Source organism: Netta rufina (assembly GCF_964035555.1).
Source record: "Netta rufina genome assembly, chromosome: 6".
NCBI lineage: Eukaryota > Metazoa > Chordata > Aves > Anseriformes > Anatidae > Netta > Netta rufina.
The window spans coordinates 34,244,784-34,316,872 of NC_140129.1; the positions used below are offsets into that span (position 1 = coordinate 34,244,784).

General features: G+C 41.3%; 1 protein-coding gene across 1 annotated transcript; it reads left to right on the plus strand.

Annotated features, from left to right (window-relative positions):
• Positions 1–5,130: 5,130 nt before the first annotated feature.
• Positions 5,131–16,307, plus strand: LOC311210651 (histamine N-methyltransferase-like; the record flags this gene model as incomplete). The annotated part of the gene is made up of 6 exons (XM_084288666.1): positions 5,131–5,267; positions 5,701–5,753; positions 8,731–8,838; positions 12,066–12,196; positions 12,749–12,842; positions 15,952–16,307. 6 exons carry the CDS (start codon positions 5,131–5,133, stop codon positions 16,305–16,307), a joined length of 879 nt encoding a protein of 292 aa, XP_084144792.1.
• Between the last annotated feature and the right edge of the window lie 55,782 nt (positions 16,308–72,089).

Below are 72,089 nucleotides of genomic sequence, written 5' to 3' on the forward strand. Positions count from 1 at the left end.
GGCCCTGCTGAGACATCGTGCCTGTGGCCACCTGGTGTACCCTGAGGAACCCCAAGCCTGATTTTCAGCCCAAAAGCCCGCAGATATACTTCAGAGGAGGAAATAGGCTGCAGATGCTGACTGTTCGCAGCCCTCATCTCACCTACGGGGACAAGGACAATGACCCAGGTCCTTGCCTGGTTTCTGGCTGGTCTCCTCTCACTCCCAATTTTGTGTTTTAACATTGCCCCATGCCACCGTTGGCCAAGTATCTACAGACTTGTGAATTGCCCCAGAATGACTGAGTGCACAACAGCTACAATTTTCCAAATATTGATACCTTTGAGGCTTTTGTGATCCCCTCTAAATAACTCCTTTCAGCCTCATTCATTTTAGGGCAGTGCTGGATGCATGCTCAGGGTAAAAAGGCACAGGTAGGTGAATTTTTTTTTTTTTTCTGAATATCGATGTTAAATGGAGTAAAGCCACAACAATGAACAAAACAGGCATTCTGCCTGGGGGTGGTGTGACCAGCTTCCCCAGGGGATTTCTTTCTGCAGAGTGATGCCAGCCCCCCGTCCTGTGTCCTGTTCGAGCCTGTGTCAAACTGAAGTGCCTGGGACCGGGCTTAAATCTCGCAGAATGTGGCTCTGTGGGGAGTTCAGTAGCAAATTGACAGCAACATCTTTCATAAAGCATACACAGGCACCAGATAGTTTTTATTTTTGTCTCTCTGAACTTAGGCTTTTGTATTAAATGGCAACTGGTACGTGGAAAACTTCCATTTGTTTTGTGGGTTACAGAGTGGGGAAAGCACAGGCCAGACTCATGGGTTTTATTTTATTTATTTTATTTTTTTGACTGGCTTGCACAGCTCTGGCGATTCCAGTTAATTCGTGTTTCCAGAACTGCTCAGGAAGCTGGGAAAACGCCACTGCCCTGGGTGTTCAGGTCTGTCTGAACAGCAGAGCTTATCAGCAGGAGCCGGGGCAGCGCTGCCGGGGCGTTGCAGCAGGGCCGGCACCCACAGCCTGGCAGGGAGCCGTTCCTGCAGCATTAGCATTCGCTGGGGCACCTCCTGTGCAGGGAAGCTGGCCCAGATTGTGGCTGTCTGAAAAAACAGCCTGGCCTTCGTTCTCCTTAAAATGAAAGGCCAGCTCTACTGAGCGGGGTGCAGGAGCCTGTGGGCACCTCCTCCCCTTCAGCCCAGGCCAAGGCTATTCAACTCCATGAAAAAAGGGAGAAAAAGGTGCTGCTTGCCTTTCCAAGTGGAGTTTTGCATAAAGCAGGAGCTAAAAGCCAAGGGAATGCAATGAATGTACCTTGAAACTAAGCATTTTCTCCCCAAATCCATGGGAAGCAGAGCTGCAGAGCTGCTTCAATGGCACTACCCAGCAGGGCGCAGGTGGTGGGCGTTTGCGGGGCCAGCCCCTCTGATTCCTGCTGCAGATAAACTTGGGGCTGTCTGTCTGAAACCATGACATTGCTGAGGTCCTGCTGGCTGCTGCATGATGGGCACTGACTCCTTTGCTGTGAGTTTTTTGGGGATGGGGCCACGCATGGACAGAGGGAAAGTACAGCAAGTGCTGCCTGTCCCCAGCCAGAGCTGCTCTCTCAGTGATTGCAGCTGCTGATAGGAAATCTTTATTTTGGTAAACTTTGGGCTAAATGTCAACCCACGAGATGTTTTTTTTTCTGTGACTGTGTCTTTGAAAGTAGGATTATTGCTATTACTGGTGTGATTTGATAAGCCTTTCACAATGTGAACAGTTCATTTCTCCATGAACTGTTCATTTCTCCCTGCAAGTCCGAAAGGAAAACTTGAAAAGTGAAGGAGCAATGAATAATTTGGGGCACACAGATGGCAAATATTTTATTAATGCTATGAGCACCAAAATGCAGTGTGAAAACAGACATGGGCTGATGTTTTTTCTCTGCCCTTGCATTCCCTGAGTTAAAACTGCTTATAGCAAAGCTTGAGCCCTTGAAAGTAAGGGATAAGCAAAATCTCTGCTGCTTGCAGAGGAGCCACCTAAAAAGCAAAGTAACCTGTACCAAAAGGTTTCTATAGGTGAACTATCAATATTGTACCTTGCACACTGAGATAACCATTTCTAGTTTGTCAGGAGTCACATTTCCTTTACACCCGTAGCAGAGTTTATTTGTCATCCGGACCCTAATCAAGACGCTGATAGACCTCGAGGTCTGAATGCTGCCGGTGCCCTCACGGCTGTGCCAGGCTCCTGTGGTGCCAGCCATGCCAGGAGGCCACTGCAGCGGGTGGCTGTCACCCTCCTGTGGGTGCAGGAATGGATCCTGGAGCCTTCAGAGACAGCTTGGAGAGACTGCACGCTTAGGTACAGCAGCGGCACCGCAGCTGCGGTGTGAGCAGAGGACCTTCGTCATTTCCCCTTTCTACCTTTTCCCCCAACATTTTTCCAGCTGGTGACCTGGGACAAACCACACAGCCGGATCCCTCCACTCTCTGCTGCCTCAGCAGCCACATCCTGGAGATCAGATCCCAAAGGGAACCTCCTCCCAGCTGGGGGTGGGACTGGAGGCACCGCAGGGGTGTCAGCACGGCACGTCCCCAACACCCAGGGCACCGTGCCGAGGGAGCTGCTGCACCAGGCACCACCACACACGTAAGTACCGGGACGGGCTGCGTGGGCATCGGCTTCACTGGCATCCAGCAGCATGAGGGCAAACTCGCTTTCTTGCCAGAGGTCATACTGAAGGTGTAAAAGAGTTCGTCAGTGGGTTTAATCAGTGTTAATTCTGCCACTGCTGGTGCAAACCTGGTCCAAACCACTGCAGCATAAGCACAGAAACAGCTTTTGAAGCTGCAGTCTTTTTAGGAAGCTACATAAAAATCTGGGTCGTCACTGAAGGGATCATGTCCAAATGAACATTATTACCCCAAAGTTTCTATATCATCCTGATTTAAAAAAAAAAATAAATAAATCCTTTTTTTCCTCTCTCTATCTTTTTTTGATTATTATTATTTTCTTCATTTTTAAAGTTAACTAGCCGCAGTTTAAACAGCAAAACACATAATGAAATAAATGGGGCAAATTCGAGCAGCCAAAAGCAGAATGAAATAAATGAGACAAATTCCTCGAACTGCACCTAACATGAAAATGAATCTCGGCTGTTTGTTAGAGACTGCCGAGCCGGGGGTGGGCAAATTAAATCACAGGAAGCACGGGGAGTTGGACAAGAAAGGCTGATTATCTAAATCTCCTCTCATTAACTGCAAAATATTTTTTCGAGATGGAAGGCAGTAAAATATTTCAGCAGCAAGTGCCAAAACCTCTTTGTACATATAAAGTGAAAAGCACGGAGCTGAGCAGAGGAATGGGTAAACAAGGATGCTACCGCTTGCTTCTTGGGCTGGCAGAGTGTATTCTCACCCCATGTACAGCCAGGTGTAGGCATCCTTACTCTCTGAGGCAATGTCTGTGCTTGGTTTCCCCAGGTTAATGCTGGGGATTCTGGTGCTAGGCACCTGGAAAAGAGGTGGTGGCTGCTGGTGGGTGGGTGAGAGGGCTCGGGAAGGTCTGCCTGGCCAGGCAATGTCACAGTCTCTCTGTGCATGTCCCCTGAGTGATGGCCCTTCAGGTAATGGAGTCGATTTAGCTGCAGTTTGTTGGTCTGTCTTTCTAATATGCAGGCTGGATTGCCTCTCTTATCTAAGGAAGCCAGACTCGTTAAATCAGCCCCAGGCAGGCTGGGGGGGGGGGGGGGCTCAGCTCCATGGCCAGGGGGCCCCATTGCCTTCTCCTGCCTCATTGCGCCAGCCAGCCCTCATGGGCATCTGGGAGCGAGCAGTTTTTAATGCTCTTCTGCCATCTTTTTCACCTTCTCTGATTAATGCACACAAGTTTGCTGTGTGAGAGGGGATGGGACGCAGGAAGGGTGCTGTGTCTGCCCTGGTGGTGGTCCTTAGGAGGAGATGCTGCTGATGGATGGCATGACACGGTGGCAGCCTGTGCCCGAGCTCTGGAGCAGCACCTGCTGTGTCCTCAGATAAAGAGAAGCTGTAGGAGTGCCTCCTGCTGGAGTCCTTAGCACTTGGGGAGCTGCAGCTCACGGGACGCAAAAATAAAGCCTTGTCACGAGCTGGACGTTATTTTTGGCACCGGTAGAAAAGAAAGCTGAGCAAAGCCAGGCAGCTGTTGTTATCATTGAAAAGAGACAGAAGTCCAACGAGAGCAATAAAAATAACCAGGGGGGCTGGAAGGGGGTTGGCCAGGGGAAGGGAGGAGAGGGGGAAGTCACAGGCTGGCCCTTGTGTGTGGCATCTACAGAGGGTTCCTTTTCCTCCTTGTGGGTGAGGACAAGACCCGATGGACACCAGTTGTGGTTTTGGTCGTTCCCAGCACATGCCTGGTGGTCCTGGGGAGCACCCACTGCCTCCCCGGCCGTGGGTGTCTCCCTGTGCCACGTTTCTCACGGCATCCATTCCAGTAAGCCACGTGGCTTTTGGGAAGTAACTGCTTTGCTTGTGGGAATTGCACCATTATCTTCAGAGGAATTGAAAATTACCGAGTGCGTTTTAAAGGGTTTTATTGTTTCTACCCCACTGCCAGCATCGTCTTTAATCACATCAAAAGATTCTCTCTATATATAGGAAAAAAAAAAAAAAAAAGGAAAGGAAAACATGATAAAGACATCTGCTAGCATCTCTGGAGAAGTGTGCTGCTCTTTCTTCTAATCCAGGCCAAGCTTCCCAAGCCTCACCATGCCTTCAAGGAATAGGGGAATTTTTCTTTTCCTTGGGAGGTGTCTCAGGACCCTTTCACTGGGTAGTAAGAGTGCCCTGTGTCAGCACAGTTAAAAAATGCTGGCATTTCCTTCGCAGAGATTAACCATGATACATTACCATTTGCTGCTCAGACCTGATTTACGGTTTCTATCGCAACATTGCGTAATATTTCTTTAAGCACTCCGTCCCTAATGTAAATTAGCTGGCGGAGGATGGGAGCAAAGTCCTGTGCTTGACCGTCACCTCCCTGTTCAGCCACACGAGATGCCCTGGCTTTATCCCAGTGTGCACTAAGCATTGTTTGCTGTTCCTCCCCTGGGTGCAGGGGATTGCTGCGGAGAACAAACCATCCCCTCACCGTGAACAGCCTCCCGAAACTCGGCATGGCTTCCTCCATGCGGAGCCTGTTGTCCGACCCCAGCAGGTACCTCCAGTCCTTCCGCGTCTTTCTGGCGAAGTCGACCGAGCACCAGTGCATGCAGGAGTTTGTGGAGCGGCAGCTGCCCGGCGTGCTGGCAAGGTAATGGGGAGAAAGCCCTGCCCAGTGCTTGGCACGGTCCCGTAGTGGTGGCAGGTGGCTGCTGGTGGCCTCAGCCACCCCCGGGAGGGGAGGTTTCGTCTGCAGCACAGAGCCTGCCTAGCAGGGAGGAGATAAGGCTGGGTGGTTTCTTTGTGTGCAAACTCACCCCGGCTAAACCTTGACACATGAAAAATGCAATAATACACGTGGAGACCTCTGCAAATTGCCCAAATCACCAGAAATTGGTGTGTCTTAAGAGCAGAGGTCTGAATCTGAGCCTGCCTGCCTGCTCATGGGTGTGCATGTACCTGCACACGCTGCTTTTGGGTCTGTCCTGCAGGTTTTAATTCCTAGCATCCCTGGCACTTTGCGTAATGCATGCAACCCTATCTGCTGGGCAGCTCTGCTAACATTTATAAATAATGTTTTGCAGTATTGGACACGGGAAGCCTGCAATCAATATTCTAAGTGTTGGTGGCGGAGCAGGTATGCTGTGAGCTTCACTGTTGATAAGCTTTAACCTTTTATTATTTTTTTTTTTGGCTAGAGGATTGCAAGTTGCAGAGAAGAGTGGGGAGGGAAGGAAAGGCTTTTCTCAAGAAGTCCTCTGCAGGGGGCAGAAGGAAGTGGCCATAGAGTAAAATCAGCTTGTGCCCCACACCCTGACTCTTGCGTGTCCTCCAGGAGAAACCTTCTTCTCCACATTGCCCCTCGAGCTCAGAGAGGCTCCAGCCTCCCCTTGGGTTTCTGTGCCACCCGCTGATGGCACGGGGGGGGACACCGCCAACCCTGCCTGTACCTAATTGTCTCCATCCCACCCTAGCAGCACCTCGCAGTGTGTTTCCATCCCTATGAAGGGCTGAGTGTCTTCTGGCCAGGTCTCACTGGGATCTGGGGGATCAGGAGAAGTACGTCTCTTTTCTGGAGTCAGCTGGGTGAAAAAACAATACCAACAGCAGAGAGTGCTTCTCCTCATTAAATTCTGGCTTAAGTTCCCTCTTAATTAAAGCCTGTGTTTCCTAATTCTGCTCTGCCCGTTAAGCCATTAAACTAAATTTTTTTACGAACAGTTAATTTATTTTAAGTGCTTTAGTCATAACAACTCCAAATACTAATCTCAGCTTTGTTAATCTCTCCTAATAAGTAAAAAAATAAATGTAAGGAAATGGTGGGTGTTAGTTATAAAACAGACAGTGTGACAGAGCAGGAGCATTTCTCTCTGAGCAAGGAAAACCATTCCTCTGACACAAAAAATACTGCTTTTAAGAGGAACACTTTGCTTGGTTAGTGAGGTGCTTCACTCCCTAACCAGGGGCACTCCAGCCTGGCATGGTGGATGTGCAGTAAGGAACCAGCAAAGCCCATTTCCCGGCTTTCTCGTCCCTGCTGCAGGTCCATGGGGACCTGGGCAGGAGCAAACCTGGGGGATCCAGTTCCCATACCCGATGCCAGCCCCCGTGGCCCCATCCTTGCACTGCACAGGGAGGCAGCACGGAAGGCAAGGATGCTTTTCTTCCACTTTTCCACCTCCTGTGCACTTTTTCCATTGTGAGAAAGAAGCAAACCATTTAACGTAGCAAAATATCCCATTACCCCCGCCCATCTCAAGCTCCTGCCTTTGCCTACAGCCTCTGTCTTATTAAGTTCACACTCCAGCGCACAGCACTCTGTACCTTTAAAAACCATAAAAGTCATCAGCGCCGCTATAAAGCAGCAACTGTGCTATAAACTATCCCGTTACGTAAAATGTTTAATTAGAAACTTAATGGTGAACATAGTGGTAGCCTTTAAAAGGTAATTGTGTTGGAGAGTTTAAATAATTCGGATAGCCTAATTGCCAAATTGTTGATAATGCAAGCTGCCGCAGATTTGACTGTAAAATGCCTCAGGACACTTGTTTGCATATAAAAGAGCTAACCGAAGTCAATTAAGGCTGTGGATTAAATTATGAATCAAAGTTATTTTTTTTGGTTAAAAACAATACAAGGGTGGTTTGGCCGCAGAGGAGTGGAAGGAAATATATTAACTTACCTGCATATGGAAATGGGAAATTCAATTATTTTTTTTAATCAGGACCTGTGAAGCCCTTTCAAAGGGCTAATCCATTTTATAGAAAGTTGGTAAAGAAACCAAAAATAAAAAAAAAATGTTGTAGTAGTAACTTCCAAATTCTGTGTTTCCAGAGTTCACCACAGCAGCCTGCAAATGACAGACTTTCCTCTGAATTTCCAAAAAAATAGGGGGTTTGCAGTGATAGCGAAGCCACAGCTATTTATGCTAGTTCAGAAATTCGATTTCCCTTCCCTCAAAGAATGTGCTTGCCCAGATGTCACATAAATTTTGGTGTTATTAGTTGCTTTATGAAAGACATAAGTCTGAAAAGATTGAACTTTTCCTCACTTTTTATGTGAAATTCTCGGGGCGTAAATGAGCAGGTGAGACCCTCAGGGTGCAGTGTCTCGTGGTGGGGCCAGGAGCAGGCAGAGAGCTCCTCATGGTGCGAAGGACCCTCCAAGGGAAGGACCATGTGCTGGATTGAGCTCCAGGGTACACATTACAGCTGGCATGGCTCTACTTCTTCTATTTATTCTTTTCTTTTATTTATTCTTCCATTGTCTTTTTCACCTAAATTTATTCCGGCAGAATAAGCAGAAGCAAGCCCTGCAAGAGGCAACCAAGCCAGCCCCATGCTGTCCCCAGACCGATGCCTCAGTCAGGAGCATCATCTCCCTGAGCTTCCTACATGGCAGATGGGGAGAGGTGGCCAGGAGTGATGGCAGCTCTGTTTAAATTTAAAACCTTACATGTATGGGTGCTTCCACTGGGAGAATAATTGCAGCTGTCCTGAATGGTGCCAGGGGAGAATTATTTTGTACAAAAAAAATACAGTCAGGTCTGGGGTATTATGTAAATATAGATGGTATGTGCATTGTTCATCCTATAGAAAAAGTCACAGCATGCTAAATCTGGACAAGAGCATGTTTTTAATGCTTCCAATGTGTTTACATATTCTCCTCTTCCTCACCCCCATGACACGTTAACCACTGAGGCTGAAATTTTATTATTGACTCCCTGGTGAGTTGTGACCATCCAAACCAGTACCGTTGTTATAAATGGCCACCATGGTCATTTAGCATTTTCCCCAAGAGGTTTGGCCGTGTCTAGAAGGCACAAGGTCACACCACCCACATGACTGTGTCTGGTTTCCCTTGGCACTGCTGGTGGTGGTGAGAGAGGAGGAATAAAGATAGTTGGGACTGTTATTTATTTTATTAGATCCTACAACTCTGCCCTCAGTGGTAATCTGCTGAGAATTCAAAGAACCTACATGTACCTATGGAGTGTATTTTCAGTATCCAAAGGGCAGGAATCAAACTTCAAAACTGGCCTTCTGGTGGTACTGGAGATGATGTTTGCCTGAGATTTGCTTTCATCTCTTGTGCGATGTTGCCTCTTTCCCTAGGAGAGATTGACCTGCAGATCCTCTCAGCTGTACAAGCCAGATATCCAGGGGTCACCATCAACAACGAGGTGGTAGAGCCAAGTGCCGAACAAATCCTCAAGTACAAAGGTATTTTGACATTAAATAAATTAAATTTACATTAAGTACTCTAAATGCATTAAAAGAGTTGAATGTTGGACGACCCCACATTCAAAGGCTTTCTTGCCAGAATTGGCTCTTAAAACTTAAGAAAGTTATTATTTTATGCTTTTCTGACATCATTGCTTTTCTACATTTGCTTTCTCGTTATAATCTTTGTCTCTTACACTGCAAAGAACTCAAAGAACATGGCAAAAGCTTGCAGGTAGGCAGACTTCAAAAGCTAAGCAACATGGAAAGTGGTGTGTGACTGTATGGGAACAGAGCAAAGACCTTGTATTTCAGAAAGAATTCTCCTTCAGCTTGCACCGAGCTGGGATCCTGCAGCAACACTGATTTTAGTGTCTCATGGTAGTTCTCACATATCTTAAAACAGTTTCCAAGTAGCTAATCCCCACAGTGCGAACTGCGTTATTTTGATTTAGAAAACATTGTAAGGAAAGTGAGCTGGATAGGGAAGGTTTTTGCTGTGTGTCTGCTCTCAGTGGCTTAGAGTTCATTTCCTTCCACCAGCCTGACAATCTGAGCTATGCTTATGGGAGAAACCAAAGCATTTTCCAAGGACAAAGGATAAGGAGGGGTGCTTTGGTTAGATTGTCCTACAAAATGAATGTTAAATATCAGTCCACAGTTTGATTACATTGCTGGTTTATCACTGTATTAACACCTACCAGGCTTTACCTAGCGTGTAATTATGGTCTTGTATGGAGGTTACACCCATCACATCATATAGGCCATGAGAAGCCCTGGGCAGAGCCCAGCTCGCCAGAAAACAGCGGCTGAATGGATGTGGCAGTAATGAATGAACCTCATCAGCAGTCTGCGTTATTGGAAATGCTCCAGACCATAGTAAATACCAGATTATAAAACCACATTGTAAATCTTACTCTTACTCTTTCTAAGGTCCTTGAAAACAAAACATTCCCAGTATGAAACCACCTGAGGAAGATAAAGGGGAAAAAAAAAAAAAAGCAGCAATCAGAGGAAATGCATCATTTCTTGATACCTGTCTCTGTGTTGCATGATCTCTGAAAAGATAGCTTCCCAGCAGCTTTTATGTTGTTCCAGACTGAGATGGTAAAGACTGGACAGAAGAACATTTTCGCTGTATATTGGAGGATTTGGGCACTAGATTCACTGGCTGCAACCAATTAATTGGCAGTCCTGTCCTATTTCAGGGAGTTTTGTTCCAGTAGGAAGTTAAAGAAAGTATAAGATGTTGTCCTTATTTTAAGTTTTATGCTAAACTAGAAATGAAATATTCATCTGAATTTCTTTCTTTAAACTTTCTTATTTGGTAATTAATCACGTCCCCAGTAGGTATCATTAATTAGGTTTCTGAGCCCCTTTTCCGAGGAGAATTGGAAGCATTATCTGTGCCTCTGAAGATTCAGTAGCTATGTTTTCTGCCTAACCAGCTGCTGTCTCCTTGGGAAGGAGACGCCAGGCTCACAGGAGAAACTTTCTTCCTGGGACTGACAGTGATGGCAAAATGAGCTTTCTCCTAGGCCGTGCCATATGCTGGAGGCTCTCCTCATAGTCCTATGTCCAGTCTCTGGCTTTCCTTCTGTGCCAAGGTGAAGCCCCTTGGTGACCATGGCCGTGGCTTTGGTGGCACCACGACAAGCCGTGCTGCTGATGCCCAAGCATTACAGTGCGGCTGCGCTCAGTCCAGCACCAAGTCAAGGGCGTGCAGATGGCTTCTGGCCAGGATAGCAATCTGGGTTGTAATGAGGATAAAATTTAAGGAAAACTTTTCAAAGCTGTTAGGGTGATATGTTTTGGGTTCGGATGAATCTTCAGGCAGCAACTTCCCATAATCAGAATGAGTTTGTCCTTTCTGAAATGTTGGCTTTAAAAGCCCACTTTGGCATGCAATTCACTTTCCTTCCTAGCGTCTCCTTGCAGACTGCCTAGCAATTGAGCTGGAGCAGATTGCACCAGATTATGTGTGATGGTGATATGAACTGCTGCTGAAGCAAGCCCGAGTTTAAAACAGCAAATTAAACCTGAACTGCAAGTGCTGGGGCCAGTGACAGATAAATGGAAGCAAGCAGAGCAGTGGCAGCAGCAGCAGAAAGGGGTGGCCCATTTCCGTCCACAAAAGAGAGGAGATAAGCACTGATGGAGCATTTCTCATCTCTCTGACAGGGATATATCCTAACAGAGCCCAAAAGGAGGAACATTATGATTAACGGAGTAAAGGCACTGGTGTTAGCAAATCATGTTGTTCTGAGCATGTGTTCTGTAGCTAAGGCTCAGTCTGCCTTTGGGCCATTTAAGTTTTAAATTTATGTTAACTCCAGTGAAGCACGGGAATCGCATCAGGGATAGCTTTGTCCTGGAGCAATCCTGAGCCCCAAGCAGGCGCACAGCAAGATGAGCTCCATATGCCAGCAGATGGACATTTGTATTCCAGCATCTCCTAAAATGCAAAATCATCCCTCAGTGTTGCTGCTATAAAAGCAACAAAATGCAGTGGTGAGCCAGGCCTCTTGGTATAACTTATGCTTTGAATCCACTCCTCCAGCTCTCGGCTTTCATCTGCCATTGGATGTGCATTTGCATCAAGGTCTGAAAACACACCACATGTCACTCTTTCTAAAGTCTTGCTCTAAATCACTGTTATCCCTTTCACTTGAAGTGGTTGACCAAAACTCTGGACTTTTGAAAATCTCATTTATCTGAACACAGAAGCAGAAGCCCAAGGTCAGCAGATGGGGCTTTGCTCATGAAGCAAAACTCTTTTCCCTTCATCCCCATGATGCTCTCCCTTCCTGAGCCACTTGTTTCCTCTACTCTTTTCAAGCTTTTAATTATGCTTGTCTCCTACACAGCCCCTTTAATCAATCCTCAAGCTCCTGTATTTATTTAGTCAGTGGCCATGGCAAATGGAGCTTGAACCAACCACGAGAAAGATTTTCATTTATTTTTTTAATCAGGTAAAGACTGGAGGAGACCAAATGAGGGTGCAAAGGGAAAAGAATCAGACCCTCTTAAGGTTTCACCTAACAAAGACCTGGACAGCCTTCTTCTCACACACAGCCTCAAGGTTTTAAATATTCCACTGCTGTGTTAAATTGGTAACAAAACACTTTGCCTAAATATGACTTTTGGATGTTATTAAAGCTCTGAATGGAAATCGATCCCATATTTGCAATTGAGATAACTCTGTCCTGTCTTCTCCCATATTTCAGAGCGTGTGGCGGCGACATCAAACCTCGAGAATGTAAAGTTTACCTGGCATAAGGAGACAGCTTATGAATATGAAAGTCGAATGAATGCAGAAAAAAAGTCTAAAAAATGGGACTTCATTCACATGATTCAGGTAAAAGTCTGCAGAGTAGCTGTTGTCAGAGATTTGGTTGTTTAAAGTGTGCATGAGGTATGTGACCTCATTATCCACTCTAAGGGGGAGACAGGTGAGTTTATTTCTCTATAATTTAAAGTATTTAAGCAGAAGTGAACTGCAAAAAAATGAAAGATGAGTTACAGCAAAGCAGCTTTGAGCACGGTAGTCCTATTAACCAGGATGTGGGCGACAGTCAACTAAAAATACATTTTAACTAGTGTTTTCAAAGCTCCTTGTCCTCTCTGTGAAACTGCCTTTGTATTCCCCAGTATACCGAAGCCATTACAAGCCATCCTCACTGCTAAGGGAGGCAAACCTTTTTATCCCAGGTTAATGAGTGAACACAAGCTCGGTGCTGGGGATGGGGAGAGCTGACCCGAGTCCACGGGGCTGTCCTTGCCAGCAGGCCGGCACCCTGTGGATGGACCTTGGCACCCCGCTGCTCTCCTGTCAGGGTTGCTCTGTGGTACAAGTTATAATGTTCTCTAGGATCCCACCATGTCTCATTAGCATTTCTGCACTTCCCAGATGCTGTATTATGTGAAAGATGTCCCAGCAACTATCCAGTATTTCCACAGCCTCCTGGAAGCACAGGCAAAGCTCCTCATCATCGTGGTGTCAGGTGAGAGCTGCTGCACAACACACTCAGTGAGGCGAGAGCCGTGGGCACTTCTGGGGTCTTTGCGAGTTCAGCACAGGCTGGCAAGAAAACAATATGTATTTTTGATTTAAATACCCCTTTATTGCATATAGAGTAAATGGTGCCCATTCATCTACAGCTATGGAAACCTGCATCTCGTCTATATCTGCCCAGCTCTGTGCTGCAGGTTGAAAAGCTGAAGGCTCTGTGAGGCAGTAAATCCATGTCATGGGCACTAAACACCTTTCTCTCACCTTCTACCTTCTCCCCTTCCCCTTCCTACAGCCGGGCCAGTGACAGAGCAAGAGCTCCTTTAGCCTCTGCTACAGCTGTTCCCTGTAAAAGGCTCTTCAGTCTGGGCACAGCATTGTCTCACTCCTGGAGATGTGCAGCATTAAGCAAACAGCTACAGCAGGGCTCGGCTGTGCTGTACAGCAGGTGTTAGAGGACATATGGCTCATTTTCTTCTCAAACTGCCCATCTCCTTAATATAGTCCTTTTGGGTGGAAAACAGCATTTTCAGGCTGTTTGAGAACTGAAAGAAATGCTCTGTGGTCAATCCAGGAGGAAATGGTATGCTAGAGATATGGAAGTAGTGGGGTCTGTTTTGACTCTAGAAAGCCTTTAATTTTCCTCATGTAAACTATAGACATTTTAAGTTGTGTAAACAGTCACATTCAACAATTTTTTTCAGGGCTGTTAAGTACCATTTGTTCAGAAGTGTAAGCTATTTTTTTTATTGAATTTGGACATATCTGCAAACTGCCATGTATTTGATGAAGTTCCCCTCCCCCCCCCCTTTTTTTTGTCTTCATGAAGTGTCCACAGAAAAAGGGCACTTCTCCAACCTGAATTTATTCAAACAATTTTTCTCCAAAATGATTTTGCTTTAAAGCAGTACACTACAAGAATTTTGTATTTTAAATGATCTGAGTTATTGTTCTTGTTGTTTGAGTAATGAGAATAGATCACAGTATCAGTTTATTGCTGATTACTTGCCTGTAGTTAATTGAAACACTTTTCCAGTTGCTTAACCTGTCCCTCTGGATATTCATGAAATGTGAATACAGGGAGGAACACATGTCTATTCAAAATTAATTTGATTAAAAAATTGAATTTATGAAAACTATTTGAAATCCTCCCCAGGCCAGGCGGTTCTTTGTTTTCTCATTCCTCCTGTTTCTTCTCTTTGCACCTTCAACTCATGATGCCCCACGGTTGCATGAATAATTTTAGCTCTTTTGCATTCAGACAGAGCAGGTTAGACATACAAGTGGCTGGTAATGGCTGTTTCTTCTGCAGATACAGTTAATGGATAGGGTGGTGTCCCTGTGAAAATCAGAATTAATCTCAATAAGGTGGGACATGATAACACGTCTGGGTAGATGTGTCAGTTATAGAGAAAGAGGGCAGCAAGGGGAATTGCTAGGTCCGACAAGAAAATGGGAGAGAGGAGAGGAGCTCAGAATAGCAGAGGGGAAAGGAGGGGAGAAAACCTTGAGGGAAATAAGTGTGTAGAGAAGGGAAGGAAGAAGCTGCTACCAAAATGAGCACTGAAGCAAAAAGAGGTAATGGAAGATAAGCACAACAAAGCTCATTTCAAAAAATGAAGGTAATGTCGTCTCCAACACAAACACATTAGGATATGTTAATTAAAAACCATTCTGGGAATAGGATTGATAGGAGAGGGTTTGGTCAGTCAGTGAAGGTTGCAATGCCTCCTGTTCCATCCCTGCCAGGAGAGCAGGCGAGTTGCAAGAGCTATATGGTGTTATTTTTAACACATTTAAAAAATGTGTTTACATCGCCTTGAAAACAAAAGTAGCGCCATATGCTGAGCCTATCGAGAGCTATTATAATAATGCTTCGTTCAGGTAGTGTATAATTGCTCGGCTCAGAGATGGCACTGAGTCACACAACACTGACACCAGCAAATTTTCTGCAATTAGCGCTCTGCATTCAATTTCCACCAGGTGAAAGAAAATATTGTAGCCCTTCTAAACACCAAACTGTTTATTTGACTATAAATAACTGTTTGCAGATAAAGCATTTGCAAAACCGCCGAGCAACTTGTTTTAGCAGTTATGGAGATTTATAGTCATAACTCTCAAGAGCTGCTCATTAGGCTCAAAGTTATTTTCATCCTGTCCAGTCATTCTGGGTGATCCTTTTATAAATGGCTTGTAGCAGAAGTGCTGAAACACAGATCCAGGGTGAAGGAAAACAACGAAGTGAAGATGTATCTGGAGAGGTTTTAGCTTACCCAGCTGGTTTTCTTTGTAAAATGTCCCTTGAGAAGAGGAGTGAGCATGTGTGTGGGCTTAGCATGGGCTCTCTTCTGGAGGTGCTTGCGGTGCTACAGGAGCCTTTTCCTTCCTGTCTCTTCATTTCTGAGCAGCCCAAATAAAACACAGCCCAGACATCCTTCTGGCACCACTGGGGAGGCCTGCTTGGGATGAGGGGAGCCCTGCTCACTGCCCGTGCCTGACAGCCTCTGACCATGGTGGGAATGAAGGCTGAAGGCCAGGACAATGGATTTTTCCACCACACGTCCAGCTGCATGGTTAATGTGACCAGGGTTTTGCACACCATACATTTCATGTTGCAGGTAGATAGTTTACTGGCAATAGGTATTTTAATGAAGCTCTCATGTAGCTCAACCAAAAAGTACTTGGGTGAAGGAATGGGAAAGTATTTGGTCTGCCAAATTGGTGGATGATTTAAACTTAATAGCTTAAATCAATATTTTAGTAAATAGCTGGTGCTTAATATGTGTACTATAGAAGCATACCTCTCAGAGATATCAGCCACTGCAATGGCACACGTGCATGGAATAGAGTTGGAGCACATTGGGAGAGGAAGGGGGGAAGATTGCATGCACTGAGCTGGGGGTTCAGAAGTAGCTGTGGGTTGGTGACATGTCCCTCATCTCCCACAGCCCCAGAACAGAGGCATGGGGCAGCCAGGCAGCCACCTCCCCTCTGCCCCAGGACATATGCCCCATCTCTGCGGACAGCTGCAAGATAAAACAAATGATCAAAGATTTGTTCAAATAGTGTCTGAGTGCTTTTTGTTACGGTTTGTCTCTCAGAAAACAGTGGCTGGGAAACGCTGTGGAAGAAGTACGGATCTTCCTTGCCTTTAGATGATCTCTGCACTTACGTGTCCTCTGCTGATATCAAAAGGATGCTGGATTCAGCTGGGCTGAAGTACCAGCTCCACGAACTCCCATCCAACATGGACATAACCTGCTGCTTTACTGAAGGGGACAAGGATGGGGAGTTGTTGCTGGATTTCTTGACAGAAACATTGGACTTTTCTAAAACTGCTCCTCCTGAGCTAAAGCATCAGATAACGGAAGAATTAAAAAAGCCTGGATGCAGTGAAAAAAGAAATGGGAAGGTGCTGTTTAATAACAACCTGAGTGCAATAGTGATTGAGCCCTGAATTAACACATTTTGTTTCTAAAACATTGTTTATAAATGGATTAGTTTACTTCTACTTAGTTTACTTCTTGTAGCCTGTTAAGAAATCATTACTAACATCTGTTGTTATACATGAACTTTAATAGTGAGATTAATTCTGTACTAATCTACGAACCTGTAACTCAGCAGTAAATTGTGCTTTATCATATGGATGTTGTGTAATCAGATGTAACTTGGACCATCAACTCAAACACTGCAGAAACCAGACCACTTCCTCTGGCTGATGGATAATAGCCATCAATACATGATTAGGTCATATTCATTTAAAAACCCTCTACAGACCAAATACACAATGTTCAGCTTCTTGGTGACTCTTGCAAGATGCCATAAAAGTGATTTGGGTACCAGGTACATACTGGTACTGCAAGAGGGAAGGGTCTGAAGGTGGTTGTGGCGCAGGAGTGGTAACAATCAACCTCAAGAGGTGGATTTTGCTGACAAGTCCTGATGCAAAGCCTTGGTTAGGAATCAGCTGCTGCTGTTACACGGGGCCTTTTCTAATTTTTAATTAAACGCACAAACCATCTGGTTGTAGCCTCTAACTAGCCTGGCAGCAATGGCCGTGCATGCCTTGTGAGATTTCTAGCTTGGAAGATGTAAAAATAAACCCTGAAGCCAAATGACAATTTTCAGTGGGATTTGTTTCCTTGCCAGTGGAACCACATCAGGTCAGTCTGCCCGGCACATGGTGCAAGGGGTCCAGCAAGAAGGTGTTTCTCCTCCTCAGCCCCTTCTCTTTGCAGGGCTGTCGCTGCTCCTGGAGCTGATGCATTTCTTTTGTTGAGTGATTTCATGAGTTTAAGAAGTTCTGTGCTCTCTGCAGGGCACAATGCATAACAGAACACAATACAGTTGTTGAATGACTTTAATAGCGTGAATACTCAGTGTATCCAGTGAGACAGGTGTGATTTCTGCCATTGAAAGAATTCGGTCCAGGGTAGAAATGGTTTATTTAGGCAATGCTTTAGCAGCATGAAGTGATGTTTTAGTTTTGCATATACATTTCTGAAGCAATATAGATTATTGAAGATTTGAAGTGATTTACAAGAGAATGCATCAGGCACTAATAGCCATTTATACTCATTTCAGAGTGAATTATTTGAAACACACAATTCTCCTACTGATCAAATATTAATTCCAGTGTGTTTTAGAACATTTCCACAATATTTCTCAGCTGTTGAGCTGAAGAAAATCTATTGCCACTTTTATTCAGCCCTATGCACAGATTCTTGCATTAGGAGACCTCGGCATATCTGTAAGCTGCTACAGTGATGTGCCAGTGAGGGAGAGAAAGAAAATCTCTCATTAGGACAGATTCCTGCACGCATTTCTAATGGAAAGCACATTAAAGTTTACAGTTATTTCCATAGCTCTTTTGTGTTGTCAACGACCTCTTGTTAATGGTGCTTGTGGAGGCGGTGACCTCTGAATATTGCCACACAACCCTGTCAGAAGTGACGTATCTTGGGGAGGCACAGAAATGCCATAACAAAAGGAAAAGCTGAACTACAGCCAGCAACAGGATGCACATGCATGGCCTGCTGTTTTATGGTTAACAGAGGTCAAAAACACCAGAAACAAATGCTTTAGAGTTTTCTGGGGAGTTTTGTTCCAAAGATTTGGCAACGGTCCCACCTCTTGCCTGAGCAGGAGAGAGCAAGGACAACAAAGAGGATCTGGGGAGAAAAGAGGATGGTATGGCCAATAAAAAAAAAAAAAAAAAAGAGAGATTCAAAGGATAACAAAGGGAGTGTTTGCTGAGTGCATGGTACTACATGGGGGCTTTTTTAAAAGCAGATTTCACTAGGGAAAAGGCACTTTCACCCCAAGCTGGAGAAGAAAACTCCTTATCTACTTTGGGAGGGCATCCTCTGCCATGACTTTGAATTGTAAGGATAACTTCATTAATAAGATGAGGGTGGCGGTGGGAAATGCAGTGAAGTCCATTCTGTGTGTGCAGCTGCTCCTGTTGAGGGGCTGGGGAAAAACTGAATTAGAATAGCACCCTTAAGGGATACATTATTTTTAATTTTAAATTTGCAACACACACACTTCCAAGAAGTAAGTGCTGCAAGTATTATTTAGCAGGAAATGAGTGTGTGGAAGGACAATTTTATGCTCATTTGACCATAAAAAAGAAGGAGTTTTTGTAAATCTCTCAAACGACTTCATAATAGCCTGAAGAGCCACATTTTCATGCGAGAATCACCCTTAATTGTACAGCAAGATGCTGCTGCTCCAGAGCATGTCTGGGGAGTCCGGACCCACTACAGACTTCGATTTATACGGCAATTTTGAGCTTACCTGTGTGCTTTCCACACTGAATTAGTTGTTTTCCTCCCCAAAAGCCTGTCTTATCTCATCCCACAGAACTTTCTTCCAAAGGCAAGTGTCCAGATCTTGCTCTTTGCAAACCTGCGGAGGCCAACGGGCCAGGTCTGCCTCACTCACACCCCTATAAGGTGAATGTATACCTCCTAGAGGGGGTTTTTATGTGCTCTGTGCAGAGGTTTACTGAGAGCAATGGCCTTAAACTGGCATAAATCAGACTGAAACAAGAAGGGTATCAGGCTACTTGTGTTAAAGACACACCAGTAAGGCTCCTCCTGTATATTCTTTGTGCATGGATATCCCTTTCTGGCTGAGTAAGTTTTAGATATGAAATGTAAACATTTTACAGAAATACGGCTCAGCAAATATAACCCTTAACATTGTATCTATATGTGCCTTTTGTCAGAGTTGGTTCTGAAAAATTAAATAAATAACAAAACAAACGAAAAAAAAAAAAAGGAGAGACATCCTTGGACTGAACAGATTATATTATGGGTTCAGGGGTAAAAGCTAGAGGGAGAGAAAAGGAGGAGGAAGAGGATGAGGATGAGGAGAAGGATGAGGAGGAGAAGGAGGAGGACAAAGAGGAAGAAGCAGAAGAGAGGGGAAGAAGAGGAGAAGGAGAAGGACAAGGAAGAGGAGAAACAACTCTTCATGCAAACAGCAAACCCAGCAGAAGTGGGGTCCTGATGCTGTGCCAGGACCTTTCCATGGGGGGTTTGCAGTGCAGAAAGGGGTCAGCCCCATGTTGGTGGAGGAGGCATCGCTCCAAGAGATTGTTCCACATACGAGGGCTGGGGGAAAGAAAAGTGGGCAAGGAAAAGACTGAGGTCCTCCGACAGAGCCTGGTCTTCACATGTACATCCCTCCCACATTGCATACATCTGTGGAAGCAGCGTCGGTGCCTTTAAATCATACCTAGAAAAATACTCTTGCCGCTCCGTTAATTACAACAGCAAACTAAACAAATGCACTTACAGCTCAGTTGCTGTCGCCATTTCTGCATCGGCGTAATTCATGCTTGCAACCCATGATAGGATTTTTAATGTCATTACACAGTAGGGCAAAGTCTTCATTTTTAATAAAAATACAAATGCTAAAATGAAATGGATTAATATCTAATTTTACATCTTCATTTACATGATGTGCGAAATTATCTTAAATATTTGTTATGGATGGAGTGGCTTTCCACCAATTTAGGCTTTTTTCGAACTGGAGAATGTTAACATAAATTGTAGCATAAATCATTGCCTTGTAGAGTACCAGAAGGCGCATATAAAAACCCATATCTTTACTGCACATATTTCCCATTAACCATAATCTATTAGTAATTGAAGTTCATTACAAATTCTTGTAGACTTTATTGCTATCATGCTGCATGACATAGTGAACCTGGCTTGCATAACAAGAAGTCCTTGCTGGGAAATATCCTATTAACAATGACAGTGCATTTGTCATTGCGATAATAAATCCAAGAGCTGCCTGTAGATTATAAATTATTGCGGCGCCATTTCCACTGTTGTAGTTTAAAAGTTTTGTCAGCACTTCCATTTTAAACCCCTGCTTTTCAGGGAGTTATAAGTTGACCATAAAAATCTGCAGTGAGCTGAAACTCAGCTTACAAGGTCTCAGCCCGAGAGCACGTTTCGTCCCTGAGCACCATTCCTGTTTCATCCATGTGAAAATCTTAAAAGCCGGAGCCGTGTTTCTGGAAGATTTTGTCTACTGCATTTGCTCACCTTCTAATTGGAAAAACAGGCAATCTGACAAGCAATTTGTCCATAATCTTTCTTAAGATTTTGGTATAATTTAAAAATATAGCAAGACAAAAAGATGGGAGCTCACTGAGTTTAGCGATTGAAAAAGCCTCAGACTTTCTCTGCAGGACTTTGGGGGGACACTGGGCAAGCCTTGCTTCTCTTCAAAGGAGAAACTGAAGAGGAATGATGTTACCCATATGCCTTGCAAAGGGGTTTTAAGGATTAATTACTAAAGTTGAAGTTCTGGCATCCACTCAAGCCATCCTTCATCATGTCTATGCAATTCTTTGAGCTCTATATAGGTTTTAAGTGTTATTAAAAGAAAATTGCCATAGAGTTGAACTTCAAGTGTTAATTATGACTCAAGATATAAATGACATCAGGTCAAACCTTTCCCAATTTAACTCCGTAATTGACTTCAGCTCGCTACACCAGGGGAGATCTAGCTAGCTGAATGCATCTGTCTATCATATTTCTCTAGTGCCTATAGCAATACATCTAATTAGCTGGACGTAACCATTATGCCTCAATGGCTCCAAAATATAGTAGGATTAAGCCTTTGCCTCCCTGAAAACACCAGGAAAACCTTCCCTCCCACCAACAGGGCCAGGTTTTCACATCATCCTTCAATTCATGCTCTATCTTGCAGTACTGCTTGTGTTTTCATGGGGTTGATAACAGATTTTGCAGAAAATACAGTGATCACCTTTCCACATCCATAGCATTTTTCACCTCAAAATGCCCCAAATTGCTTTAAAATCTTGATATGCAAACCCAATTCACTTACTACTGAGGTGAAGCAGCCTCCTGGGTGAGATTCAGCAGCTGTTGACTGGATCATGGCCCCATTTCACAGCAGTTTACAGCAGGATGAGGAAGAGGCAGCTGTCAGCAGGGGAAGCAGCAGATCTGAGGAGCAGAAAGCAACTGCTGGGGCTGGCACCCCACCAGGGTGTGGGCATTAACACATCTCCTCCAGACAACATTGCTGTCAGCTTGATGCTTTCCCTCTTCCTTGGAGGTGGAGCAGAGGGATGTGGGGCTGGTCCACAGGGACGTCTCAGGATGACCCAGCAGGTTTGACAGATCACACCAGGTATTAGAACAAGGCCTTGAAACCAGCTTTAGTGGTGCAGTCCTACCTGTGTCCTAGTGCCCCATCATGCTGGTGATGATGGGTAGTTCTGCAACCCATAAAGTCAGCCTTCATTGGTTTGTATCTCCCAAGACCTCATGTTCAAGTCTTCAGAATGTCTTTGCACATCGAAAGACACTTCACCACAGGCCTTCACTACCCACCAGTCTGTATGACAGGCAGAGCTGGATCTGATGGGTGAAAGGGAAAAGAAGGTATCTTCCTTCTTTGCTTTCATGCCTCTTTCCACTCCCAGGTGAATGAGGATGGTGGCTAACAGAAATGCACGGATCTGTTGCTCCAGGGTGGTCCTGGTGTGACTCAGGATGGAGCTGTTGTTCAAGAGTGGAGGACTGCTGTAAATGAGCAAGACGAGTCATAGATTACTTAGTTTGGTGTATTCTGCCTGAATTATCAAGCCTCTAGCCAAAAACAAACAAACACCAAACAAATGCAAAAATAATCAAATAACGACTTGTTGAATTCCCTAAACCATTTCATCCTTTGGTGATGTCATTCCTGTGTTGAAATCCCTAAACCTCAATTGTATCATGCTTTCCCACTCTAATAGAATAAGACCTAACATTTGAGACTCTTAATGCCATAAATACTTTTTGATGTTTTATACCAGGGTGATTTTGCAAAAGTGTCAGCGAGATATTTCCTTTGGTGAAGATAAATAGAATATTTTCCAACAGATATAATTTCTTTGTTTTCTTAAAGAAAATTAAATGATGTTTTTTGGAGGCTGTTCTAAGGATCTGGTATGTTACTGCGGATCCTGGCAGAGATGAATTAGTGGCTGGAGTATAGGTGATCTTGCCAAAAATGAATAGCAATGCAATTTATCATATGCTTCTGTAATTTATCTCATGACTATATATTAGATTAGATAAAGACAGAAAGACACATGAACTGGATGGACTGGACTAACACTGAAAGCTTACAACTGCTTTTATTAAGGGTGACAGGAAGATTTCTGTTGCCCACATTGCAATCAGCGTTTGGCCTCACATTTTTAATTTGCTTTGATGTCTGATCTTGTCCAGCAACAGGAAAAAGCTAACTCATCATTAAAGAGTTTGCTAACCACGTCTGCTAGTTCATATCCAATACAAATATGTTCAACATTTATTTTGTATTTGTTTAAAAATTGTAAATATATATTAAAAATTGTAGAAGCTTAAAAAATAACTGCAATAAGCAGCTGTGAAACAGCTACACTCATCACATGCTACACCATTTTCAACGTAACAAAACAACGGTTTATTTTGTCCCTTTCCAACAAAATCCGTGCTTCAAAATCCACTTTTCATACCCAATCAGTCTGTCTGTAAGACAAACAGTCTGCAGCCCAGAGTATTTACCTACACACAGCAAAAAGATGTGCTACACTGCCTACAAATTCTGTAATACCACCAGCTACCTTCTTTGGGCTCGTTGCAAACCAGTGATTGATATCTGTTCTTTTGCATTGCTTCCCTCTCATATCTCTTTGTCCTGCTGCTATAATCGATCACAGATTTTTCCATCAGGCTTCATGTCAGATTAGGACAGTGAACATGACTTGCTTAGAACAAACTGCTTCAAAGCACACCAAGCCAAGCTCAAGAGCCGAACTGCTTTAAAAGTTTTTGGGGCATGTCCATGAGTACCATGCACTGTCAGGAAGTCAGTAGCACCCTTTGATGGTAGGGGTTTGGGATCGCTCCTCTATGAGCCTGCTGCAGTCATCTCTGCCACCTTGGAATTGGTATTTTAAATAATGAGCCTTGCCCAGGTCGTCATTTTCCTGATTCAGAAAGAAATGACTGCTCGGGAGTCAATGTCTGGATGTGGCAGGATTTGCACGCATATTCTGTCTGGGATAAAGTTACACAGGCACGCACAGCTTTGGTGTTTGGCACTTTGTGCTCGGTATCAGGAACAAAGAGGAATGAAAGCAGGAACAACTTTCTCTGCTCTGCACAGAAAATCTGTATTTGAAAGATTCACTGTGCCTAGTCTTCATAGGATATCAATTTCTGACTTTAAAAACTCTTTGGGGATTGCTGCTTGTTTTCATATTACCTAGCACAATTGAGTCCTCAGCTTGGTTGGTGGTTTTTGGGTGCACTTGTAGTAAAAATAGCAAATAATAATAACAACAACAACAATAATAAAGCCTCCCAACATTAACAATATTAAGAAACCCACAATGCTAAAAGCCTGTACTCTGGCAAAGGCAAGGCAGTGCAGCAGAAATTTGACAGTATTTCTGGTTCCTACAAGTCTGGGCCTGGGAACTCCTCCTGTCACCCCACAGAGGCTTTGAGGCTGTGTCTGGAGACAGCACTTGCTCTAAGGCAGAAGCTGGAGTCTGCTGGGAGGTGAAGATCCATGGCCAAAGAAATCTGAGGTTTCTTGTCTTGCAGGTGGGCCTCACCTCCCCTATCTGAACAGTTGTTTTAAAGCTTGGTGACCTGGCCCAAATGGCAGAAGAGGGTAACCCAAATTACTCAGGGAAACCTCATTCTGGCTTGATTTATTGGAGAGGGTACAACTGCCCTGTAGCAAGACAAGGGGCACAGATGTCCTGGTGTACCGTTCAAATGGCTTATTGATGTGTAGGGTCATCCATCACACGTTGCTGTAGGTCCCAGGCCAACACGTATAAAAGGCTGCCTCACAGCAAGCACAGCCTCCTCAGCTCCCATCTGCCCAATCCAGCCCTTCTAACATTGCTAATTACATCCCTGCTCATTACCAGCTTGGCTACAGCTCACCTCAGAGCTGTGCCCGTATGATGTGCCCAGGGGTGGCTTGTGCTAACGAACAAAAGAGACACGGGGTCTCTGTCTCAGAGCCTGTTTCAAAGCCCGGGAGTTATTGCTGGCTAAGCTCAACCTCTGGACGATTGCACTTCCATTTGGAAGGCAGACATGCTCTACGACTGTGTTACTTGTTTCTATTTTTATGTATTTTTTAGTTAAAATGAGAGGTGCTGCAGTTCAGTTTCTCGTGTCTATATGGCTACAGGTGAGCGTTGTTCTGGTTATCCCCCTGCAACACACAGCTCTGCATCCCTCAGAGGAGCTCCAGGGCTGCAGCTCAGGGCAGGAAGGTGGCCTGGGCCATGCCAGGAGGCTGAGGACAGCAGGATGAACTGCTCACACCTGTGTGTGGCTAAGGTTGAGCAGGTGAGTTGATCCCTGATGGTTTTAGGACCTAGGTGTGTGTTTGATCCTTAGGCATCTTCACACTCAGGGGACTTACAAGACTTCTGCTGGAAGTGGGTGAGCAGGACAGGGCAGTGTGATCTGATATTCACTCAGAGAGTGCAGAAGAGGACGGACTGGAGGGAGCATTCGCCTTCCCTGGGGGAAACACAGTCCTCAGAGGAGGCGTGGGAGGCCAAACCTCCCGCAGCAATGTCCCCACTGCCAACATGGGTGGTTTGTACAAAACACAGCTGTGCTTAGGAAACATGTAGCAAGAGACACACAGTGCCAGTCTCACCAGTATCTCCATGCCAAGCAGCCTGATTTTAAATTACTTTTTGGGAAGAAATGGGCAATTCCAGTTTTAGATATAAGAGCTCAATGGTGTAATGCCTTTCAGTTGTGAACCTCACACTGAGAGCAGCACTGTGGGAGCTCTGGCAATGCACGCTCACTTGCAAAGCAGAGAAAATAGATGTGGTGTCATCATGTGGCTTTTGGAGAGAGCTGGCACTGGTCACCATTGTGGTTTTAACGGAAATAGCAGGTAAGTCAGAGGGCAAGGAGTGTGCGTAGGAGGGAAGGGGGAGAAGTCTCAGTGTTTTGGTCTGTTGGGCCATGACACCTGGCCAGTGCCGTGTAGTGACACTCATCCAAACCCTCCAAAAAGATAGGCAAAACCCCCAAAGGCAATCCTAACCTCAGAGCAGCTGGTAGATATAAAGCGATGGCTGTGATTTGTATAAGAAATATCAGCTTTTGCCTACCAACTGCCACGCCAATGCTGAAGGCTTTGGAGGCTCACAGCCATGGTGAATATTGGGGATGGGGATGAAGGACAGGAAGGTGACAAATGTTCAAAACTCAGTTTAGGACACCTGATAAAAAGCCTTTGTGAGTGCTCTTTTAAAAATAACAGTGTGTTTCTGGTTGTATCAACATAAATGGAGTAACAGTGTAACAGAGTTTTAATTGTGATTCCTCTTTTACTTTCCTAGAAACCATTAAAAATTCATGATGTGATCAAATGACTCAAGCTTACAAAATACTTTCAATTTTATTTTTATACTCATTGTGTCTCTTTCTTAATTTATAGCTACTGAGATAATAGACAAAGCCAATCTTATCATTTACCTCCATCTGATATTATGAAAGTGCTAATTTAAAAAAGGTTACCTAGAATCAGTGGGAAACTTTGATTTCTGTCATTAGCATATTGAAGTCGAGCTTAGAAAAGGTTTCTTCCCTGAAACGCGCATTTTCTTAAAAGCTGCTCAGTGCCCATAACCATTCTGCTGATCTCGAAATATGGTCCCCTCACAGGCCGGAGCTAACCTGTGCATATGAAATGAGCTCAGCTTAATGTTGTGTTAAAAGAGTTTGGTCTCTGGAGCAGTCGCTCTTCTTAATAACATGTAATCATATGCCATCTATTTAGTTTTCATTTAACTTGCCCCATGCAAGCAATGAATCCAGTTTAATTAAATGTTCTTTTAAACAGTGAAATGACACTGGTTTGTAGTTTAAAAAATCTATACGCCACAGGGCACCCTCAAGACACAAAATCCTAATAAAGAGGATGTAAGACGTACAGCTAATAATACAGAGCAAGTTTGACATTTGCAGGGTAATTTAGTGAAACAAGTGCTTCCTTACAGGCTTTGTGCAGGATCATGGTGACTGCAGGACCATTTAATAGAAGATGAAGAGCCATGTTTGTAATAACGCTAATAAACTAGTCTGAAAATTAGCCTACCATGCAGTAAAGGGATGCTGTGAGTGTATGAAAATACTGTTTGGTAACAGCATGAAAGGTTGTCAAGAAGTGCAAGAAGTGGAGAAATGCACATGAAAATGAAGGGATCGCAAATGGGGTGCAGGAAATGGGCACCGTGGGCACCTCAAGAGAGCTTAAAGTAGCCCTGAGCTCCTGACAACCAGGGGAATGATTTTTAGCTCAGTGAGTGCTTAGCTGGGTATCCCAGCAAGGGGAGAGGACAGGCAATGAGCCCCTTGCCTGCAGCTCCCCAAGCAGCCCATTGCAGAGTTGCCTTTCTCAGTTAAGCTGAATCTGGTCTAACCCTGGCCAGGAATTCAGCTCTTCTTCTTTCAAGGGCAGCATAAGGTGGAAGAAAAAAATGAGGCAGAAATGAGTGAAAAGCGTTCGTTTTTCTCCTTTAGAAGAATTAGGACCTTCAATAAAGTAAGTATTAGGGCAATGAAGAAATAAACACTAAAAGCATCTCACTCAGTAAAACAAAAGTGCTTGCTAATATATGCAGTGCACCTGGAAATGCCCATTCGAATAATTACAAAAGGGAAAAACACCGGGGAAACAAGCAAGCATGAAGACAATAGCCATTAGAAACAATATTAAATTAAGCACGCCTTTTGAGATCCACAAATTCACTGATTAAATTGTGCATTACAAACCCTGCCTTGACTTCACTTAGTTGGAGTCCTGGAGCGAACCTGCAAAAACGTGAAAGCAGCCGCTTGATTTGTGTTGAGCAGCAGGAAGGGCTGCTCCCAACTTTGCTCAGTTATAGGCTTTTTCAAGATGTAAAAACAAACAAACAACAACAAAAAACACACTTGTTTATTTATTTATTTATTTATTCATCGGATTACAGCTGGCAGAAGGTACCACGCTCCAAACAAGGGCAGAATAAGGGCACTTCATGCCACACAGCATTAAACTTGGCACGTGGCACGCAGCCTCCCAAAATCAGCAGGCATGTTCTCATTGACCGAGCAGCCTGGGAGCGTGGCCTGGCACCAGCTTCTTACCCTGCATTTATCAAAAAGCAAAGAATTTTTTGCTATAGGATTTTTTTTTTCTTTAGTCTATAGGAAAGGGAATTACCTGCTGTGATTTCTGCCCTTCGGATGTTCCCACCCCACGGACAGCAGCCAGGAGCTGTGCTCCAGGGCTGGCTCTATGAAAGCAATCCAAAGCATACACACATCTGTGTGTCTGTTCAAAGGAAGGGCGGAACAGAGATCGAGAGATACCCTTTCTGTGACAAAACAGCATCCTCTCAGAGACATGAGAAATGAGTGGCAACAGGGTTATTGTTATTAAGTGTTTATTGGATTGCAGGGCTGTTTATAACCATTTTCCTATCTTTGATGAGGTTTCCAGGGATTATGGAAACTCTCCCAGTTTCTCCCATTCTTTCAGAGATCTTCTTAGGTTGACCGTGGGAGCCAGCAGGCTCTTCCAACTGCTTTTGTGTCATTACAAACTGAAAGCAGCACGCAGCCTCCACACACTTCTCCATCCGAGGAAGGGGGCTCTCGTTCACCAGAGAGCCCAGGTAGATGCTGAGGGGTGAAAGTGTCAGAGAGCTCTTTTCTAGCTAAGACCCTCTTGTAGCAGCCCACCCTGCTTACAGCCTGTGCCCCTTGCTCTCCCCAAACCTGGGAGATGCTGCATGCGCTGCCCAGGGTCACTGCCATTTGAGGCAGCTTTATTTCAGCTTTTATCTTTATTTAGTGGGAAGAGAAGACCTGATTCATGATCGCTCATTGCTGCTTCTACCCTCTCAGCTCCTCTCTGCTTCCCTGTAGGTAGAGTGAGGAAATTCCTGTGCTGTGCTTGCTGCTAGGGAACTGCCTGACATCCTTCCTCCCCAGAGCACTGGCAGGCTGCGTGCTTCGGTGACAAACAAGGACCAAACACCTCAAAAAGAGAAGAGCATCAGCTGCTTTGCTCAGATGTCCTGGACGCCAGTGGAAACATGCTCTGAGTGAGGGACACAGCCTCCTGCTCCTGCAGGGAGCGCATTCAATAGGACAGCTTCTGTGCTCCACGTCAGGCTTTGTAATTAAGACTGGCATAGCCCATAAAGTGACACATAACATATTAAACACCTTCTGCGCCTTCAGAAGAGCAGGCTGGGTTTATGGATGGAGACTCGTGTGGCCCAGCTGCCCCAGGCCATATGGTCACTGCGCTCCTCGCTGTGCTGCCGTGGGTTGGGTAGCGCAGCAGGGTGGTGGCTGGGACATTGGTGTGGGCAGGGAGCAGAAGCACATGGGAGGGAGAAAATGATGCTGGCTGGACGGAGCGACATGCTTTCCCTGGCAGCGGTGATGGACTTGGTTCAGCTCCTCAATTTGTGACAGGCAGAGCAGCCAAAATAACTCTATGCAAAATAAACAGCTGAGAGCAGATGAAAATAGAGCTAATAATATAGTCATTAGGAAGAGAGCCAAAGCACAAATAGCAGTGCCTAGTGTGAAAGGAGAAGTCAGAGAAGGGAAATGACTGCATTCACCCTGTGCTGCAGGAGGGACACCAACACTGCCCTGTACAGCATCGTCCTGCCTACAGAGGCTACAGCCCTGCAAGCACAACTTAACCTTGGTGCAACAAAGGAGGGGGTTAACAACAGCAGAGAGGTCGGGGATGTTTTCTTGCTTGGTAGCCAATGTTTCTGCTCCATCTGAGGTCAGGCAGCATATTGCTTTTTACCCTCAGGTGGGAGCTAACAGTAATGCAGCTTCTCAGCTTGCCATTCCCAGCACCTATTTGAGCTGTGCTCGTGCACACCCTTAGAGAGAAACCTCCACGTGCCTTTTTGTGCGGAGTGCTCCTGTGTCTGCACCAGCTGGAAATGGGAGGAAAGGCCATCCAGAGAGCCAGTGCTGTACACTTGTTTATATAATAGCCTCCCATCCAAAACAGTAAAAGCTGTTCTTATTTACAGGAGCATTTCTGCTGGGGTAAAAAAGCTGTAGAGCAAACAATGCACACCCACGCTACAGAGGTATCAATGGGGATGGTTTCTCCCCACTCCTCTGGCCTTTGGGTGGTCAAATCCTGTCCGCTGAATCCTTAAAATGAACCAAAGTATATATCTTGATTCCTTAATCACATGTTATGGAATGATTGTGATTTCCCTCAACATCCCCCTGTGCCTCTAGGGAAATATAGTCTAGGCTGATTTCTGGCATCTGTCTTTCCTAATCTCTTGTGCACAGCAAGGCAGAGGGTTTATTTAATGGTGTGGGAATGTCCACCTCTTCGGTGTTTTTTCACCAGCTTTTTTCTCTCTTTGCTGGAGGAAAAATGTTGGAGGATTTTTCTTTTTTTCTTTTTTAAGTAACACCATGAACCTTAAAATCAAGCTTTGTGATGAACAATTTTTATTTACAATAAGAGCTAAAATTAAAGGACAGGAAGGAATATGAAATATGCTCACTGCTTTTATTTGTCCCCTTAAAGTTATCAGAATTTCAATGTATATAATTAATTTTCTTATTTAGCTGAGGCACTTTTATGGTCTGTGTCAGAAGTTTGTTAGCTCCTCAGAAAAGGTCACAACAAAGAAATAATTTGCTCTCCATGATATAAGTGGGGAACCAAGATGCAGAGGCTCAAACAAGATTTTACAAATTGTTATGGTGTCTGAAGCTGAGTGTAAAAACTAAATGGCAATTTCAGGAGCTCTCACTGTGTGAAACCAAGAGGAGTTAGCAGCTATTTTTTTTATCTTTCAATCCCTGAATGTCTTCAAGCTCTGTCCCTCACCAATGTGCCTGGGTTCACCCATACAGCTTGTGCAAGTTGAGCCTGCACTTCCAGCTCCAGCCCAAAGTGCCAACGGAGCCCTCATCAATGGCAGACATGGTTAAACAGAGAGAAATATTGCCAGAAAAGCACAAAGCAGTGATGAGTGTAATTAAATCAATTTTGCAAAGATGGTGTCATGGTGCTAGCTGGTGCCTGCCCATCCTGATGTAAATAGCTCACCTCTGCCAAGGCGGTGAGAGTGGCTCCTCTAGACAATTCTCTGAGAGAGCTGAATCAAGGAGAAAGATTTCCCCCTTTCCTCTTCACTCTTTGCGTGGCGCAAATCAGAAGATACCCATGCCAAACCGTTTCATTTCTTCCTGCTTTATTGCCAGCCTTCGGGCTTTCTCATTCTGGACCTGCTGCAATCCAATCTGCTCTTGCTAATACTTCTAATATAATATTTATAACTGCCCAGGTTGAACCAAAGGCTACTCGCACTGACAGATGCCACAAGCTATATCTTTCCTTTCCATTTTATTGGCTGGTAGCTTCTGGCAAAGAGGCAGAGGATCTGGTAATGAAATGCTCCTCTGCTTTATACACACAGGAACATTTTGCCCATTATTCATGGGGGAGTTATCAAGGGACTGTTGGTTGGATGACAGTGCCTCATGGAAGAGCAGAATATGTACTGTGATAAGATATGTTTCTGGTTTAATTATCAAGCTGCAAAGACATACCAGCTTTCAAACTTGGGGCTGCAGGGTCGCATTGCTTGACAAACTTGGCTGCAGCACTGTGGGTGGAGAGACCTTATTCTGTAACATGGCTGTGAAGTCATTTCCCCATAACTAAATGTCCACAATGAATTCTGCAGGACTATAAATAGGTATGGAGCTGTGCTGCAGATAAAGCATCTCTTTACTACTTTGTGCCAGCAGAGCACTGGGGAAAATCCTACAGGGAACAATCTTCTCCTGGCAGATGGTTGGACCAGGAGACCAGCTTGACATTTTCCATGTCTACTTTTCATGATTTATACAGCATCACCCCTTGGAAAAGCAATTCTGAGAGGACATTATGATTCTATAATAATCCAGTGTACTTGGAAGAGACAAAAAAAAAAAAAAAGGCACATATAAATATGTGTAGCTGTGTGGTTGGAGCTGACCAACTTCTTCAGCTCCAGCCCTTTCTCAGCTTTTTGACTTACTTGGATAGGATTTTTTTTATTTTTTTTTAATTATAATTTTTATTTATTTATTTATTTATAGATGGAGGATTAAGCAAAATAACAAACTTCCACAGGTACACTAGTGATCTGGGGGGTGAGGTGAGAATAGTCTAAAGGAAAGAAGAAGGGAGATGGAGGCAAACAGGCACCCTGGTTTCACACTGCAGGGCTGTTCTGTCCTCTGCAAGAGATGGAGTATTTTGTATCTGGTCACTGGGCTATCTATTACCTCTCCCTAGGGCAGAAGGAAATCTCCTGTTTCCCACCAAATCTTGTTTTCATCCAATCCTAGAGCAAGAAAAATGATGAAATATCAAAAACAATTACTGGAAGTAAAACTGCTTCCCCCCAAGTTCTTTTCAAAGGCTCTAGGGGAAATTCCCCCTTTTGGTCTTCATTAGCAAGAGAAAGGTGAATCAAGGGGAATATAAGACTTAAGGAGAGTAAAAGGCTCCAGAAAAATCTTATTTTTGCCCCATAGAACCCAATGTAATGTCACTGACAACTGGACTCTATTACAGACCTTTGCTCCCTGTGGCAAAGCTGTCGGTACCACTGCTGCCATAGAGCAGAGTTCTCCAGGAGTAAAGACTGAGATTTCTGAATTCATAAGGACGACAAAGACCAGAAACAATAATATTTCAAACCAGGAGAATATCAACTGGCCAAACTGGGTGGATAAAAAAATTGTACAGACCAAAGACAGCATGATGGGAAGTGGTTGGAGACTGGTGGTTTTGACATTAGTAACTAGTTTTAAATTAAACTAGCAGTCCATTTAAAGCCAGTCTAAACAGAGGAAGACAAGTCCGTAAATACAGAAAAGCCGTGGGGAAAAAAAAATTGTGTTTACAGCAGTACACTGTCCCCCATCCTTGATATCTCTATATAAACACAGTATGGAAAAAGGGCTCAGAGCTCTTCAAGTGCTGTGTAAAAACAGAGTGCAGAAATTTGGTTATTTGTTGTTTTTAGCCTCTCTTGATTTATGTGCGTGGCTATGGTACAGCATCCATTGATAGCTCCTACTTTGTGCTATTGCTCTTTCTTGTAAATGAGCTATGCTCTTCTGAACGCAGAGTTACCCTTAAGACAAACACCACCCAGAGAATTGGATGCCTCCACTGTGTGCAGATTTAATCTAGAACCAGAGAAAAATATGTATATTTTGAATGTAAAGCAAATAGTGATTGTGCTGACATTTCTTTACTTCAGAAGTGAGCTGCAACTGTATTTGCTCTTGGGCAGGGGAACTGTTTTCCCTTAAACTATGGGGAGCAGAGGCAATGAAGTTCAGAATCTCACTGCCTGGAGGAATCCCCACCTTTGGGTGTGAATTGCTCGAGTCCTCTACAGGGAAAGAACCCTCACCTTACTCTTGCTGCTCTTGGACACAGACACCCGGGACATTTCACATTGCCTGGAAAATGGGAAACCAAGCTTGCATCCAACTGATTTTGCTCAACTATTATTTTTGAAAAGACCCAGTCTCAGCAGTCCCAGTGAGGTCTCTCACGCCTTTCATTTCTTAATATGTGTAAAACCAAAAGGAAGAAAAACAGGACAGAAGGTTCATGCAGTTAAGCTCTAGATTGACTTCATCCAACTTAATGCTTTTTAATCACTCTTTGAACAAAAGATTTAGTCTTCATAATCCTCCTTTTGCTCAATTTGCTGTTCCTTACTTTACAAAATCTACCATTTGTTTAGTTTCACTGATTCCCACCCCCAAGCAAGTTTGCAGGAGGAAAAATGGCTAATATCAAAAGGAAAATGACTTTTGGGAGTAAAATAAATTCCAAATTACAGTGCCAGCTTTTCTTTTATTAGCTCTTCCTTGAAAAGGCACACCCAAAACCAAATAATGTCCTTTTCACTGGGTAATGGGCTGAGCTACTAACAAAAACTCCTTGTGTATCTCCAGGAACAAGAATGCCATTAGATCTGCTGATTTCAAGGCTGGTGCAGCACTGTTTTTGGAAGACTAAGATTTGTTTTTAGTATTAGAGATGTTTTCAAAGAAATTCCTGATTCAGTCTCTGCATCTTGTTACCAAACCCCGCCAGGATGGTGGGCTGGGCATTGCCACACTCTGTGTCAGCTGCTGTGAGGCTCTGGGCTCTGTACCCCCACAGGTATCAGGAGAGCCAGACCCAAAGATCACTGTTTCCCATTGCCCAAATCCTGCTCTACCCTTGATTTCAATTAGTGTGTTGTGAATATAATCCTCTAGCCCTGTTTGCAATTCACAAACCTATCCAGGCTCACACCTCTCCTCACTTTCACAGTATATGTCTCATATGCTCTGGAGACCTTGTTATATGAGAACATTTGCAAAATAAAATAAAATAAAAAGCACTTTATCCTTCTTAATGGTCTGTAAAGCTAAAAATATATCTCATCTTCCATTAGCTCCTCACTTAAAATAAATCAAATCAATTAAATTTCACTTTTAAGATATTAAAAACTATTATATACTTGAAAGCATATTTATTCTCCAAGTTGGTCATAAATAAATATAAGTATATATTCATCTGAAGTACTCTGAAATTTTATCCTGCAATTAAACAATTTAACTGAAGGTCCTTAAGAAAACTTATTACTATGTTTCCTCCTGTTCCATAAGGTCAGACAGATGTGATCAAACATATGTAACATGTCAGAAAAATGCAAAATCCTTTAGCAATCATTTTTCTTTATGAAAAGCAAAGAATATGCCCTTAAACCATGTGAAGGAGAAAAGCCCATACACCTAGATTCAAACCACATCCAGATTCATTTGGAAAACTGGAACATGGTTTTCTCTGAATAACAGACACAAAGCCCCAGGCACTTTGTATGTTCAAAAATTAAACTTACAACTGGCATACATCTGGCAGTGATCCTGTACACTAAATCCATTTGGTTGGCCAGATGGCCTGAGACTTGCAGCTTTTTAATCTCACACACAAAGCACTTTAGGCTGGAAAAATAATAAATACAACATAATACAGCATCATGACGAAATGCCTCTTTTATTGGTTTTGGAGCTATAGGTAGAGGAAAATATGGTCCAAGCAAGTATTGTTTTCACAGCTTACTTCCCAAAATGTGTCAGTTTTGCAACTCCATCTTCTTTTCCTCTGTTTCTCTTACCTTTTTCATCCTCAGCAAAGGATGAGTAATTCCTTAGGCACAGGTGTGAATGTTGGAGGCAGAGTATGTCATGATCAGCCTCAACTCCTCTCTGGTCAGGAAGAGCAGGAATGTGAGATTTAAGACCTCTTATTTATTCTCCCTTCATGACAACCATCCCACACTGCCTTTCTGTATTCAAAATAGAGGCAACTTTAAAATGTGAATTTTTCTACTGTCAATATTGTTATAGCCAAGGGCTATAAAAAAACCCGAACACTTCATTAGCTTTGCTCTGAATGTGTTTCTTTTTCTGAAATTCTTTTCTGTATATTATTAGTGAAGTCTCTTCCACTGACATGAGCAGGACCTGCAGTTTTTCCTATGTGCTACTGAGCAGTTCCTGTGCCTATACCTGTTTTTGCTTTGTTTGTTTGTGACGGAGGCAGAAATTCAACCTCCCAGCTTTATGCCCCTCTTCTGCTACTAAAAAAGGCTCCATGCTACCTCCAGCTCACTGCTTGCCACATATATCCCTTTCCTACTCTCTTTTTGGAAAGGTTAATGGAGCATCTCTTTGGCTTAGGCTTCTGTTATACACCGTGCAAATAATTCAGCCAGAACTGTGGGGTTTAGGGCAAGCAGATGACTTTACTCATTGGCTTGTTTCATCTTTCCAGTGATGCCTTTTTTGCTGGCAGCTTCAAAGGCATCTTAGTGGATAAACTGTCTGACCTACAAAAAGAAGTACAAAGAGAATCCCCTTCTCAATTAATTCTTGTGCTCCAAATTCATACTCAGATTTGTTTCTGAGCAGCTTTCATTTCTGTTAATCAGCTAAGACAGTTTTAGTTCCCCTGAGTTGCTGCTTGGCTGCAGATCTCCTCCCAAACTGTGCTTCTTCCTGTCATTTTAGGAAGCGTTGCTGCCGAAAAGGCAGAGGCCTGGACTTCAGCTGAACTGAATCAATATACCTCCACCAAAGGAAATTATTTCAAATTCCAGTTAAGGCAGATTTGTGCCACCCAAAACTCTTGTTCCTAAATGTTGCAGAGACAGCAAGCATGTACATTACTGCCTAAAGACCTGATCCAAATGCTGTTTCACTCTCTTAAATTCCTCAGCATTTTACAATTACGACTACACCAAGGAAGAAAACTTCTCTATGCCTTCATACCAAAGATCCTATGGTAAGTTTGTGCTTCGGGGAAAGTAGCTGAATGTAATCAGCAATGTTCACAGCATGTGTGGAAGATAAGCATCGCTGCTGCTGTCTTACAGATGAGAAAGCAGAGGCTGAGAGAAGTTTCACCCAAGGCCATGAGGGGAGTTGAAAGCAGAGCTGGGAGAAGATCTGTATCTGCTCAGAGCACTGGGCTGTGTCTGTATTTCTGATGGGTGAAAAGGAAGGCGTGGGGTTCACAGACAAGATCTGTGTATGTGTTAGAAAAAACACCAATGCTCAAAACTACAGTCATTGGACCACAACCTGCAGTGCTTACCCAGAGCATCTGAAACCAGTAGATAGAGATTTGAACCGAGAAGAAAAGCCATGAAACAAACTCTTCCCTTTGTGCTGGGATCCCCAGGACCCCCATGCCTTTGAGTCACTCCCTGGGGCTTCTTCAGCTGCAACAGCAGCTGCAGCACATCTGGAGGCAGAAGACTTCAATTTGGAGGCCCAATTTATGAGTCTAACTTTAGCCAAGCAGTCTTGACAGTCCTGGCCTCTGCCTTTAATGTTATTAGTATTCTGGAGGGTCTATTGACGATTTCATGCCAAATCAATTTTGGCACATTACAGTGATTTGTCTGAAATCCAGCAAAAGAGCTCTCCTAATAATTCAGCTCTCAGACTATGCGATGCTGCTGGGAAGGTAATGTGTGTCTGCATAGGTGCCCTCAATGTGCTCTAAAACATTTCAGAAAGATTTTACTGGAATTTAAAGCATTTTAACACTTACACTTTCTTTTAAGACTTTGACATTCATTTTAACTCTGAGTACTTTGTAGTTTGCTTCAAGCTAATTTTTAAAATAAATAAATTAATTAAAAAAAAAGAAAAAAGGAAAATTACCTATAAGAAAAAGGTGTTTCATCTTGAACTTAAAATTTTCAAGCTATATCCTTTAGATGTAGCTCTAGTTGTGTGTACAACACAACAAATGCACATTACACTGTCAAAAAGTACATTAGCAAAGTAGACTTGAACCGTTTGATGTTAGCAAGGCAAAACATTTATCTTTCCACCAGAGCAATGATGGTGCACAAATAGGATAGGGATGATGTAGCTTATCTACATAGTTATATGTAACTCTTTTGTGGAGTATGTATCATCTCCTTCCAAAATATTCTAACCTTTCACCCTAAATCTGGATTTATATGTGAAAACCCAAACCTCTTTCATTAGTAAATTATACATTTCTGAGATGAAGGATAATATTAGCTGACTATAGAAAAAGTTACTTACACCTTTTTCAAGGCTGTGAAAAGAAGAAATATAGTTTCTCCCACCTTTGTGCTTTGGGTGAGGTTCACAGGTCTAGTAAAAACTGACAATTGGGAATACTAAAAAGCATAAAGTTTAGCTGCTGTCTGTGTTTGATGCATATATTCTTATCAGTCACTGATTTTATTTGTTGAAGGATATCAGATACTTCAGTTAGCAAAGAAACAGCCAGTGATGCTAAATAGCTCGAAACAGGAACCAACCATCACCCAAACTGCCAGCTCATTTAAATGAGCATAAATTGCAGCGTGGGGACAGAGCTGTCCAGGGTCCATCCAAAACAGTGCCACCCAAAGCTAGCCATAAATCAAAAAGGGAAATAAGCATTTCTGCCTCTTTGCATGATTCATCCCCACCATGGGGTTTACCATCCATCCCTCTTTACAGGTGTGAGGGCCCCAAATCCAGCTGATGGCCTTGGGTCTGTCAAACCCCAGCCAGCTGCACAAAATGGCCACTGGGTGCAGGGGAAGCCACCCACCTCCTTCACCTCACTGGGTGCTGGGCATGCACCAGGCAGCAGAAACACCTCACCAAGGAACATAGAATTTAACCCCCAGAGCCTCCAGCATGGTGTGAGACTCTTCTGGTAACAGATCCTGAATGTAAATATGTGTTACAGAAATAAATGCTGTATAGGGGTAAAAATAAATATCTTTCACCCAGCTTTACGTTATGCAGGATGGTCAAGGAGACCTTTGCAAGAGGACTAAAGATAATGTCCCAGAAATGAAAAACACATTTTTCTTGCCCTAGGTAAATATTACTGATATGCATGGGCGGCTTTTACAGTTCTGGCACATTGTTTCGATCTTTTCTTTCCCACCATGTGAACAAATGTTTGTTTGCTTCAAGTTCAGGACAGGCTTTCCAGGGCAAAATCCATACAGATGGTCACCAGACAAAAGGAGCACTTGCAGATTTCTCCAAACACTTTTTTTAAACCAAATAAATTGTTTTCTACAGTGCTCTTCACTGATGATGCCTTCTCTGCTTTTGCTCACGACGTTGATGGAATAAGCTGCTTTTGTTGATTAAAGCTCTTGAATCCTATAGGCAGTTTAAATCCTATCAAAAGGTTCATCTTTTCAGACGTTCTTTTTAAGTTCTTTAACTATATTTTCTGAATTCTCCTTACTATTTCAATCCCCATAGCTAAGCCTTTCACACTATCTTTATTAGTTCCTGGAAATGACACAAGCGCCATACGCAGTACATATTCAAATTAATATCTGTTATTGTTATACATGTATCGCAAATGGTTACCCAAAATCACACTCTTTATGTACTGCACTTGTAGTAGATGTGTAGATAGATGTTTGATGAATGTTACATAAATTATTCCCAGTTTTATTTCTTAAAAAAAAAAAAATCACCCAAGCCTTTAACCCCAAAATTTCAGCTTCCATGCTGAAATTGTTTAAAATACTGCATTTTTGTCAGGCCTGATGTTCTTTCCTCTTGTTACACAAAGAATCACTTCCATGGATACTGATGATGCTCAGTTTGCTGCAGGCTTACTTCTCTTGGAAACTACACACTGCTTTTATTCAGAAGCAAAACATACAGGTGAGATCTACCACGTAGTGCACAAGCAAAGTATTGATCCCTCTAAAAAAGGAAAATTCTCAGCTGTTGTTAGCCCAGATTTACTGTTTAAAACAGGAGGGTCTTCATCACAACCTGCCTCTGTGTTCTCAATTGTTATGCACAGCCCCCTGTTGTAGGGAGCTTTGTAACCCACACCAGGGTGTTGCAGAGCAGGGGATGGGCTGAGGGATGGTGGAGGAGTTTTGCCTTCTGTAGCATCCCCATAGTATCCTCCATAGCTGTTTGTACAGGGATGGAGTGTGAAAATGCCCATGAGGGCAAACAGCAAGCACAGCATCCCACAAATGGCAGAGCATCATGGATGGGACCAGCGTGAGAGTGGAGGTGGGCTGTCAGTGTACAAGAGTTGATGTATGCTGAAATGTGCAGGAAGAGAAACTCCATCCCTGGGGAGATCCTTGGAGAAAGCAAGAGCAAGCCAGCACAGCAATGTGGTAGGTGGATCAAAGAAGATGAAGCTGATGGATGTGGTGTGCTTGTGGCAGTGAAACAGGGGCAGGAAATATCAGATAGATGTTCTTAAAGTTCTGCTGCTAATTATTGCGTGACTTGAAGAAAGAGGCTTTAATCTATCCTGGTTTGTTTACTAAAAAAGGAGCACAAAAGAGACACGTGTCCTTGCCTCTGAAGAGGAGGTGAAGGAAGAACCAGTGCAAGGAACACAAAAATCAGTTGTGCCAGACTAATATGTGGTTGTATCTGAGCTTGGAGACTGCAACCCTCTTCAGACTTCCAGATCTAGAGGAACACTTTGGCTGCAGCCTAAAAGCCATGTGTACGTAAGCTCTCCCAAGCCAGCCAGTCTTCTTCCCATGACCTGCCAGGAAACAGCAATGTGGGCATGTAACCAAATCAAAGCCCATACCTACAGCCCAGTCCTTGATCTGAATTGTGAGTGACGATCCGGATCCTGGCATTTATATGTGATAGCTTATACGCAGTGGAAGTAAATAGTGTAGTCAGAGGTCACGGGGCTAGATTTTGAAAAGTTCTACACAAGGAAGACATCTCAGAAAAGCAGATTTAAATAACATTAATGCCAAGAAAAGTAATTCTGATTGCTATATTCTTTATCTGTCGTGACTAGACAGATGAAAATCTATGATAGCAATTTTGCCTTTAAGGTCATTTTCTTTTATTTCTTTTATTTCATTTATTTATCTATCTATTTATTTATTTATTTTAACAGGCTCTGTACTAACTTTCCTTACAGAGTGACTAACAGAAACATGACCCTTGTGCACCTTTTGTAGTTAATTCATTAGGTCAACTCTAACCACTAAGCCCCTTGTCAAGTTATTTCTATTAGTGATAAGGAGCAATTGACCTTAAAATACTGAAGTCAGGTAGAGGAGCCTATTCCACAAGGTCTCTTGGCTCCACCATTGTTAAGTGAAATCTGCCAGGTGTGGATCATTTGATCTTTGCTATATAGGAAGCATGAGGAGGTAGGGGGAGTTTGCTCCCTAGGGGAGTCTGAGTCTTGGGTTATCTAGGGTGTTTTTTATTTTGCAGTCTACAGCTTCCTCAGGAGGGGGAGTAGAGGGGAAAGCACTGATCTGTTCTCTTTAGTCACCAGTGATAGGACACAGGGGAATGGTGTTGAGCTAAGGCAGGGGAGGTGGTTTTAAGAGGTGGTTGGACTGTGAGCTTAGTCACGTGGTGTGAATTTTTGGGTAGACCTGTGTGATGCCAGGAGTTGAATTCAATGATCCTTATGGGTCCCTTCCAACTTGGGATATTCTATGATTCTATGTTTTTTAGTCAGCTGTAGAAAAATCATGTGTTTTTTTGGTATGATTAATACTATCTTTGTAATTTCTTGAGATTATCTTCCTCAGAGCCAGATTTTGATGTGCTGAAAAATGTGAAATATTTAAATAGCTATTATATTTCACTTGGCTGACATGCTTGGTACAATATGCTACATATGCCTTATATCTAAGAAGCAGTAGGTGCCCATGAGGATGAGCTGGATCCAGAACCCATTCAGCAGGCCACATCAGGTCTGGTCAGCATCAAGGCAACTAAAGTACTTGAAACACCCAGCTTCAAATTCCTGCTCCATCACTGCATGTAACCTTGAGGAGCAAAAAAAGCCTTTCTCTGCTACAATTAAATGGGGCAAATATGCTTTCCCACTTTATGTAGTCCTGAGAAGGAATTCCTGAAAGCTGCTGAGGTGCTCAGATCCTATAGTAACAGAGGCAGTATAGGTACAAAAGATTGATAGTCTTTCCATTAACTTTGGATGAGACCTTATAGGCATTGTGCATTTTTTGCGATGTTCAAAGTAAGCAATTATGATTCCTTCCATCTGTTCTTCCTCTGCCTGTGTCCTTTAAGAGTTATGGCAAAGGCTGACAAGGCAGAAAGGCTGTATGACTCAGAAATAAAGAAAATGAACCCTCCTACCAACGTATGTCTGGAAAAGTATAACACGTTCCCAGAACTGTGTTACCTGGTGAGCAAAAATATATGTATAGATAGTATCCAGCCTGAATTTTTTTGCAAATTATTTTGTGAACCATCATGATGAGTGTATTTGGGACTTAATGGCACCTCCCTACTAGAATGTTTAGCCAGCAGCATGAATAATTTTTTTAAAAATTAAACTACTATTGACTAATGGCATGTTTTAGTTTGCAAAACTTTTATTTTACAGTCTTCCAGGCCTCGGTCAGAAATGGACAGTGTCATTGTCTGTTTGGGAAGAATTACACAAAAGACTTGCTACAGTATATATACTGTATACAGTATACATACAGTATAGAAAGTTAATATATACTGTTCTATATACAGTATATATAACTATAGAAAGTTATATATATACAGTATAGAAAGTTAATCTCACAGAATGATCATTTCTGCCTAGAGAAATATTGCTCCCCCAGAGCAATTCCTGGAGATGTGGTAAAGAGCTTATGGACTCACCTGAGAGTGGACACCTAGCTGTGGGCTTTGTATGAGCTCAGCTGCAGCAGAACCTGGAGTAGCATCTTTCTATGAGAAGAGATAAGGCAGATTGATAATAAGATACTGGCATAACCTCTGAAAAGATTTAAAAAAAAAAAAAATTGATAACTTTAAAATTTGTCTTAATTATCAGAATTCACATAAGCATTGCCCCTTCCTTAAATTCTGTTTAGTTGATGCCAAATATCCTGCTAAACCTTCTCCCTAAATCTATAGTCATAAGTGCTGAAGAAAATAAAGGTTGTTGCCTATATTAGTTCTCAGTTATTCTGCTTGCAAGAAGGTTTGTAAAATGATATATTGGCATGTTTTAAACACAGACCCATTGGTAACACTACAGTCAGACTTGGAAATATGGTCGATACTTGGAAATAAATTCACATTCACTGCTTATGAACCTAGACAATGATTTTTATACTGCATTTCTCAGCAAGCTTTGGGATCACTCAGGTTTCAGAAGAAAACACCTCCAGCAAGTGTCCTGGGAAGGCTGTCAGAGCAGCACTTGCAGCTGGTGCAAAGGAGGTAGTGAGATGATGACCGAGGAGTTACTCATTCTTTGTCAGAGGTTCCATGGCTCCTTTTGGGAAGCGGACAGCTGCTTTTCCAGATTTATACAGCAGAAAGTCATTGCTGGTGTAAAGGCAGGTGAGAGGCAGGGGCCTCAGGAGAGCTTTGTAAACCTGGAGCAGCACTGGTTGGGCACTTCAGTGGCGTTTGTTTTGTTTTTTGGTTTTTTTTTTTTTTGCTTTTTTTTTAATAATGCTAGTGAGATCAGAGAGAAATGGTTCATATTGCTTCCAGAGTAATATGAATTCAGTGAATTCATATTCATCTCACAGGGGTCTGTGAGATGGTCCTTCCTGTTCTTAACCAGGCAGTGAGGAGGAGCAAGGTCAAGCACCAAATGCTTCCAAAGGACCAGGTACCCCCATGGTTGGCTTTCAAATTGTTTTCAGTCTTGCAGGCCCAGGCCTTAGAGGGACAGTGCTGCTGACTGCCTGGATCATTATCAGGAGAGAAACAAATAGAAATTTGCACCTGATCATGTAAGGCTGCTCTTAAGTCCCTGTTGCTCTCTTTGCTCAACAAGTGTGTGCACAACACACTGGTGCTCGTGGGAGGGTGGATTTCTTGGGGGCGACCTTTATTTCTGTTGCAAATGTTCAGCTATAGCTTCCCAATGTACCCGTTGGCAGCCAAAGTGTTAAAGCTCTATATTCAGTACTAGCAAACGTGGTTAAGAGAGAAATGTCCATTTGAAAATGTATTTCCACTATGTGGGATAGGGCCGTGTGTCTAGAATGTTATTGAGGTTAATTAGAAAAATTATCTCATCAGAACAAAAAAAATCAGGTGAGCGGAGTCTTTCTGCCTGAGACACGCTAATCTCTCCCAGCTCAGTTTCAAGAGCAACCATGATCCATCAAAGTCATTTCCCAGTGCAGTCCCTTGAGGATATCTGAAGTTTAGCCAAGTGTGGCAGGACTTGCATCGCACCTGCAGTATTCATGAGAAGGGGTGTATAAACAGCTTCCTCCAGTGGTGTGCAATAGAAAACATAAATCCGTGTGCTTAAATACTGTTGTCCCTATTTGAGAAGATTCTTATATATTCTTTTTCTCTGTTTGTGAACACCTCCCCTGAGTTAAAAAGAAGTAATGGCCATTCTCTGTCTCATTTGCCATTCGATTGTTCACGCTCAATATTTGCTTGCATTCTTTTTAAATATTTTTCCTCTAATAAAATAAGACCCATAGACAGGCAGTACAGTCGATAACAGATGCATGTCTGTCAGAGTGGCTTTCAAAAGGAAAGCATAATGATAGCATGGCATCTCTTGCCTGTGTTTCACCCCACCAGATTTTGTTTGCTTTTCTCAAGGTGGTGGTCACTGACACACACACATTGCCAGTTGTTCTGGCCATTGATTTTGAAATGTTCATCATCTCTTTCAGCTTTTTTTTTTTTTTTTTTTTTTTTTGTCAAAAAGCATGATTCATTGCTCAGCTCTCATGCAAATAGGGTGCTATTCAGGAAAGGCTGTAACAGAAGCCAGATGCTGCTGTTTCCATCTATAATGATATTTCTCACATTTTCCTTCAGGGGGACTTTGCTGTCTCCAGTTCCCAGTCCTCTCTCTCACCATTCACAGGGCTCGTCCCTTTGACTTCAGCATTAGGAGAGAGAGCAAGATTTAGCTCAAGGCTTCTCCTCCACTAGAAATAACCTGTAAATTGTTGGCTGTTTTGTTCTCACCTTTGTTTTCTTGAGAGTTGCCCTGTGCAGCAGGTCCAGCCCTGTGCCCACCCCTGTGCTTGGGGTGCATGTACAGCTCCCCGTGCCAGCCCAGCAGTGAGAAGCAACAAAGCTGTCAGCTCTGAGATCTATTTTTATATGTATCGCCATAAATAAAATGGAAAATCACTGCTGCAGCTCTCTCTCTTCCTCCCTTTATCAGTTGTTGTCCTTTCTGCTGCTGCAATATGAAACAAGCAGGAAAGAAAACAAATTAAATTACTCTGCAGTGCGTGGAAAGAAAATGCCATTTAGCCCAGAATCCCCACTAGAGCTGCCAGGCTGCAACAGGGAGAAGAAAAGTCTCATGTTGCCACTGCTGTTAGGTGGTTGCTGCCTCTCCTGGTCAGGCAGGATGGGAAGGCATGACCTCGGCCCGCTGCTCTAGGGCATGAGCTGCTAGTGCAGGGAGCTGCATTTTTTCAGCACATCCCTGCAAATCACTGAACTCATCCGCCTGTGGCTAGGAAGAATCACCCATGGCTCCATTGAAGGGTTAGGCTTCTGCCCCAGGTGTAGGGAGAGAGGACCTGGGGACCTCTCAGAGGGGGTGAAGTGTTGGGTGTCTGCGTGCTGTGTCACTGCTGGCTTCCGCCCTCAGCACTGCTACCTCTGTAAGGCAGGCACTTTAATATATTAGATATAAACATTGCATGTAGAGGAGGAATATTTACATGCAGCTTTGCAGCAGAGTCTTCATCACTAGGACAAGGATGTTGCATGGCTTAACCTGAGCTCTTATCCACATGTAAACCAGAGCAGTCAGAGGTCCATATAAATTGACCAAGAAATTCACTGGAGTAATACATCAATTACTTCAATTAATAAGCTTGGATACCTGTCTAAGATTACTTTTCTGTGTGTGTGTATGCTTGTTGCTCTTCAGATCACCAGCAGGACACAACACAAGGGCTGGAACCCATCAGGGCTGGGGCAGCAGCACAGGCAGCTGCAGGTGCTCTCGGGCAGCTCTTCACCAAGTTCTTTGGCATCTTACCTCACACGCTGCACAGATTGACTCCTGAAATATGTTTTAAAACCCCATTTTGTTCCCAGTTCACAATTAGAAGCCCTCTTCTCTGTTGCAATGTGTTTATTTTGTTCTGTGCTGATTTGCAGTGTCCCTAATGAGCAGTTAATAAGATGTCAATTAATCATACAAATGGGAAGAAGTAGATATTCTGCTGATTGCGCTACCTGGAGCTAAGATTTGAGACTTCACACAGTTAGCTGTCTCTTATTTGGTTCTTTTTTCTTTTCTAATGATTTCCATGAGTTTCTGCTTATGGTATTAAAGATAAATGGATGCTCAGGCTCTTCACTGCTTCATAGTCCTACTGGTCCCAAAGCGACTCATGTTTGACAAGAAGTATTTCACATTAGGTACAAAGAAATATGCCCATGTGTAATGGGTTCATTTCCCTTAGAAATTAGGAGCCCATCTGCACAAATGCTGCCCAGATGGCTGCATGTGTCTGCAAACCCAGCTTTCCTCAGAAACACCGGGCTTTGTGAGGCTGCACAAAATGGTTCAAAAGGGATTATTTTGGGTCGGATATTACGCTGACAGACATGACGTTTTTGCAGAGTCCATCCCTCAGGTACAGTCCTGCTTAGCCAAACCATGAAGTTAGTTTAGAAACATGTTTAAGATTTCAGGACAAGACTCCCAGACTCAATACTCACATGGCCAATGGTGCTTGGCAAAAAATGAGCCTAGGCTAGGAGCAGTGCTGTGGTTTCTGTTCAGGTCATCACCAAATAATCACAAGAAATATCATGCCTGTTAAACTCCAGTATTCCTTCATCCTCAGGCAGAGAGGATGCCTGTAATGAGGAGTTCCCTGGGCAGGCACCGGGCAGGACTCTTGCACCGCCGGGTCCCTCAGCATGGGGACCATTCAGCCTGTGTACGTCCTTTCCCTTCCTCTCCATTGGGAACTTCCCCTCACCTAATTTGATTTTGCTGTTCTGTGTTTTCATGAATACACTCATTGATTTTTTATTTTTTTTTTCCTGGCAAATAAAACCCAGTGATTATTTGAAAGGCTGCAAAGGCATCTGGGGAGTTTCTCTTGCGCTGTTATGATTTAGGCTTGAAATTGCTTAATTGCTGTTTCCTGTACTACTCATTTTCAGCTCCCTAATGACTGTAACAATTCGTTGCCTATTATTCCCAATGACAGGGCAGTGTTTTGTGTGCAAGCTTCAACAAGACATTTTAAAATCTCTTTCCTATAAGCAGCAGAGGGATCCAGCCTTTCGTCCTGCCTCGCTCCTTGGTCCTGCTGTCCATGAACAATTCCCACTTAGGACGTGAATGGTCCCTGGCATGAATTCATTTGGATAACATCCAAATACCACTAAGGATGCTCAAAGTTTTCCTGTCACGTATTTCTTTTAATTTAAATGATTAATTATTGATGGATTTTTATTGGCTTTCTGAGAGGAATTATAGCAATTATAATATCATAGAATCATAGAATATCTTGAGTTGGAAGGGACCCATAAGGATCATCAAGTCCAACTCCTGGCACCGCACATATAACTAATATATAACAATCTTGAGTGAAAAATGTATAGATAGCAAAACAAGAAGGACAACAGATATGGAAATGCAGTGTATTATTGATGTGAACAAGTGAGAGCAGAGGAAAAATATAATAGACATAAATTAACTCATGCTTACTCTGGGCTAAATTAGAAGGTAGTCCCCAGAAGTTAATGCTGACTGAGCTGAAGAACCAAATCCAGACTGTGTTCTTACCTTTTAAGCAGTACTTAACCTTGGGACAAATGCCCTCCCACATGATACAGATAAAGCAAGGTCTCTCTTCAAGTCCAATTAGTGCTGCAGATTTGGGAGTATTTATTAGTGTAATGAGAAAGTAACTCATGGATCACTTAAATATTAAATAATTTTAATAAGCATTAAATAATTTTCCTAGTGGAGGCAAACGTACATGTTTTCTCCGTCCATTTTCTTCTGACTTAGCTTTCAAATACCCAGTTCTGTATTTTAACATTGAAAGATGAGGAAAAATGGCCTGTTGCAGACCCCTCTTTGCTATCTTGAGTTTCCAAATGCATAAATGTTGATCTGCTACACACAAACTAGTTTTATTTTAACAAGGATTCAGAACTGTCTCTTCTGGCTATGGAGCTTCAAGAGTTGGTTGGGAAATCCTCATTATTTTGTATTGGTAGGCATTTTAAAATAACATCAATCAAATGCAAATTAAACTTTTTCAATCAAGTCGGTTTGATGAATTTATTTGCAAATGTGAATAATAATAATTTTTAACTGAATTTCTAATACTGGTTGTTTGGGAGAAGCAGCATTTAAAAGAAGTTATTATTACAACAAACCAAGCTTATGAATGGAGTGATGCTTGGTGTGGTATGAGCTCTCTGGAAGCATATGGCACCCTTTCTGTAAGACGACAGGCGGTAGTCAGTGTTGAGGAGGAGACTCCTCTCAGTTGCAAGTGTTAATGGAGGGCTCTCGGCATATGTTCCTGCAAGGAATTTGCATGTCGTTTAAAAAGGCAAATGCTAATGATGCCTTTATAAATTCTCTTTTTTTCCTGCCTCTAATGGAGTCATTTCAAGCTTCTGACACCTGAGATTATTGCTCGATCACAGTACCTTACAGGAGCTGATGACAGTAATGGTCACTGATGTTTTTCATCATACGAAGACAAAGCAGGGTTTGATATATCTGGTGTGCAACAAGCACAGCTTCAGTGAGGATTCAAGGCTTCCTTCAGAGGTCTGACCTCTGGCTGATTTTCAATGAGCAACAAATATTCAGTTATTTAGTACCTCATTTACTATGTTTATTAATTTTGCCTATTTAAACTCATTTTTGAAAATCATCTGCATGATCCTGCTTTTCAGGACTAAAAGTCTGAATCTACTGGGCAAAGTCCCAGTGACTTGAACCCAGAGGGCTCTGAGCTTGTTCATAGTAGGTGCATGGTCTCAAAGGTCCCATCCCATGTAGGTGATCCCATACCAGCTCTCCTGAAAGCCTAAGGGCTATATGAGAGGGTCAGGTACTAGTTCCAGCCCTCATCTCAGATCTGAGTGTATGCCTCTGGGGCACTGCTGTAAATTTTACCCCTTACCTGTGACTTGAGCACCCAGCTGTTGTACAGGTTGCCCAGCATTTTGCTCTGCATTCATCCAAAGGTGGTGATTAAACCTTGAACAACTAATGGTAGAAACACGGCTGGGAAAAATACCTATTTTTGTCCAAGTTTATTCAAAACATTTACAGTTTACTCGCTTACTTTGATGTAGTGCATTTGGTCAAAATACCCACCAAGCACTTTTTGTTGTGTTTGAGGCATGTTTTTAGAATTAGCTTAGACAAGGTGCATTACCCTTGAATTATCTGTGTGAGCTAAAGCAAAGCAGATGCAGGAAGAATGTGATTATCTTGGTAATGTTTGTGAAACAGATGCGAGCGCTAGCAGTAGAATAAAGCACCCTTCTATGTTATTAATGTTGTTGCCACTAGGTTAATAATACACTGCACATCCACCACCTCTGTACTCAGTCTACTGGGCAGATATATGAAAAAATACTGTTAGGAAAAGGTCATATCAGAAATGTCTGTTTAAAATAAGGTTTACCCCTTGAAACACTGAACAGATTTTGCTTTCTGACTCCTAAAGCATCACATCACACAGGTGGGAAAAAATTGACAATCACATTTCTGATCACCTCACCTTCTTTTTCTATTTATTTTCCCTCAATGTGACATATTCTAAATGGACAAAAATAAGCATGCACTGCATGACAAGACCAGAAATGATATAGGCTCCTTTTTCTACAAGACTTTAGCTATTTCTTCCAAGTTCCCCACAGTTTTGGTGATGGTTGCGCACACATGAAGGGAGAGGAGGCACATGGATGCTCACACTTTCCTAGGGGCAGCTGAGAGGGATGAGAGTGGCCAAATTGTTTCTGTGGTGGGTAAATTGTTCTGCCTGAGGGTGGTGAGGATGTGGGTAGGTGCTTTCTAATACCAATTGAAACCCACACATTTTTCTGCAAAGGGTCTGGAAGTGGCCAGTGGATGCTCTAGGCTGGTGTTAGCACATCCTTCTTCCTCTCCTCAACAGGGATAGCTCACTCTGTCCAGCTCAGGGACTGTTGCCCCATCACAAGTAGCCTATAGGAGAAAACCCCCAAATAACCTGCTGCAGTACATCATCTGCCCCAGGATTTGGCTCATTCAGATAGGGCCAAATCTCCTCTTAGCAGCCCTTGCTTTTGTCCTTCCTTATGGTGCCACGCTGTGGAGCACTGCCACCATCATTTGTGAATATGTAAGTGAAGGAAAAAAAACTTCTTCCTTTTCTGCCACTGGAAATAATCAAAATGGATGGGGAATTCATAGCTGTGCAAGACACTCAGTCATATCTGATGCAAAGTTATGTGAGATGAACCAGGAAAGTAAGGACGCGGGCACCTTTGCACTTGGCCCTAAATAGGCTGGCATCTGTGGGTGTCATTTTCTAGGCATGACTCCTTCACAGATTTAAATCCCTGGTTAAAAAAAAAAAAAAAATGAATCCATAAAGACGTCACGCATTTGCCTACTAAAGAAAACTGGCAAAGGAAAGATAAAAAGCATATATATTCCTTTCACTAGGCTTCTAGGGAATAAGTACAGAACTCTATCTTCCTCTTCAGCACTGCGTAAAAAACAGAATGCAAAATTTTCTCCTTGAAATACTTTGGCACAAACAACTATTCTGCACTATTTGTTTAGAAATCCAGTGGGGCTTCACAAAATAAAAGCTAGTATCTTCTTACTGGTAGTTGAAATACGAACTAATTTCATGCACAATTGGCATCGCATAAGGAACTTCCTTGATATCCAAAGAGCAAAAGATTTTATGAGGCTGCATATGTATTTATGATTATTTAAGATTCTTGTTATAATGAGGATCCTTTAAGGAGAGGAATTTTGTATTTTAATTTGCATAAAGACAATAAAAACTCTTTGAGAAGCAATTTCTCTCCATATAAAAAGTGAGAACATAGCACCTTAGTGGCACAGACATCTGTTACTTAAGCAGATGCCACCATGTAAACCCCATCAAGCAACACTATTCGCCAATCCGAACCCACCCAAACTATATCCAGAGCCAAAATTCGGTGGGTGGCTGGGAGCCTCCAAACAGGTTGAGAAATGATGGGATTTTCTTCAATGTCCTCATTAAGCATGCGGTGACATTTATTTGTTCATCGTTACCAAACACTTCTGTATCATGTGGCTCTGTGTCTGCTCTTCAATGCGAGGTTAAACCCCGTGATCTACAACCTGCAATTCTCCCTTGTGAGATTCATATCAAAGGAGGCTAGCCCTTCGACACGTGAGATGAATAACCTCTTCTTTGTTTCTCATTATGACTGCAGTTTAATGTCCTCATTCTGGAGCTGATGTATCAATATCTCTGAAGGAGATTAAATATTGCTTGCTCAAGTGCTACATGCAGAGATACAAACTCAAGGGACTGTGCTCCACGGCGGAGCAGCGCTGACGAAGTCTGGGGCTGATAAGCCCTTTCTGAAGTTCGCTTACACTTTAAATCAGCAGTTCATGAAAGGCACTAAGAAAAACTATTATATTACTAGAATGGATGGCAGTAGAGTTTATATGTTACACCTTGAAGTAAGCAGTAGGATTTTCAATCACTTGATAACCTTGAAACTGCTAAGGTATCAAATTGCTATCATGAATATTGTGCAAGAACAGAAATAACTCAGAAAGCTGCCTTTGTGAATAATAATGTGGGAGAGAGCAATGTTCTTCTGGGCTGGACTTACAATAGCACCAACAAGCAAATATACATGAAGGCAAGGCATGTACTTAAACAAGCGTATTTGCATTTGACTATACATCAATCAGTCACCAGCACTGCTACATCTTACCTGCTTCACAGAGAAAATGAAAAGCCTGCTAGATATTTTTGCCACGCAGGAAAAGGAAACTGAAAGAAACTCATTTTTATCTATACAACCCAAACTATTAGGATAAAACACCTTATGCATTGATAAGAATTACATCTTGAACAGAGTATTTTAATAAATGCACACAGTACGTCTTCTTCCATGCAGGAATTTAATTTAAAAGCCTAAACAACACATCCTCACATTTTGCATGCAAGACATTTTAATAAATCCTGTGACTTCCTTCACACCGGAAAAACACAGAGATCTCCTGGATAAGAGGAACCCAAGCCAGCCCTCCAGACTCCCCTGTTTATGTCCTGAATCAGTGGAGTTTGTCCCAAACTCTGGTTTTGTTCTGAAGCACAGCACAATTTGAGTCTTGTGGCATTTTCAGGTGACGCAGCCTACTGAGATCCTCTGACAGCCGAGTGAAAACTCAATGTCGGGAGTGATTCATCATTGTGTCAGATCGTCCTGCACTTTGTCACAATGACTGACAATAGGGGAAACTTGGAAATAATACAAAGATTCGACGCTCACTGATAATGCCTGCATTGTGATTAGAGAAGGCGGCAGGCATGTGAGGAGAATGCTAATTCTGGCCTCCCGCCCCCTGTTTCATACTGCTTTCGCTTCCAACAGCTGGGCGCCTGTATTTACTTGCTTCATCTTCACTCCTGTGGCATTTTTAAGTGTAGAACCTTTTTTTTCCAGTGTGTTGCAGTGCCATACTATTGCAAATGCCAGAAGACACAATGTCAGGCAGAAAGCTAAATTCTGTCGGTGACACTAGGCACTGAATGGTCACGAGCATCTGGGTGGACGAGCCGTTCCCTCCCAAGCACTGAAGTTATCGGGGTATCTCCCCAGCACCTGAAACATCACTAAAAACATTATGTGTAGTAATTCCAGGAATGCCGTAAAACCCAGCAAGCACACGTGAATTTGCATGTGGAGTGGGGATGTTGTGGAAGGGTCTTATAAAAAATGATTACTGAGAAATTTCTCCTTTATTTTGCACTGCCTTGCAATAAGGGTTTAGGATAATTGCTGACTCGATATTGGCACACAAACAACAAGAAAAACTGTCTAAAGCTCCTCAAGTTTTATCAGTGTTCACAGCAGCCACATCAAAGACCAGGGACTCAGCCGCGTAATTAACTGGGGGGGAAGGAGAGGCCCTTTCTGAGCACTCCAGCTATCTGAGCCGTTTTGCTGGGTAAGGAGTAGCACAGCAAGAACCAGCAAACCCAACGTCATTGCCTCTGCCCAGGGCAATATGAGGGCAGTAGAGCCGATGACCCTGGGTGCATCGCTGGGTACAAGATGTGCAAGGCAGGAGGTGGACATGGCAAGCTGGTAGACCAACATTTTTGCTTTGTCTCTCTTTCAATTCTGTTTTTATTTTATTTTATTTTATTTTATTTTATTTTATTTTATTTTATTTTATTTTATTTTATTTTATTTTATTTTATTTTATTTTATTTTATTTTATTTTATTTTATTTTATTTTATTTTATTTTAATATTATTTTTATTTTATTTTATTTTTTTCCTGCTTCTCCCTGGGAAAAGCTCAGGCAATTCTGCAAAAAGCAGGTTTAGAAAAGGAAGGGCAGAATAGGCTCTGAGCTTGGCAGATGAAAGAAAACCCGTTTTGTCTCCACTTTAGAGATGGAGGAACGCAAATTTCTCTGAAGAAAATTCCTTGCCTACAGAATCAGAGGGTATTTATAATTTCAGAGCTCAGTCTAGCAAATAGCCTACTTTATTCGATATGCACTATTATGCACATAGCTGGGCCGTTAGAAGTGAAAATAAAAGAAAAAGAAATTTCAAATGGAACAAAAAGAATGACCCAGTTGTTTAATTGGCACAAGCAATTTGCTCTTCCTTAAGCAAATACCAGGCTTAAATACATTCTGAAGAAAAGATGGGAATACCTCCCGCAGCTTGGTAGACTCCTGTGAGCCCCAACCACAGATGCTCAGACTGGTTCAGGGCACTGGGAGAAACCAGGGCCTGATTCTGGTCTCACTTGTACTGACATAAAGCTGGAAAACCACAGACCTAGTGGAGTGACTCTGAGCTGGTCCTGGTGCACCTGGCAGGTGAAACGTGGTGGGGTAATAGGCATGTCCTGCCCCGGGGTATATGTGTATGGAGGGAGGTCCCCTTGGGAAAATGTTTCATCCCAAACACCTTTTCTAACAGCTCCCATTTCTTCTCTGTGCTCCTGTAAATCCTTCAGACAGGGCAAGCTGGAACCTGAGGTGGCTTAGATGTGCTTATATGGGAACATAAAAGGCTTTTTGCTGCAATCAGTTACCATTTTGTTTCCAACAAATACAGGCACATAGCTTGAAAACGTCTAATGGATTGGCGCATTAATTTAGGCTCAATAACACATTTCCATCCCTAACTGCAATATTGTTCTGTGAACAAGTATATGGTTTATTTGCTGAACATAGTTTATTTCAGGATAGCGAGTGAGGATGCTGGATGTTAAAATACATCTACAAAATAAATGATCCATACATTAGAAAGATGTCAGAAGTTATCCACTAAATAAAGCACCACAAACATTGTAAGCTGAGGGAAAGAATGACTTTATTGACATTGAAAAATCTCATCATTCACTTCATTTTCTTTAAAATGACCAGTACAAATAACAGATACATTTTTTCACTCTGTTGCTTTGGCAAAATGAGTTTGAACCATCAGCTTAAGGTCTCTGAACCTTTAGCTTGTGACAATGCTGATAGAAAGAGTGTTTCCCAAAATGTCTTAACAACCACAGCAGCATCTCTCCATGTAGATATTAAAGATAGAGTCAGTAAATGCAATAGAAATCCACAATGGGATTGCTATCTAAACAGCTGAAAAACAATTGCTATGTTCAATCATTCAAGTGAAATCATTGCTGGCCTTTGGACTACCCATTACTTTTTTTTTTTTTTTCCTAGTTGTTTCTTTTTGATAATTAACATGTAGTATTGAGTAAAAACTTTTTTTTTTTTTTTTTTTTAAAAAAAAAGCACCTTCCATATGGATTGCAATTATCTTTGAAATATTTTAATATTAAGAAAACAGCATAAAATAAAAAGCAGTTTCATTTTTAGTGTTCTAGTTTAATTAAGAAAGTGTTCAAGTAATTTAAAAATGTAGGCATTAAAATACCAATTAAGCTTAAGGCAAGTTTTCCTATTAATTTTGATGACACCAATACAGGGGTGTCACATAGAGGTGACCCCTTAGAAATAGGTTATTTCGAGTATTACATTTGGTTGTACTAATACTGAGAGAAAATTAATTAATTTATAAAAAAAAACAACACTTCACCTATTTGGCAAATCCCAAAAGGCTGAGCCCTGAGAACTATGATGCAGTTCTCATAACAAATAATGTAGCGAACGTAACATCCTTTCAAGGTTTTAATTACAATTTTTATTTCTCAGCCCTCCACTTTGGCTGGCCATCTTGTTGAAAATTGAAAATATTTTAACAGTTTTAATTGTGCACTAGAAACACCATTGAAATCTACAGTTTGAAATAAAGGCTATTCTAATCCACACTAATTATTTTAGAAATGTGTTTATTGTTCTAATTCTCTGTTGGTGACTAATTGTTAAAAGTAGCATTTCAACACATTAAAATTAAATTATTGCCTGAATCTATAATGCAGGAAGACTGCAAGTTGTCATGGGTGCCAGTAACATTCACAATGCAGAAGTTCATATATCTGATTTGAGTATTTATAATTAAAATTTTGTGGTTAGCTGGGCCCATTAAAAAAAAGATCTCAGAATAGATTACTTTCCAGGAACAGCTACAGGAAGTATCCTTGTGGACACGGAGTTGCTAATTCTTACAGCCAGCCCGGTTATGATGGATTTAGGTTAAATTTATCTCATTTCATTTTAGCTCTTAAATTGGTTAATGAGGCTGAAATATGCTTTATTTCAGGGAAGTCGCGCTGCTCTGCACGAGGAGCAGAATTTATGCCGACGTTCGAGTCAAGTGCAAATACCACCATCGCTCCTTCATTACCGCTTTAACTGGTGAGATCTGTTCTGCTCGGCAGAACTCGCACAAAATGTCAGGTTCCTAAATGAAGAAGCTCCTGTCTTTGTGTGAGAAACCGGCGGATTGGCTAAAAGTACTTCAACCTTTATTTAATTCATGCCTTATGAGTGCTCTTTGGCAGAAGCTCTTGGGATCTGATCTTATGTCACACTTACTGAAACTCATTTAATTATTTGCAGCTGAGGAGGGCAGGAGGATGGTTATCTCACAGTGAAAATCTCATCTGCTTCTTTTTCAGTTTAAACCCCAAACCAGGGAGGTCAGTTAGGATTTTACTTCTGTCCACCCCATGGTGACTTGTCTTTTGGTGCACAACCCTGTCCTTGTGGCTGCTCTTTGGAGGTCTGGTTTATTCCAGAGGTTTAGAGGGTTTTGCAAACACGTGGTTTTGATGGAAAGCACATGCAGAATATGGGATTCAGCCTAAGGCTAAAGACAGAGAATTGGTGATTTTTATGGCTTTAAAAATCAGCTTTATGACTATCATTAAATTAAAGTATCTCTGCTCATGGGGGACTTCTGTTTCATGAGGGGTTGCATATCCCTTAGCAGTTAGTCACCTCCAAAGCACTGTCATCACAAAACTTTTTATTTTAAATACGAAAATCAGAATGAAATCCTTCTGAATGAGGATGTTCTGTGCTTTAGGCCAGGCTGGTTAGATTTACGATAAATTCTTATGTATGTGATTTTCTTTTCATAAATTCCAACCTGAACAACATATAAAATATATGGTATAAATGTTTCCTTTGGAAACTTCTGTATGCTTCACGATTACATAGCTTAAGAAGTTTAGAAGCCTTGGGCAAGCAACCGAAAGTACAAGAGGAATGCTTAAGAATTGTTTGTATGCTTGATTTGTTTTACAGTGCATTTGGTCTTTAGTTTTGATTGGATTGTCTTACTGAAACATGAAGGGCATTTAGAAAGTAAGAAAGTGAATAGGATACATTTGCAACTATATGCCCAAAAGCAAGATCTTAATGTCAGAAGTAAATTATAAGAACTTACATTACTGATGACATACATTATAATTCAAAGCTTGGCAAACCACATCAAGGTTGTTCTTACCATGATCTGACAAAAATGTCTTTAAAGCCTTGTGTTTTTTAGGTTTACAGTAACCAGACTTTATTTATGCTAGGAATTTTATAAATAAAGAGCAAGCTTTATCAAAAATAAAACATTTTTTTTTTCTAAATGATGCTGGATCTTTTTTTAAAAAAAAAAAAAAAGATTTATGCCAATAATTGTAAAAGTAGGATGGTCTCAGTGGGTAAGAGATGTCAGCTGTCATCTACTATGGCACATTGGGGTGACCTTGAAGAGTTTCCTAGTTCTGGATGCAGGAAAGGATCTAAGTAGTCAAGGCTCAACTTGTCCCCTCTCGATGAAGGTTTCCCAGGTCTGTAAACACCTCTGCTGGTGCCATGAGATGTGCAAATGCATGAAGTCCTGCCTGTGAGCAGCACAGCAGCACGTGAGACTTCCCACCACCCAACACATGGAAGCTCTCTCCTCTGTGCATCCCACAGGATTTTCCAGCATGCATTGCCCTGCAGGGACCCAAGCTCAGGAGGCCCCTGCACAAAGTGAGGATTCACTCCCCTGAATATGCCTGCCCAAGTATCCTACACAACAGGTGGTTCCTGCATGTTCCTTAATCCTTAAAATGTTTATTTTCCATGGATTTATTTGGTCTTTCCAAATCACTTAAAATATTTCATATCCACATCCTCTTCTGGCAAATTTAAATAAGATATTTGGTGAAATAAATAAAGTAATCAATGAATGACTTCAGTTAGAAGGGACCTTAAAGTTCATCTGGTTCTAACCCCCTGCCATGGACAGGGATGCTTCCTGCTAGATCAGGTTGGCCAGGGCCCCATCCCACCTGGCCTTGAACACCTCCAGTGATAGGGCAGCCACAGCTTCTCTGGGAAACCTGTGCCAGGGCCTCTCCACCCTCTAAATGAAAAATTTCTTCCTGAAAAAATCTCCTTTTATGTGCTTTAAACCTACTGTTGTTATGGACTCCTGCTCTGCTAAATACTCCACCATGTTACTCTGATTATTCAGGGGCTTGGGCACTTTTCACTACGATGAACGAGAGCCTGGCTTAGCTGCTGGGTGAATGATGATGAGCAGCAAGGTGATTGCTCCCTGTATACTCTGGTGCAAATGGTACCACTTTGGAATCACGCCCACTGAAAAAAAAAAAAAAAAAAAGAGAGAAAATAATAATAAAATAAAAATATTAAAAATATTCACATCCCTTAAACATAATAAGCCTGATTTTCTGCCATTCAGCTGTAATCAGTGAGAAACAGCCCCACTGAAGTAAGCCTGAATGAAACATGAGGTTGTATATTTAGGCGAACAATGGTTGAATTTAGGTTTAGATTCTAGTGCAGGGTTTTAGTAAAAAGGGATGCACAGTGTCAATGTGTCAAGACGCTCAAACTGTGAGCTCCTGACACAAGTGCCATAACATCGTCACACCGACCCCAATCAGAGAGCTGCCACAGAATGGGTGCTGGGACTGGGGCTCCCCAGCCAGGGTCCAGGCTGCAGCTTGCTCTGATCATCAGCTGCCAGGGCTGATGTAGTTTTTTGTTTTGTGTTGTTGTTGTTTTTCTTTTTCTTTTTACAAATGTACAATATTTTTATTGATTATTTTCTGGAAGCCCTAGACGTGCCTGAGGAAAGCCCACCAAACATAAACAAGTAACTAAAATCCATTAGAGAAACACACTATCTACCTTTAAAACTGATATCATTTTTTGTATGGCATTGTCTGCCCACTATGTTAACTGTGATGTAGAGCTCAGTTTCCTCTCTATGAATGTATGGAGTGAGTTATATGTTTGCAGAGCCTGCCCATGGCATGTGCACAACACCTCTGCACCAGGCTCTGCTGGTGTGAATGAGAAATTAAAAGAGAGTTGTCATATGGAAAATTAAAAAGTGGCTACTGTTACGAAAATCTATTCTTCAATTCATGCTGCTTATAACCCCCTGAAAAGAAAGTAATGAAAATGCTTGAGAAATCTTACAATGGCTCAGAACACCCATTGGCACCATAATGATTTGCTGTGTGATTTACATGTGCTTAAACATCTAGAAGCAAAGCCTGGACACAATATTTCAAGGCACTGAGCTCTTAGTGACTAATGCAAAATGTCCTTATCACTCACTATCTGCTTTTTTTTTTTTTTTTTTTCCTTTTTCCTTTTTTCTTTCTTTCTTTCTTTTTTTTTTTTCTTAATTATTTTGTATTGCTTCCATTTCTACGAGGTGGCCACCCATCAGTCCTCTGTTTTGAACACCGTAGAGAGTGTTGGTAACCTCAGAATGAAGACTGAAGCTTATCGGAATTATCAGAATTGCACCCATTTTTTAAGATTGAGATGTCCTGTCCCTCTTCTCTTCTTTGGCAGTTAAGGTGTTTAAGGTAGTGTTTTACTCATGTATTTATTTAATTTATTGATCAGCAACAACCAGTTTCTGTGCTCCATCATTCTTTCTGCACTCAGAAATGTATGCTGAAGGAAGACAGTTTCCTATTCATACCATTTCATCTGAAACAACTGAAAAAAATCAGCCACTCTTAGAGTATCCGTCTCTGAGATCCACAGAGGCAATAACAATGTAACGGGAACAGCTGCAAGGAGGGCAAGAAACTCTGTAAATATGTAGCTTGAAAATCCTAACTTCTTTTCTGCCACTGCATCTGAATATATCAAGTGTATGTTTCTTAATCTAGACTGTGTCTTCACATGTCTTGTGAGGCTGCACTTGACCTTTTATTGGAGAGAAGTCTTAATACATAACTTAATGGAAGAGCTACGCTTCCTTCAGGGAAATGTACTGAAAAACACCTCAAACTCACTTTTTCCAAGGAACCTAGGCAGTCTATCAGCCTGCTTTTTACATTCTAAAATGTTTGCTCAAACAACCAAATACGTCTGCACATTTCTTTTTATTATTTTTTTTCTTTTAAATCAGTCCCAGAGAAATGTTCACAGAGTTCAAGCAACGGGCAGATGGAGCCTCCCTCAGTTCTCCAAGCTCCATGAAAATGGTACTGCAGAGAGAAGGAGCATGCTCCTAGCGAGGTGGATACCACCACCTGCTCTCCTAGAAGGTGGAAATTGGGTGAATTGGCTTCAGCTTGTCTTGTCCAAGACCTCCAGCAGCAATTGCTAACAGGAAGGAAATAATGTCTGGTGCTGCTATATAATTATATATATTATCAGTGATTTACTACTATATGATAGTTCTAATAAATGTAAATTAGGCATTGCTGGTAGTAACTTTGATTATTATTGATGTTATTAGAACAAGAATTTTCTTGTAAAATTTTCTTTTTTAGTATCCATTCTAGCAGGGAAATAAGAGCAGACAAATATTCCAATGTAGTATCAAGCAGCTGAACAACTCCCAAACCACAGCTATCCTAATGATGTGACAAGCATCAACTATCCTCTCAAGAAGGTTCCCATAAATCAAAGAAGTAACCTGTGTGACATGTTACAAGTTTGTGATTAGGAGAAAATTAATGTATTCAAACTCTGTTGTGCAGGCATGACCTGGCTCTAAAATACCTAGGGCTCCCTCTTTCATAGTGAGCCAAATTGGATCCGAGCACTTCTCTAGCTTAAGGGCTCCAAATTTCAGAGAAATTTACACCGATAACAGAGACTACCTACCAGCCTTGAGAGCCAAAGCATGGCAGTCCAGCACACTAGGATTGTTATCCCTTGTGACGTGTTTCTGTTAACAGAAGAAAACATCCGTCCCACAGAGACTATGTTTACTTTCACATGTTGGGAAGGAGTTTGATAACAAGCACAGACATCTGCAAAAATCTAGTAACGTCAAGAAAGTCCATTTGTAAGACATTATGCCCATATCCTTTCTGTCCAGTATGGCATTTTCCTCAGGATCCTGAACATCTCTGTCACTGCCACACAAGGAATTCACTTGCAAAGCACTCAGTTCCCAAATTACTTTACACAAACATTGATTTCTTAGGACAAGAGCATATCTTAGCTATGCCAATTTAAAACAGAAACCATGGAAGTCAGTGGGTTTGAAACTGAATGAAATTGTTATGAGATCTGAGCTTGGCCAACTGGGATCCGCGAGCATTTCTGCAATATCACCTGACTGCTGCAAGAGATAATAATTCCAGTTCCAACTGGAGCAAGTCTGAGAACCCCTTGGAGCCTTGTCACTTTTATTTCTATAAACGTTTTCAATCTATCACTAGTACGGATATGTTTAATAAGTGCATTGAAGGCACTTATCAGATCAAAACTGCACATTCTCCTTATTTCCCCCAGTCACAGTCTGCCACAAAACAACTGAAAACTATAACATTCTCTGGATTTAAGCAAAACCAACTGAAAGCAGACTCAAGTCTTCTGCAGAGGATCAAAATCCATTGATCAAATTTTCCAGGAATCCAAAACATGCTTACTGAATCAGACTTATCAGTCACTTACTAAGTTGTATATTTATTATATTATAAACCTCAGGGTTCACTGATTCAACATTTAAGAGACACTCAGAGTAGGCGCTACTTCCACATTAATGCAAGTAAACAGAATTATGGACAGGGAGATGCCAGACAGAAATACATGCAGGCAACTCAGCATGTGCCCTTCTTAACAGAACCTGGGCCAGCCCAAACTTTCTTCCACAGGGTTTGATGTCTGCCTTAACTGACAAAGTTTTGAAGGCTTCCTAATCCCAGGACTTGAAATTCCAAACATTCTTTATAGCAATTATTGAAAGTACATCATCTTCTCTATTCCAAACAGCAGAGGTTATCCTACAAAAACTAAGTTTTCCAAAGTACCATATGTTGATATCTGAGAAAACAATGGTCATTTTCCTCTTCCAAATACTCAGAAATACTGCAGTATTTCAGAAAACCCAAATGCAAGACCAAGGGCAACTACAGGTATTTAAGCACTACTGCAGTATCCAATGCACAGCTAATGGCATTTATTATCAGAGAATGGGGAAAAAATAAAATGAAGTTTTGAGGCTACAGTAAAACACCAACATTAAAAAAAAAAAAAAAAAAGATACTTTTATTTCCATATTGTGTTAAATCTAAAATACATTTCTACTTGTTCTGTGAAAGCAGAAAATCAAATGGAAGGAAACTAATCTGGGTATCTTACTATGGGAAAACCTGCAGTGTGAACTCAACCAAGCTATTAGACACTAGAGAAACCACATGGGAGGGAGCTGCAGGAAACGAAGCTTCATAAGTTCCACTGGTCACAGAATGACTTGTTTCTTAGTTAGGATTAGCCTTTATTCGAGTGAATGGAAAAGCTGTGAGAAACTCCAGCAGGTAACTAATTACACAATGCAAAATTAAACACAGCCCATCAGATATGTTATCTACCTCTCTTTGAGTGGGAAAGTGTACTCCAGTGCCACAAATAAATAAATAAAAATCTTCATGTTTCTATTTATTTTTTTGAAAATACTCTTTTTAAGATACTGTGGTAAAACCAGACATTTTTGCAAATACATTAATTTCTTTTACTGAACTGCAAATTCCACTTGCACAGGGAGGAAAGAAAGCATGAGCCAGATGCAGAAAATTGCTCCATTTGCTGGTAGCATAGCTATTTGTATGTTGACAAACAGTTGTGCCAAGAGCAGATGGATATTTTCTAGTATTAAAGAACTGCTAATTGTTTGCTGCTGTTCCTCTCAAGTTCATGGGGAAAAACCATTGGTGTTCTGCAAAGCAAGGCATGAAGAAACCCGTTCAAACCGTGCAGTTGGCAAAGTGGCCAGCACCTCCTATGACGGCATGGAGGATGCCCTGAAGCAAGAAGATGCTCAGCCAGATGTCAGCTTAGCAACTCTCAGTAAAGCATGACCACAAGGAGTAGTACTTTCCAAATCTTCTGCAAGTCCTTCACAAAGCTGTACATCTCAGGCAGAAGAAGTATTCAGTGCAGAGTGTGATAAACCGCATGTGTCTATAAAAATTTTACAAAGCCATTTTGGCTACTTGTGTCTCACCCATATTTTAATTATGTGAAAATATAAATGTGCTTATCCTAACATACTGGAATGATATATAATTAATCTGACAAGGAAAAGGCATCTTTAAATAAATCTGTAGAAGTTATCTTGCCACCGCTTGTTTATGAGGCTTGAGGCATGCACTGTATGCTCATGACATATTCAATCACATTAGAGACAAGTGTAAAACGAGTGAAGGCAGATAAAGAGCAGGAACTGCTTTTCACAGACTGAATTGCTCTTATCCAGCTTTTGCAAAACAGAAAGAGAGACAGAGCAAAAGAAGAAAAAAAAAAATAAGAGAAAGAAATTAAAAGGGGGAAAGAAAAACAGAGAGAGAAAGAGGAAAAGAAAATTCAGTAGTCCGTGTCTTGATATCCTTATATATATCACTACTAAAGTACAATTTAGTTAGCTTAAAAAAGTCTCAAATCTGATTTATCTATGAGACACACTTCACAACACAAACCAATTTTGCTGTAGTAATACCATGTCAATATTTCCTGACAGAAGACAAATGTTGTTATTATTTTGCCATTTCTTACCTTTGTAAAAGTTTAGAATTTTACAAAATGACTCTTCTTTACATGTCAAAATGGTAAGTTGTTGGAAACAAAAAAAAAGAATTGAAAGCATTCTTGTATCTATTGACAGTGATGGATTCTACAGTGAGGTTAAAAATGATTCTGGCACAATATCGACATTTAAAAAAAATAAAAAGAAAACCATTTTTTTAGTGGATATGTGCATTTTTCCTATATAAACTGAGGAAGATAAAAAAGGGAAAAAAAATAACAGAACTAGTTTTTGTTGTATCCTGTGGTATTAAAAATGATTTATCTATATGCTGTCTGCTGGAGCTATTTGTGCAAATCTGTGCAGACACACATTCCTCTCCATAGTAGTGATCTTCAGAAAAAGCAGTCTTTCTTACCTTTGTATTCAACCTCTCCCTTCCCCTCCCCTATGTTACAAAGAGAAATATAATATATGATCTCTGCTTTACATACACTTTAAGAGAAGACTTTTAAAACTGATTAAACTCCCCAAAATAAAATCTTTTACAATTTTTACTCTGTCACATTTTTTAAATCTGTTCCTCCATGCTTACCAAATATCATTTTGAGGAACTATGTCTCGCACTTTCATACAGATCTCACACTTGTGCTAATGTATTCTTAATGTATTCTTGTTTCTGTCTACAGTTACATCTTGTGCTAACATATAAGCACAAAAAGACACGAAACAACTTCTTATCCCTGCTTTAAGTTGAGAAAGAAAAGGAGGTTGTCTTCAGCAACCACAGAGATTGTTGAGGTGTAATCTACCATAAAATATTACAAGAAGCACATTTTATAGTTAGTCCTGGCTTGCCAAAGGATGAAAAGAAGGTAAAGTATAGAGTATTTGTGGAGAGAAAACCACATGACTTATTTCACCAAGTTAGTCCTACTAGTCAACCAGTACTTTCCTCTAGAATAAAACATGGGCAATTTTGGCCTTTACAGAAAACATGAGTCATTCCAACTACTTTTCTATCTAGCCAGTTTTCAAAAATATTCATTGCAATATCAGAAATGAGTAAGTAGCAGTTTATAGATTTCCTATGTAAAATCTGACACTGGAGTTCAGTATTTAAGCCTCAACAGTTACTAGTGAGCTGAATGCAAGGACATAACTTCAAAAATATATGCTGAATAAAAAAATATAAATATCCAGCTATATGGTATCTATATTTGACTGAATTATGCAGACCAGCTTCAAAAAGCTTTCAGTTTGTGAAACAGAAAGACCTCAAAGGCCTTTATGATCAAATTTAACAAAAGTTACATTATTTATATAAACATTCACACACTTTTTTCTTTAGCACTCTACTGACTTATTTTTAACTACAAAAAAAATCAAAGGCCAGAAAAACACTGTGCATTTTACTTCAAACTAAAGACCTCAGATCAGAAGCCTAAACATTTTCACTTATCTAAGAACCAGCTGCACTAAAATCAGTGAAATTTACTTTGTTTTTATTTGTATAGCAATAGCTATATTAGCCTAAAACTGACATAAAGGAAGAATTAGGTCATATGTTTAAGTCCAATATATTCTACAGTTCACTTTCATGCTGATTGTTTTAATATGTTTCCCAAATCCATGCTGTGCAAATAATTGTGGATTATTATTTTACATCGCAGCAGTTATACAAATGATCTACCAACTCTTGTATAAAAGTAAATGTAATCTGTCTTCTGAACTGTAAGGTTTTCTTCATTTTACCTCAATACTATGCATTCTATAAGCTGAACACAAAAGCAGCTACATTAAAAAATAAATTATCTGAAACTTAATCTGAAAATTGTACAATAACACAAAATTACAGTATTTCAAAGAATTTAGAATTATTATTTTTTTGTTTCTCTTCTTTATTTCATTCCTTGTATTGGCAGAATGTCCCACAGAGTATATTGCATATTTTCTCAGGTAGGAGCAGGGGATACAGCAGGGTCAGTGAAAAGCAACGCATTCTTCAGTGCATATTCCTGTAAAATTACTGTGTTTCTTTCCTTCTTGATTTTCCACCAGAGATGCTAAGCAGATGATTTTGCAAAGACTTATGGATCCATTTAGTTTGAACCATGCCACATGTTCCTCCAGCTTCAACAAAATTGGTCACATGAAGTTAAGCGCATGCATAACTGTTTTCTCTCTTAACCCTCTGAATTCCGTGTTGAATTCATTGGCAATTTTTCTTGCATTCACTTGGTTTTAAAAAAAAAAAAACAGGTAGAACTGAAATACTCATTTTTATATAAAACAAAATAAAATCAGGAAAAAAAAAAAGACTCATGCTGCTGTAATATATAAGACCTTTCTCTTTTGCTGAAGAGAATTTGATTAGATTTCAAGGAGTGAGAGGGTGTGCATTGAACCTCTAAGACTTTTCTGTATTATAATTACTTTCACATACAATTTTGAAGTACATAGAACCACACTACAAGAGAATTTTTGTTATTTCCTTGGGACTTTTAAAGGATGTCAAACATTTAAAAAAATAGCATTAATTTACAGTGCATCTAAATATGAAAATGTTGCCTTGTCCATGCACAAATTCTTGGAAATCAATGCAGTGTGACTGATTCCTTTCTTAGACATATAAAAAATTAGGTAGAGAAATTAATTTATATTGCAACCTGCTTAACTGAATGCAAAATCAGATTTGTGCACAGCAAATTATATAGAAATTAGACAATAATATCCAACAATTCTGAGTCATTTTTGAGATGTGATGAGCATATGTCATGTATGATCATTTTCTTATTTTTAAGGTTTCTACCAATTACACTTTATAAAACATCTGGGATTTTTTCCATGTTTTATTTACTTGAAAATGTTTCTTAAAAAGCTATCTGAGAAAAAAAAAGGGGCTTAAATTCACATCTTCGGGGCAGAAATGTGGTTGTGCTCCATGTTTGTTTTCCTAACAATCACAAACCCACACAATCAGATTATTAAATGTTTTCTAGAGTTTGATCTCCACATATACAAAATATCATTTTATTCCTCAACATCAGAATTCCATACAATACAAACCTTCCTGTATACTTGTAATTTTAGTAAACTAATAAGTATTTCTAAAGCCTTCAAGTTAATGTTCTTCACTCCCCACCAATCTTAGCCTATTGCTACATAGAAACCATTTCTCTCTGACACATGGAGCAATTAATTCACACTGCTAAACACAAGAGGGATGTAATGCTTTTTTCAAATATCAAATCAGTCCAATTTCATTTAGACTTAAATGATTTTTCTGGTCCCTCTTCATGTAGATACCTCTGCAGTCAATTAGCATTGTCACTTTTAATCTGTAGTGCTCAGATACTGGTCATTTCCCATTAGAGTCTTATTAAATAGATTCTCATGGTCAGATAGAGCCTTCTGCAGTGTAATATCTGAGGAGAAAAAACTGACAGTCATTATGCAGCTGGCATTTACTAAAAGGTTAGATATTGCAGATAACCTTAATCACAAATTACACTGCATGTCAGTGAATTAGCTCACAACTTTACAATTCCAAATAAACAGTTATGTTTTCCATCCAAACAGTCTTAAGACTATTACTCAGTTGAACTTAATCATAAAAATGTTTCCTAATTAAAATGTTTTTTAAGCTTTAAAGCAGCAGACTTTGCCTCAGTCTTTCATGTCACATGCTAAACAGGAAAACCTGTCTCAGAGCTTTGGCTTCTGCTCCTTGTAAAACCAAATTCCCTTCTGCTGCAGACACATCCTCTACTAAACCCAACTGTGCTCCCCCACCTGCTTGATGAGAATCCATTATTATTTAAGCTGCCCACACTAAGTGATTCATTTGGAGAAATCTCACAAGCAGCTCAGCCAGCAGGCTGATGGGGAGAGAACTTCTGGCAAGCAGAGGCACTACAAGCAGCTGGCTGGTGACTTGCTACTTTTCATGGTACAAAGCTCAGAAGGAACTACTATTTCTCAGAGGTGTCTTTTCTATGTGTGAAAACAACAGAGCTGAGAAGTCCAGTTTCACGGGATTCCTCCCTGTCATCTTGAAAGGAGAGGAGCAAACTCACTGACTTATTTATTTATTTTGCAGTGTTGCTCCTACTAACTTCAGACTGCATGAGATCATTGACACACTGAGAATTCAGCCTTCCCACTACTGCCAATGCAATACATTTTAACCTGAGTAGAGGACAATGATAATTTTTTTGAGAAAACTTGAATTTTGGTGAGATTTTTTGTGGCAAATGATATTAAAAAAAGGGTTCTGTAAGGCAGCTGGGAACTCATATGAGCATAAATAAATCCAAGGAAACTATGTGATGGACAAGATGTAGTTAAACACAGAAAATAACATATCTCAACCTGTGGCTTTAAACAATGACATTTAAACCAAGACATAGCAAAACAAGAGCATGCCAACTTTGTGATCAAATGTCCGTTTCAATGTCCTTCAGAGACAATAAAATTACATTGACTTAACAACAGAGCAGGTCTGAGTGACCAAAGGGTCTGGATTAATGGTATGAGATCATGACAGATAAGGACACCCTAGCCCACAGGAGGTGTACCTTGCAAGATAGGGAGAAGTTGCAGGGTTAGTGGGGTACAGCCTGTGCCTGGTGAAGTGTTCAGGATTTGCCTTCCGACCTAGATTGTGCTTTTAAAGGGATATCAGTAGTGTCTTGAGGCCAAGACAAGCATTTTTTAAAGTCTTAGCAACTGGGGTAAAATATATTACTACCACAACTCTAGTATTATTGTTTCTCATGGGCAGTATTTCACCTGTAGACTTTTGTAACCTTATGTCATTTCATTTATTATGAGGGCCTCAACAACCATGGTACTTAAAAAGTACTTTCTAAATGGAGTTACATTCAGAGTATCCCAACATTTCAGGATAAAATTGTTTTGCACCATTTTTTTGTTGTTGTTCTGAAATGGGTAGTGGGGATGCTACAGGGAGGAGAAACTGACTGAAGGCCAAATCTGTTGCAAAATGGGGGAGCTGACTATGGATCCCAATGTTCTGATCTCTAGGCTTGCCTCCTCTAGAATATTATTTTTTTTTTTTATGCAAAAATAGCTCTCCATTAATTAGGTAGCACCAGTCACTATATTCATACATCACACATTTTCATTATATAACTTTATCAAAATATCTATTTCATCTTCAGCAGTGTATGTGTATATTTTTTTTCTACTCAGATTTGTTTAACTGATTGCCTGCCTGATCCATCCTACTGATTGTTTATCTCTGGTGGCATACAGCATCCGTGGAGCTATGCTACAAGCTGACAGGCATCTCACTGTATGGAATAATTCAATGCCTCATTATAAAATAGAATTAGATGTGGCTTCAGAGATTAGTGCCAAAAGAGTTTTGCAATTTTACATTCCTGTTGATGCAAACTGTAGAGACATATAGCATTGATCAGCAGGACACCAGTGAAGACACCACAGAGGTCAATGTAAACTAGCCTATGTAGGCTTTCTCATGGATCACAAAAATATGTGTGGGTTTGCTAAGTGCTGAAATTCCTTCCAAAACACTCCTTTTTATACAGCATTAAGGCCAAGGAATCAGCCACTCAGGAGAGAAAAAGTGGAATGAAAGTTGAAAGTTCATCATTAATTCTGGTTCTCATGCTTACACATCAGAATAATTTCTGTTAATCTCTATCATTCAAAAATTATACCAATTATTTATTATAAATTATTATATATTATTTATTATAAAATTATACCAGAAATTAATGCAATTTGATATAGTCTTATTTCAGTACACTCTTCAGCTAAGTATAATACACATGAAATCTGGCTAGATTTTATGTTCAAATGGGATATACAAAATAAATCAAGGGGAAAAAGTCAAGAGAGCTGGATTTTATTTACGTTACCCTAAGTAAATTGCTGAACGACTTTAGGCAACCTCCAGTTATCTTCTGTCATGTGGTTTTCTCATAGCTTCCTTTCAGGGATGAGTAATAGTAGCTCATTTGCACTATGAAGAAGTTATTGAATTAGCTCATTCATATTTTGAGGCTATAAGGTGGAAAATGTTATAGTACAATGTCTTCCCTGAATCCTTACAAAATCTCCAGACCTAGAATTGAAAGACAGCAAAATGCCTAATATCCTGCCAGCTTTCCTTTTTGGGTACACCTGAGGATGGAGAAGCGAACAGAGAATCACCCTGTGCAATAAACCAGGACTTCCACTATATTATTGTGTAGAAAAAAGGCAAATCTCTGCCTGACTCCCTGCAGCCCACATGATAACCAGAATGCATCTCTTTGTGTACAAGTCATACAAATATTTCAGAACTCACTATTGGGAATGAGAATAAGAGACTAAGCTCCAATACCCATTAACAAATAACCACTGTTTCATTAAGTTGTGCGGCAAGGACTGTGCAGAACAGAAAATTGTGGTAATTTAATATAGATTTCTACTTGGAACGTTATGATACCTGTAGAATATTTTAGTAAATTACTGATGTCAGTTGTATTTCTCTTTGAGACTAGGGAAATAGGTTATTGGCACAATAAAACATCTAGAGGCATTTAAAATGTCAGTCTAATAGCAAGAACCAGTAAGGCTTTTAATTACCTTCTGTGCAATTTTTTTAATTGCTTCAGTGGCTGCAGTGCTTAGTGAATTCCTGACAGAGCAGCTGCAACTGACTTAATTTAAAACGCTTTTGAAGCTCTAGGAGGAAGTGTTAAGGAATATAACAGAGATCCAGGGAACTATGTGGGATATTTTATGTGATACATGTGAGGAAATCTTGAGCTTACTTTGCAACACGGATAAAGATGTTTTAAATAGTTTGAATGGGTATCCATGTTGGCATTCCCCTGGTCTAAGAAGAAGGAGCTGTCGGCTGCCTTCTGTAGGAGTCACGCTATTGCACTTCACTTCAAAGAAAGCAAAACCCATCCCTGATGGCCTTGGCAGCTATGGGGAAAATAGCAGAGGCTCATGGAAAGACTGAATGCTAGGAGTAATCCCCGGACTCTGACAGATCAACCAAAACTTAATTTTATCTTGCAGATTCACTTGCAGCTCTTGAGATCAAACTCTGTCAGTTTTTTTTTTGTTGTCTTTTCCTTTCAAGAGAGAAAGCTGTTCTATTAATGGGGCAGAAAGCACATTAAAATATCCCCTTATAAAATTTAATTTACAAATAACTGGCACATCCCACCTAAGGACTATCCACAGTAACCACAGAGAAGGGGAGCTTACTGCCCTTCATCCTGCAAAGATACAAGCCCACAAAAAATATGTGGCACCACCTCTGAAGCTCTTCCACTCTCATCCTCTCCAGCCTTGGATAAAGAGCTTGGCTCAGACACTCTGGCACCACTGTCCCATCCAGCTCACTGCCACTTCTGTAACCTCAAAAAAATCAGGAGCATTGAGGTCCAGCTGTTACCCCAATGCTGCTGAGTCTTAGCAGAGGGAGGCTGGGAGTGGGAAAAATCACAAGAACATCAACCTATGGTTCTCTGGCAGGGCAAAACCATATGCTTTCAGGTTTATTTCATACTACACTGCACTCTGTTAATAAAATGGACTTTAAAACCATTTGAAAAACCACACGGGGCACAGATCCATCTCACAAACCTCTCCTTCCCTCCTGGGGTTTATCTTGATTAGGCTGTAAAAATGCATCACTGAAAAGGATTAGCTAATACATTCTAACATTTTTTCCAGAGGTTGTTTCTACCCTACAAAAGCACGGCACCATCATATTCTGACTAACATATGGTTAAAGTAAACTTTTTTCCTAGTAAAATCACAGGGAAGGTTTTCTACTCTACGAGGAAGTGTAGACCTCAATCACACAACGGGTACACACACCAGCAGTATTTAGTTAACTCTAACAAACATAGTCAGGACAAATTTTCAGACACATAATGATTATGAGGACACATCATGGAAATGAGAAAGAATAAAATAGTGCCTAATCCAATGCACTGGATCATGTCATCATTTAAAATCACAAAATAGGACTATTAATTTTAAAATTATTGGAATTCTCATTGTCAACTCTAAGTAGAAAAGGTGTATTCCTTACATATTAATTTTTGTCTTTCATTGAAACCGTGAAGAAAACAACAGGTAGAAACATGCTGGGCAACCTTTCAAAACTGAGGTTTTAGTTAAATATACAGTGAAGTCCTTAGAGTGAATATTTAATAGCAAATTTGAAGGTCAGATATAGTCAGTAAACAGTTCTATAAATTATGTTGAAAAATTCTTTTGATGATCCTTGCGTTAAATCCTTTTTGTGTAAACTACAACATATTCTACCGGGTCCTCTCTGATTTCATTTATATTCACATAAATCAACAGAAAACCCATGGAAGTCAATGGTGTTACACTGAAAACAGAAACTTTCAGTTTGATTTTTCTAGGAAGCATAAATTCATTGCATTAGTTTTTCAGGACTAGTACAGATTTAGAAGAACGTGTGTTGGTGATAAAATCTACCAGAAGATCTTAAGCTCCAGTAGTCTAAAAATCCATCTTTACCAAATGTTTTTCATAATTCAAAATCATCTACTTAAAGGGACAAGTGTGTGTGATGTTAAAGATGCTAAAGAAACTGGAGCAATATCTTTACTTTAAATCGAAGTGAGATGGTGTGAGATAAAGAGGGGTTCGTTGTTATTTTTGTTTCAGAACTTGGAAAACAAATTTTAGATGACTGTTTTACAGGACAGAATTTATCTTGCCTAGCATGCCACTAAGATTGCATATTTTTTGATATGTGTACAAACAAATGCAAAACAAACAAACAAAAAAAACAGTATAATACTTATATTTATATATATATAAATGAAATACATCATCATAATAAGAACTAAGAAGTCTGTCTGTGTGTGGATTTTCATTTCATATTATTCAGAAACTCTTCTTATACCTGGAACACTTATATGATCCCACATAAGCATTTCAATATCCCACAGACAAATGCCTTTTCAGACTGGAAATGCCTTTCCTTTACTTCACCACTTATTTTAGTAAAACATCTAGGACTAATCACTGATTCCTTTGTCAAACTTGGTTGGCCAATGTGTTTAAAAGCTGTTAGCAGATTTGCACAGGAACAGTATGACTGCATAAGCCTTGTTTCCAGAAGATCAGATGACAATATTATTGTCTAATAGAGGGATACATGGAAACTCACCTAGATCAAAGTCTAAGGACACACGCATACAATTCTTAGCATATTAACATCAAAGTCTGTTACACAGCTTGAGAAAATGCAATTGGCTTGGAATTTTTTCTGGAAAACAAACACCAATCTGAAAGTAGTTTTATGTGTTTTCAAACAGAAGCATTCTTGTTTCTTGTTGCAATTCCCTTTTCATTAAAATTTAAAGCACTTTTTAAATT